Source organism: Arachis hypogaea, chromosome 15 (genome assembly GCF_003086295.3).
Source record: "Arachis hypogaea cultivar Tifrunner chromosome 15, arahy.Tifrunner.gnm2.J5K5, whole genome shotgun sequence".
Taxonomy (NCBI): Eukaryota; Viridiplantae; Streptophyta; class Magnoliopsida; order Fabales; family Fabaceae; genus Arachis; species Arachis hypogaea.
The window spans coordinates 136,053,472-136,125,560 of record NC_092050.1 but is presented as its reverse complement, the minus strand read 5'-3'; the positions used below and the strand labels follow the sequence as shown (position 1 = coordinate 136,125,560).

The window sequence follows — 72,089 nt, the reverse complement described above, 5'->3', positions numbered from 1 at the left end:
ATCAGCAGTCCTTCTTCAACCCCTGAATCTGATTTCTGCTCAAGTCCCTCAATTTCAGTCAGAAAATACCTGAAATCACAGAAAAACACACAATCTCATAGTAAAGTCCAGAAATGTAAATTTAACATAAAAACTAATGAAAACATCCCTAAAAGTAACTAGATCCTACTAAAAACATACTAAAAACAATGCCAAAAAGCGTATAAATTATCCGCTCATCACAACACCAAACTTAAATTGTTGCTTGTCCCCAAGCAACTTAAAATCAAATAGGATAAAAAGAAGAGAATATACTATAAATTCCAAACTATCAATGAAACATAGCTTCAATCATATGAGCGGGACTTATAGCTTTTTGTCTCTTGAATAGTTTTGGCATCTCACTCTATCCATTGAGGTTCAGAATGATTGGCATCTATAGGAACTCAGAGTTCAGATAGTGTTATTGATTCTCCTAGTTCATTATGATGATTCTTGAACACAGCTATTTTATGAGTCTTGGCCGTGGCCCTAAGCACTTTGTTTTCCAGTATTACCACCGGATACATAAATGCCACAGACACATAATTGGGTGAACCTTTTCAGATTGTGACTCAGCTTTGCTAAAGTCCCCAATTAGAGGTGTCCAGGGTTCTTAAGCACACTCTTTTTTTTGCTTTGGACCTTGACTTTAACCGCTCAGTCTCAAGTTTTCACTTGACACCTACACGCCACAAGCACATGGTTAGGGACAGCTTGGTTTAGCCGCTTAGACCAGGATTTTATTCCTTTAGGCCCTCCTATCCACTGATGCTCAAAGCCTTGGGATCCTTTTTATTTACCCTTGCCTTTTCGTTTTAAGGGTTATTGGCTTTTTGCTCTTGCCTCTTGGTTTTAAGAGCTTTTGGCTTTTTCTGCTTGCTTTTTCTTTTTCTTTCTATTTTTTTTTTTTGCCTATTTTTCTTTCTTTTCTCTTTTTTTTTCTGCAAGCTTTGTTCTTTGCTGCTTTTTCTTGCTTCAAGAATCATTTTTATGATTTTTCAGATTATCAAATAACATGTCTCCTAGTCATCATTCTTTCAAGAGCCAACATATTTAACATTCTTAAACAACAACTTCAAAAGACATATGCACTGTTCAAGCATACATTCAGAAAACAAGAAGCATTGTCACCACATCAATATAATTAAGCTAAGTTCAAGGATAAATTTGAAACTCATGTACTTCTTGTTCTTTTAAATTAAAACAGTTTTTATTTTAAGACAGGTGATGGATTCATAGGACATTCATAACTTTAAGACAAAGTTACTAACTACTAATGATCATGTAATGAAGACACAAACACAATTAGGCACATAACATAGAAAATGAAAAACAGAAGAAATAAGAACAAGGAATGAATCCACCTTAGTGATGGTGGCGTTTCCTTCTTGAGGAACCAATGATGTCCTTGAGCTCTTCTATGTCTCTTCCTTGTCTTTGTTGCTCCTCCTTCATTGCTTTTAGATCTTCTCTGATTTCATGAAGGATGACGGAGTGCTCTTGATGTTCCACCCTTAGTTGCTTCCAATAATTGTGTGGAAGAAAATGTATCCCCTGAGGTATCTCAGGGATCTCTTGATTTGCATTCAAATATTCTACCACTGAGCTATAGACCCTTGATGGAAGCTTTTGTCTTCCCTTTCCTCTTTCTAGAGGTTTCTCTGGCCTTAGGTGCCATCAATGGTTATGGAAAAAACAAAAAAGCTATGCTTTTACCACACCAAACTTAGAATGTTGCTCGCCCTCGAGCAAAAGAAGAAAGAATAGAAGAATAAGAAGAAGATATGGAGGATATGGATGGGAGTGTGTATTCGGCCATATGGGTGGGATTGGGTGGGGGAGAGATGTTGAATTTGGAAGGTAGTGGGTGTATGGATGTGAGTGGTAAATGGAAAACAGAAGGGATGATCATGAATGGAAAGAGAGATGATGAGGTAGGTGGGGATCCTGTGGGGTCCACAGATCTTGAGTGGATCCTGTGGGGTCCACAGATCCTGAGGTGTTCAAGGATTTACATCCCTGCACCCATTAGGCATGTAAAAATGCCTTTGCACACAACTCTGGGCGTTCAGCGCCAGGTTGGTGCCCATTTTGGGCGTTCAATGCCCATTTGCTACCATTTCTGGCGTTGAACGCCAGAACCATGCTTGTTCTGGGTGTTCAGCGCCAGGATGCTGCCCATTCTGGGCGTTCAGCGCCAGAACCATGCTCTGTTCTGGCGTTTGAACGCCAGACAGATGCTCCTCCAGGGTGTGATTTTTCTTCTGCTGTTTTTGATTCCGTTTTTGATTTTTTTGTTTGTTTTGTGACTCCACATGATCATGAACCTATAAAGACATATAACTAAGAAAAATATAGTTAGATAAATAAAAATTGGGTTGCCTCCTAACAAGCGCTTCTTTAATGTCAATAGCTTGACAGTGGGCTCTCATGGAGCCTCACGGATGTTCAGAGCATTGTTGAGACTCTCCAACACCAAACTTAGAGTTTGGATATGGGAGTTCAACAACAAACTTAGAGTTTGGTTGTGGCCTCCCAACACCAAACTTAGAGTTTGACTGTGGGGGCTTTGTTTGACTCTGCTTTGAGAGAAGCTTTTTCTGCTTCCTCTCCATGGATGCAGAGAGAGATCCTTGAGTTGTAAACACAAGGTTGTCCTCATTCAATTGAAGGATCAATTCTCCTCTGTCCACATCAATCACAGCTCTTGCTGTGGCTAGGAAAGGTATTCCTAGGATGATGGATTCATCCTCTTCCTTCCCAGTATCCAGGACTATGAAATCAGCAGGGATGTAAAGGTCTTCAACCTTTACTAACACGTCCTCTACTTGTCCATATGCCTGTTTTCTTGAATTGTCTGCCATCTCTAATGAGATTTTAGCAGCTTGCACCCCATAGATTCCCAGTTTCTCTATTACAGAGAGTGGCATGAGGTTTATCCCTGAACCAAGGTCACACAGAGCCTTAAAGATCATGGTGCCTATAGTACAGGGTATTATGAACTTTCCAGGATCCTGTCTCTTCTGAGGCAATGTCAGTTGATCCAGATCACTTAGTTCATTGATGAACAAGGGAGGTTCAACTTCCCAAGTATCAATGCCAAATAATTTGGCATTTAGCTTCATGATTGCACCAAGGAACTTGGCAATTTGCTCTTCAGTAACATCCTCATTCTCTTCAGAAGAGGAATACTCATCAGAGCTCATGAAGGGCATAAGGAGGTTCAATGGAATCTCAATGGTCTCTAGATGAGCCTCAGAGTTCTTTGGTTCCTCAGAGGGAAACTCCTTATTGATCACTGGACGTCCCAGGAGGTCTTCCTCCTTGGGATTCACGTCCTCTCCTTCCCTTACAGGTTCGGCCATGGTGCTAATGTCAATGGCCTTGCACTCTCCTTTTGGATTCTCTTCTGTATTGCTTGGGAGAGTACTAGGAGGGATTTCAGTGATCCTTTTACTCAGCTGGCCCACTTGTGCTTTCAAATTTCTTATGGAAGACCTTGTTTCATTCATGAAACTTACAGTGGCCTTGGATAGATCAGAGACTAGATTTGATAAATTGAAAGTATTTTGTTCAGAGTTCTCTGTCTGTTGCTGAGTGGATGATGGAAAAGGTTTATTATTGTTAAACCTATTTCTTCCACCATTATTAAAGCCTTGTTGAGGCTTTTGATCCTTCCATGAGAAATTTGGATGATTTCTCCATATTGAGTTATAGGTGTTTCCATAAGGTTCACCTAAATAATTTACCTCTGTATTGCAGGGTTTTCAGGATCATAAGCTTCTTCTTCAGAAGATGCCTCTTGAGTACTGTTGGATGCAGCTTGCATTCCATGCAGACTCTGAGAGATCATATTGACTTGCTGAGTCAATATTCTATTTTGAGCCAATATGGCATTCAGAGTATCAACTTCAAGAACTCCCTTCTTCATAGGTGTCCCATTGCTCACAGGATTCCTTTCAGAAGTGTACATGAACTGGTTATTAGCAACCATGTCAATGAGTTCTTGAGCTTCTGCAGGCGTTTTCTTTAGGTGAATGGATCCACCTGCAGAAGTGTCCAGTGACATCTTTGATAGCTCAGATAAACCATCATAGAATATATCCAGGATGGTCCATTCTGAAAGTATGTCAGAAGGACACTTTTTGGTCAACTGTTTGTATCTTTCCCAAGCTTCATAGAGGGATTCACCTTCTTTCTGTCTGAAGGTTTGAACATCAGCTCTAAGCTTGCTCAGCTTTTGAGGAGGAAAGTACTTGGCTAAGAAAGCCGTGACCAGCTTATCCCAAGAGTTCAGGCTGTCTTTGGGTTGAGAATCCAACCATAATCTAGCTCTGTCTCTTACAGCAAAAGGGAAAAGCATGAGCCTGTAGACTTCAGGATCTACTCCATTAGTCTTAACAGTATCACATATCTGCAAGAATTCAGTTAAGAACTGAAAATGATCTTTAGATGGAAGTCCATGAAACTTGCATTTCTGCTGCATCAGAGAAACTAATTGAGGTTTCAGCTCAAAGTTGTTTGCTCCAATGGCAGGAATGGAGATGCTTCTTCCATGTAAATTGGAATTAGGTGCAGTAAAGTCACCAAGCATCTTCCTTACATTATTATTATTTTCGGCTGCCATCTCCTCTTCCTGTTCGAAAATTTCTGACAGGTGCTTGCTGGATAGTTGTAATTTACTTGTCCTTGCTCCTGCTCAAATGAAAAAGAGGGACAGAAAAATAATAATAATAGGGGTCCTTTTTACCACAGTATAGAGGTCCCTGTGTGAATAGAAGAAAAGAAGGAGATGAGAGAGAAAGAGAATTTTCAAAAATAATTTTTGAAAAAGGGTAGTAATTTTTCGAAAATAGTTTTTGAAAAAGGTTAAAAAATTTTTTTTTTCGAAAATTAAAATAATTAGTTAATTAAAAAGAATTTTTGAAAAAGAGGGAAGATATTTTCGAAAATTAGAGAGGGAGTTAGTTAGGTAGTTTTGAAAAAGTTAAGAAACAAACAAAAAGTTAGTTAGTTAGTTGAAACAAATTTGAAAATCAATTTTGAAAAGATAAGAGGTTAGGAAGTTAGAGAAGATATTTTGAAATTAGATTTTTGAAAAAGATAAGATGAGAAGATATTTTTGAAAAGATATGATAGAAATTAGTTTTTGAAAAAGATTTGATTTTTAAAATCATAATTAATGACTTGATTCACAAGAAATCACAAGATATGATTCTAGAACTTAAAGTTTGAATCTTTCTTAACAAGCAAGTAACAAACTTGAAATTTTTGAATCAAAACATTAATTGTTATTGTTATTTTCGAAAATTTGGTATAAAAATAAGAAAAAAAATTTTTTGAAAAATATTTTTGGAATTTTCGAAAATGACTAAGAATTTTGAAAAAGATTTGATTTTTTTGAAAAAGATTTTGAAAAAGATAAGATTTTCAAATTGAAAATTTGATTTGACTCATGAGAAACAATTTGATTTTAAAAATTTTTGAAAAAGTCAATCCAAATTTTCGAATTTGATGAGAGAAAAAGGGAAAGATATTTTTTGATTTTTGAATTTTTATGATGAGAGAGAAAAACAACAAAAAGACTTAATGCATGAAAATTTTGAATCAAAACAATGAATGCATGCATGAATGATATGAATGTCAAGATGAACACCAAGAACACTTTGAATGTCAAGATGAACATTAAGAACATATTTTTGAAAAATTTTTGATGCAAAGAAAACATGTAAGACACCAAACTTAGAAATCTTTCATGTTTAGACTCTAAGAAACGAAAAATGCACATGTAAAACAAGAAAAGACACAAAACATGAAAACATCAAGATCAAACAAGAAGACTTACCAAGAACAACTTGAAGATCATGAAGAACACTATGAATGCATGATATTTTCGAAAAATGCAAGATGCATATGCAAGTGACACCAAACTTATGATATGACTCAAGACTCAAACAAGAAACACAAAATATTTTTTTTTATTTTTATGATTTTCTAATTTTTTTGGATTTTTTATTTTATATTTTTCGAAAATTATTTAGAAAGAAAGAAAAATAAGGATTCCAAAATTTTTAATATGAATTCTAGGAATATTATGCTCTAAACCTCCAATCAAAGGGCCAGGCTTGGCTTCATAGCCAGCCAAGCTTTAGTATGTAACTCAGACATGACACGCCTGACATTCCTTACATTCAACAGCCAGTTGGCTAAGAAAGATAAAGAAGCTCTTCTCTTGAGTATAAGAATTGAGACATGGCTTTACAGCCAGCCAGGCTTCAACATGCTTCATGAAACACTAGAATTCATTCTTAAAAATTCTGAAGCCATAGAATAATTTATTTTTGAAAACATTTTTTTTTTCAAAAACAGATGAGAAAATTTTTGAAAGATTTTTGAAAAATTTTTGAAAACAAAACAAAAAGAAAATTACCTAATCTGAGCAACAAGATGAACCGTTAGTTGTCCAAACTCAAACAATCCCCGGCAACGGTGCCAAAAACTTGGTGCACGAAATTGTGATGTCCAGGCTCAAACAATCCCTGGCAACGTGAGCAACTTGGTACGCGCAATCGTGATTACACTTTGATTATGTAAAATTCATGGCTCTTTCTTTCCCTGGCAATGGCGCCAAGAACATGGTGCCAATACCATGGTTCACAACTTCGATACAACTAACCAGCAAGTGCACTGGGTCGTCCAAGTAATACCTTACGTGAGTAAGGGTCGAATCCCACGGAGATTGTTGGTATGAAGCAAGCTATGGTCACCTTGCAAATCTCAGTTAGGCAGATATAAATTGATAATGGTGTTTTCGAATTTAATATAATAAAGTAGGGATAGAAATACTTATGTAATTTATTGGTGAGAATTTCAGATAAGCGAATGGAGATGCTTTTCGTTCCTCTGAACCTCTGCATTCCTGCTATCTTCATCCAATCAGTCTTACTCCCTTCCATGGCTGGTTTTATGCAAGGGCATCACCGTTGTCAGTGGCTACATCCCCTCCTCTCAGTGAAAAATATGCTCACATGCTCTGTTACAGCACGGCTAATCATCTGTCGGTTCTCGATCATGCTGGAATAGGATTCACCCTCCTTTTGCGTTTGTCACTAACGCCCAGCAATCGCGAGTTTGAAGCTCGTCACAGTCATTCAATCATTGAATCCTACTCGGAATACCACAGACAAGGTTTAGACTTTTCGGATTCTCTTGAATGCCGCCATCATTCTAGCTTACGCCACGAAGATTCTGATTAAGAGATCTAAGAGATATTCATTCTAGCTTATTTCATGTAGAACGGAAGTGTTTGTCAGGCACGTGTTCATAGGGGAGAATGGTGATGAACGTCACATAATCATCACCTTCATCATGTTCTTGGGTACGAATGGATATCTTAGAAGCGAAATAAGATGAATTGAATAGAAAATAGTAGTACTTTGCATTAATCTTTGAGGAACAGCAGAGCTCCACACCTTAATCTATGGAGTGTAGAAACTCTACCGTTAAAAATACATAAGTGAGAGGTCCAGGCATGGCCGAGATGGCCAGCCCCCTAAAACGTGATCAATAGTCTCCTAAGATGAACAATGGATTAAAACTGAGACCAAAGATGGTCAAAAAGACTAGTAAAAGGTCCTATTTATAGTAAACTAGCTACTAGGTTTTACATGAGTAAGTAATTGATGCATAAATCCACTATCGGGGCCCACTTGGTGTGTGTTTGGGCTGAGCTTGAGTGTTGCACGTGTAGAGGTCTTTCTTGGAGTTGAACGCCAGTTTTTGTGCCAGTTTGGGCGTTCAACTCTGGTTTTGGCTCCTTTTCTGGCGCTGGACGCCAGATTTGGGCAGAAAGCTGGCGTTGAACGCCAGTTTATGTCATCTATTATTGGCCAAAGTATGGACTATTATATATTGCTGGAAAGCCCTGGATGTCTACTTTCCAACGCTACTGGAAGCGCGCCATTTCGAGTTCTGTAGCTCCAGAAAATTTACTTTGAGTGCAGGGATGTCAGAATCCAACAGCATCAGCAGTCCTTCTTCAACCTCTGAATCTGATTTCTGCTCAAGTCCCTCAATTTCAGTCAGAAAATATCTGAAATCACATAAAAACATATAATCTCATAGTAAAGTTCAGAAATATGAATTTAACATAAAAATTAATGAAAACATCCCTAAAAGTAACTAGATCCTACTAAAAACATACTAAAAACAATGTCAAAAAGCGTATAAATTATCCGCTCATCAGTGAACCTAGCCAAATCAAGCTTGGATAGAAGTTTGGTATATCCCGGATAGGATTAGAAAGAATCCTAGGGAATTGGTGTATGTAAATCTTTAAAAAGATAGTAGAATTTCTACCATGATTGTGGTGGAGATTAGATGTAGGTCCCATCACACAAGGTGCTGAACCAGGATATATGGTTGTGTACTTCTTTCTTCTCTGCTCTATTTTCTTTCTACTTATTGTGAGACAAAAATATTTTGTCTCCTGCATAATCACTTTGCAGACTTAGCAGAAACTATTTTTGGTGGCAAAGCTTACAAGAAATTAAAAGAGGTCATAGATTCAACCCTCCTCTCTAGGCCATTGAAAACTTTCAGAGGAGTTACAAAATATTCTAGAATCTATTTTTCTTTGTGCAGGTTATAAAGATAACATGGCATGGACATATAGTGAAGATGAAGTATTTAATGTCAAATCATTCTATGAAGCATCCATGGGCAAAAGGCATGGTTTGCCAACTATGAAACACATCTTAATGATATTTGGAGAGGACTTGTTCCACCAAGGGTTGAGATGCTGACCTGGTTTGTTATATCAGATCGATTGAACACTAAAAAAAAGCTTTTTAAAAAGGAAATCATCAGACAAGAAGAGATAAAGTGTGTGCGCTATGGTTCAATGACTAAAATGGTAAATCATATCTTTATACATTGTGCTTTTGTATCAAAATTGTGGTGGTTGGCCTTGAATTGGGATCGGGTATTATGGATAGACATAGAGGATGTTAGAGCATGGTTTGAAAATTGGATGCAACAAGAATTTCATAATGTTAGTAAGAATAAGTTGGGAGCAAATTTACGCACTTGTTAGACAATGGAATGTGATTAAAAAGAAAAAAAATCAAGATGGTTGTGGATGAGAAGGAGGTGAGAATAGAAGGAGAGTGGTGGTGGTGGGTATGTGTGGAATATAAGCCTAATTTGGGAGCATATATGGCTGGAAGATATCTGAAAAATGCAAAAGGTGAGTTAAGAGGATTAATGAGAGATGTAATATTTGAGAAGATGGAAAGACAGAAAATCTTACAAAGCCTTGAGGTAGTATTATAAATATTATTGGAGGAAGGTGATGAGCAAAAATTAATTCTCACGGATACCGGCAAGTGCACTGGATCGTTCAAGTAGTACCACGGTGAGTGGATATCATTTTCATGAGGATTAACGGATTGAGGCAAGCACATCTAATTAAATCTCTAATTAGATCGATCAAACCTCGGATGATGAATTGTGAATCTTAAAGAAGATAAGAAACAGAGAAGAAGAGAATGAGAGGATGCTTTGAAGTTGGAAGAAAATCAATAAATGAGAATGTTGAAGGCCTCGGAGATGTTTGATTCTTGGAAGAACAATACTTATACTTTCTTATTTAATTCGTACAAAAATCTTTACACAACAAATCATTTATAATCAAACCCCAATCCCTTGGTGGTTTAATTTTTCTAAACCCAATTATTCGCAAATCCCTTGGTCAACTAATCGAGAGAATAAGTGAAGAACAATTTTGATTTTAAGCACACAATCTTCAAGAATTATCACTAGCTGAATTATATGTCACTTATTCGAACTAGCTCTAGATAAGTGAAGATTATGAGATGAGTTTTAAGCTAATTCTGAAATTAATTTTTCCAAATATAAAATCAAAATCTAAGATATAATTAGAATATTTCCTAATAGTTCTAACCATTAGTGATGAAGAACAAAACTCAATCTTGAAAAAGTAAATAAGCATGAATTGAAATAAAAAAAACACTTACATTATTGATTCTTAAACCAAACATAGCTCTTAACCTTCAACAAGGGAGGTTTAGTGACTCATGATAGAAAAAAAAAACTAATCGTAATTATGAGAGAGGTGTGTGATCCACCAATGGATTGGGATCCGAAGATCCTCCTCCCGATGCCTTCCTCTTGTGAACCTTGTTCACTTATTTATATCCTAAGTTCTATCTAAAATTCAAATTCAAAAACTAACTATAATCTTATCTTTAGGAAAGATAAGATAACTACCTACTTAAATTCAAATTAAATCTTAATAATAATTCAAATCTAATCTAGAAACATATTCTAACAACTAAATCTTTATCTTTCTAGAAGGAATTAATGATAACTAATCTCTTGAATCTTAAATCTTTGGATGAGATTAAGCCTTCTTATGATTTATATAATTGAGATTGGGCCTTAATAATGTTATAGTGTTGCATCCTGGGAGTTAAATCCTTAGGAACACCGGGCTTGCATCATCAAATTTGGACGTGGCCCAATTTCCTTACAGGGAGAGCTAGCCATTGGGCTTCTAGGAGGCATGCCGGGCACGCATGTATGGTCGCGGGCTTGTGTGTTGAGCCGTTGGACGTCTATGTCTTGAAGGCTGAACGTCTGGTTTGATGCTTTTGGGCTTGGTTGGATTTTTCTTGAACTGTATTTGTGTTTTCTTGTTAAAAAGGCTTTAATTCTTAGTTATTTGAGACAAAAACTCATGAAAATACAAAAATACTAACACGACTCCAAATACTTGATTAGTTATGAAATTCCACTAGAAAACATAAGAAATTTGATTAAAATCTAAAAAAATAAATGAAAAAGAACCCTAAAATCTTCTCAAGATGCGTGTCATCACAACACCAAACTTAAAACTTTGCTTGTCCTCGAGCAAAAAAAGAAAAGTAAACAGAGTTTATCTTAAGTGAAAAGAATTGAAAGGTTTGCAAATTTAATTTCAAAAAGTGGGATTTATAATAATCCTTATGGTTACATTCGAGCTTCTCTTATCTTTGATGAATCTTGCATACTTAGGATTTGAGAATTTCCCAAAACTTAGACCCGAATTATATTATGAGAATTCTTTTGGGCTTATATGACTTGAAGACAGTTACTTCACATTTAATTCAAAAAAAAAATCTTTGAGACTTTTGACTCTAAGGCTGCGTTTGTTTTTAGAGACAGGACAGAACATGACACTGAAATGGAGACAATAGGACGGAGACACTAAAAATTATCTTTTGTGTATTGTGTTTGGATACGATGGACAAGACACTAATGTAATGTCTAGTATTATGTTTGGATACACATGGACAAGACTAAAATAGCCCTGTGATTCCAAATTTTCTACATCAATACAAATTAATTTAATAAAAAATGAGAGTACGTAGGAGTACAGACGGAACTTGAAAAAAATATTTGAAGAGGCAAAAAATTTTAATAAAAAAATATATTAGTATTTATATTAAAATAAAATTTATAAATATAATTATTTTATTTTAAAATTTATTATTAATATGTAGGAATACATATGGTTAAGATTAACCAAAAAAATAAATTTGAGTTTGATTAATAAAAAATTTTGTTTAAGTTAATAAGCTAAATTAATTTTAAATAAAAAATTAATTTTAAAAAAATCCATTTTTACATGAAAAAAAATTAATTTTTGCATATAAAAATCTATTTTTATTTAAAAAAAACTATTTTTTTTATCTAAAAACTGATTTTTCTTTATAAAAAACTGATTTTTCTTTAAATTATATAAAATCAATTACAATTTATAAATTATTTTTTAGCATTTTAAAAGATCAATTTTACTTTTGCTAATATTTATCTTTCAAAAGTTTTAAGATTAATTATTTTTGTTATTATTTTATTACAAATCAAATAATATAATATAAGGTTAAAATGGTATTGAAGTAAAACGATAAAAAGAAAAGAATTATCTACCTCCAATAAAAAATTCTACAGAAAAGAAAGAGTACCTGGAAAAGAAAGAGATAGAGGAAGAACAGGAAGAAAAAAATATCTCTGAACAACGCAATAGGAAAAATAAGAAGGGGTAATAGTGGAAAAAAAAAAAAGAAAACAAAATTTATAAAATTGTCCGTGTCCACTCTTCCAAATTCCGTGTCCATCATTGTCCTTCGTGAAAGAGTGGACACAAAATTATAAAAAACTGTCTCAGAGACAATATGTCCACTGTCCATGTCTCTGCTTCCAAACACTTTTTAAACAAGTGTTGTCCATGTCTCCGTGTCCTGCCCCCGAAAACAAACGCTACCTAAGTGTTCTGTCATAAGACAACTCTTAATGGGCTTTCAATCGATAATCTTGGGCCAGTTAGCCCATGTTATCGGGTGATAAAACATCCATCGGATCTAATTACTCAAGCCTCTCCTTGGTACAATTACACCCCAAGCACATAACTAGAAAATTATTGATCCAGGCATCGATGTCCAGAGCTTCTTTGGACTCTAAATATTTTGTCTCAAGGCAACTCTTAATGTGGGTTTTTAATCGATAATTTCAGACCAATTAGTCCAAGTTACCAGATGATAAGACATCCCTCAAATTACTTGCCCAAGTCTCTCATTAAAACAAAAACACCATAGGTACATAACTAGACTCTAGTCATTAGTGCTCAGAGTCTTATAACTTTTGATTTTTTTTTATCTTTCCAGACTTTTTTTTAAACTACTTCAAGGAATTAATTTGAATTCATAATATGTCTTCAAATTTTTGTTTTTGAAGATTATCCTTTCGTTTTCAAGAGATTCAAATATCTTAAGTTCATCAAATATAACCACATATATCTTTAAACACCACTACTTTTGTTTTGAATTTATTATTCAATTTTTTTTATGAAGATATCCTCTATATAACTGATCACTGGAGGAGCAAACATTCAAGTTTAAACTTAAAAAAAAAAAAATAGAATATGCAATACATGCACGAAAAAAAAAGAAAACAAAACAAAAAAAAAACGAAAACAAGGGGAAAAAGAAATAACTAACCACCAAAAAAGATTACCACTTTCAATCTTTCTCATCACTGTAGGCTTTTTTTTTTTTGTTATTTTCTTGCTGCGTTGTAAAACCCTTGTTTCTCCTCTAACCATTAACACCAAACTTAGAGATTTATTAAATTTTTAAATTTAAATATTTTAAGTGGTACGAGGGTGTATACATTTGTTGGACAAAAAAACCGAAAAATAGTAATAGTTATAAAGTAAAAATATGCCTGCAAAATTTTTGAAAATTAATTTTAAAAATTAAAATCAATAAAAAAATTATGAAAGCAAATATAATAATATTAATATTTTATTTTTTATTTTTTTAAATTTTTGAAAAATAATATAAACCAAAAAGAGAAAAATAAAAAAATGTAGAGAAACAAAAGAAAAGAAAAATGCAACTATGATGCTTAAATGAAAAAGAAAAGAAAACGACTTTTTTTTTTCAATTAATTAAAAAAAATACTTAAATAAAAAAGAAGAGAAAATAATACTCACTAATTAGATTGCCTATCACATCTTTATTATTTCTTTATGAATGATTTTCTTTATTGTTGGATTAATTTTTTTTGTGTTTTGCACTACGATTTTAGATTTTTTTTCAGTGAGATATTGTACACGTATATAATGAATTTATTTTTTTGTGTTATTTGAGAATATTTTTTCTGTTAAACAAATATCTGCTATTTTTTTTTTCTTTTAGATTATTATAACAAATTAGTTAGAACTTTTTTATTAGACACTTTTTAATTTAATAAATAGGGTGTGTTTGGTTTCGCTTTAGAAAGAAGAAAAGCACGTTAGTTTGAGTGCATTGAATGCTTTCTCTTTTTGTTTAGATGCTTTTTTTTTCTCTAAATGCCAAGGTGATTTTACGTTCTTAACGTGCGTTTATAAGAAGTTAGAAATTGTAACTTCTGCGTCTAGAAAATCACGTTAGGATTGAATTTATTTTGTTTTATCAATTCTACTCTTTACTTCCTTACTTGTAGTACCTTTAGTATTCAAATATTTCAAATATATAATTATATTTTTTTATTAAATTTTTACTTTTGATTTTGTATAAAAAAATATTTTTGTTTGACTTTGTTAAAATTTGTAAGTATATATAATTCTTGTATATTAATTTATTATTATAATTTTATTATAATATAAATTATTGATCCCATTAAAAAGAACAAAGTAAATAAAAAACTAATTATAACTAAGAATAAAGTCATAAATAATTAAAATTTATAGTTTAAAATAGTATTAAATAAAAGAGTACTGAGAGTATTAAAAAAATTATAAGTAATATAATTTAATAAAATATATTTTGATATATTTTTCATATATTATTTTTGCTTTTGATATAAAAATATATTTTGTCAATTTTTATATATTATTTTTATTTTAGTAAATAAATATTAATTTTATTATAAAATTAATTAATAATATCTATTTAAATATCTAAATTAAAATGATAGAATAATATAAAAAATTTATTTAAATTGATCTCTATTTTAGTAATTTTTTATCTAAAAGTAATTTTAAGTAGTGTAATCCAAACAATATTTACTTTCAATCCATTTGATATAAAGATTACCAAACATAAATTATTTTAACACAAACTTATTTTTCATCAAAATCAAGTTTACAAAATTAATTTTATGCAAATTTTCGTTTACAAATTAAAATCTAAACACACACTTAATCAAATTGTTCTCTATAATTTTTTCTGATTTATTAAGATATGAACCCTTATATTTACTAAACAACATTTCTCGTAGTTATATATAGATTTTTGGTATGGAAAAAAGAATAATACTAGTGTCTGACATATAGAAAGAAGCGAGACTAATTTGTTTAATAAAAATAAAAATAAAAATAAAAAGTGTGCAAAATTTGGTATATAAATAGTGTCAATGTGGATGGCATAACTTTTGATAGGAGTGAGATGATTGTAATCATTGTATAACTTGTGTCAAACTACATTGACATTTAATTCCTATATAAACAAGTTAACGTGCTACGTATGTCGATAATTTCTACTAAATTTAAAAGGACTTCACTAATGCAAGGGTCAATCAGTGTGAATTGTTGTATGCATAAATCGAAATTTAAATTTTTAATATTTATTTAAATTGATTCATGAACTAAAAGTATAATTTGTTATTAACAACAACAATTCTTGTTATTAACTAAAAGTATAATTTGTTAGAAGTCCTATGAGATATTTACAAATAAAATAAATAAAAAAATTATTGAAAATAGGTCTGTCCAATAAAAGTATAATCTGTATTAACCTATCTAATATCTCGTGGAAAATGCGATATAAGTAATAATAAGTGTCCAACTGTTTCTTAGGCTTGTGGTGAGTTTATTAACTAAAAAGACTAATGAGTTCGACAATTTTTGTGGTTATGAACCTCGAGACAAATTTATTTTGGATGACAAACAGTATTTGAGTTAATTTTCGATAGTTGAAAATGCTGATATATTTATTTATAAAAGAAGAAAATTATCATTTGTATCCATAAAATATAGATTTTGTACAATAAAATTATTTAAATATTAAAAAATTACTTAAAAATTTTAAATTATTCTTATTTTCTATCTACTTTTTTAATCTCAAATCTCACCATCACCCAAACTCTTATTCACCACCACTCTCATCTCCAACAACCACCATCACTGGCGCCATCCAAAATCCGCAAGCTTCTTGGACCGGTTAGTGCAAAATGACGCTGCGGCGGAGAGGTGCATTTTTGCCGCCACCGCCACTTAACCTCAACAGCCGCTACCATCTCTGAGGGCAAGCTTTTGTGATTTTGAACTCCACGTGTTCTACAAGTGTACCATAGTACGAATTTGTGCTGCATCATAAAAATTAGAAATTCAATCAGGAATGCAAACTAAAGTAAATAGATCAATGAAAATGTAAAATTGGATCAGTAGAGCGAGATAGAAGAAGCTTGAGTGGGTGAAGAACATCATTAGCATTGTTGGTGGTGTCTAATTCCTTCTTCTTCTCCATTCCCAAATCCAAAACCCTAACTTTCAGTCTTTCACCATTGCTGTTAGTTTCTTATCCTATCGCACTACTCCACTATTGCACTCAGATCTCTAAATTTTTCACTCTGCAACCACCAACCCAAAATTTCGCAAAATTTTATTCTGATTCCAACAATACCCTAGTCCTGAGCAACATCAGCAAACAACATGGATATTGAAGGATTATTGCTAATCTACGCCTTCTAGGCACTGTCGAGGAAGATGACCAAGGCAAACCGTATAGGCTATATCAAGGGCGAATACTGCTTCAGTATTAATTTCATCCATTTCGCATTTTTGTTGTCTAAATTCAATTCGGTGAAGCTTTTTCAGTTTCTAATGAGTCAATTATTGGTATCAAAATTTTTCTGATCTGGTTTTGAAAATATTCGAGAATTTTCAGAACTTGTTCAATCGCTTCTTGGACGGCCTCGGTCTGCCTTTGAACTCGGAATTCCCAGCATAGGTTGGACCAAGCTGAGGTATGCTATAAAAGAGCCGGTCGTGGGCGTCACTGGAGGAGTTTCACGCAGCGGGGTAATCGAATTTCTGACAAAAAACGTAGGAAAATACGGAATGAGGGAAGAATAGAGGCGGCGGGTTAGCGTTGTTGTTTCTGGAATGTTCGTCGGAAGCACGGAAGGCGTTTTAAGTGATGGTGGTAGTTAGGGATGAGAGTGGTGGTGAAGAAGAGTTTGGGTGGTGGTAGGGTTTAAGATTAGAAAAGTGGTGGTGAAATTAAGGGTAATTTAGGAGTTTTAGGTGATTTTTTAGTGTTTGGATAATTTTGTTGTGCGAAATCCATATTTTATAAGTACAAATGGTAATATTTTTTTTTATAGGTAGATATGTCAATATTTTTAATTTTCGTAAATAGAAACATAGTTTTTTCAGTATTTTTTAAAAAGAAAAAAAATAGTTAAGGACAATTTAAGTTATCTCTGACCTATTATATGCGCTATATGCACTAACCTTTAAAAAAATAATACTCGAATTAGGTTCTTCTAGATGTTGTTTAGATTTCTGGTACATAAGGTAATATTTAGAAGTTGTCTTTATAACGTAAATACAAAAATATTGAAGATAATAAAACTTATTTTAGTAAAAGAAAGTAGTACATAGAGAAGAAAAGTATTTCTTTTAAATAATTAATTTATGTATTTTCTGATATTTAGGACTTGCCAAAAAGCTCGTCAGATTTGGATTAGCTTAAATTTGGGAATGACCGCGGAGGCCTCTAATTTGGATTTTGTGTCTTGGATTCGTTCTAACCTCAACAAAAATGAGTTTCTCTTTGTAGCGGCCTTTTGGTGAATTTGGAGGGATAGGAACAATGACATCTTCCACCAAGATGATCCATGGAGTAAGGAGAAAATTGTTCACTTAGTTAAACATGCTGCTCGAGATTTCTCTAATGTTGTTATCAACCAAAAACATATTATTCCTTCTTCTTTGAAATATAACTGGGAACCACCTCCAATGAATGTCTGTAAAGTGAACTGCGATGTAAGCGTTTTTGAAAATGAGCAATTAGCTGGCTTTGGATGTATTATTAGAGACAGCATGAGAATTTGGATAAAAGGTTGTTCTGCCAGTATACCTCTTTCTAGTGTTATCTGTTGTGAGCTTCATGCTATTTGGAGAGGGCTTGTTATGGCTTGGGATTGCAAGTACAAAGAGGTCATATGTGAAACTGATAATCTTGATGCGTTTCTTCTTGTTTCGCGAGGCACAACCAGCATAATTAGGAATGACTCTGATCTGCTTGACAAAATCAAAGAGATGCTCCAGCGCAATTGGACAGCTACTTTAGTGCTCATCCAGCGAACAACAAACAGAGCGGCTGATTTAATGGCTAAAACTGCTGTTTTAAACAAGCAGGTGTATCTAGAGTGATTACTGCCTCCTAATAATTTAGACATTATTATTAGAGAGGAGTACTACTCTTTTTTTTAGGTCTTTTTTCTTTGTGTTATGTTCAGTCACCAAAAAAACAAAAGACCGGAAAGACAAGACATTCAGATATAAATTTCTTTAAATAACATCCTTATAAATATTTCATTTTCTCATTTTTTCCCCACTTTTTCTTACATATAATTATCTTTTTTCATTGAAAAATTTTATACCGTAAATATTATAGAAATTAATTTTGGTCTCACATCACAATTTTATTTTATTTATTTATTTTTTTATATTTCTTACATAATTAGAGCAAAATTCTATATAAACTTTTAACTATTGAATTATAATTTGTTTTATGTATTATATAAAAAATAGGTAATAAAGATATGATTTGATAATCACGAAGTACCGAATAATGCAAGACGCTGTTATTAATAAATTGGCAAATACAAGATGAGAAAAAATATTAGATTAATACAATTTTTGATATATTAAATTAAATTTTAAAAAACTTGATTAATATACTTAATTTAGATATCTAAATATATGCACAGTAATTTTTTTATTATTTTTAATATTATTTTTGTTCCTAGTGCTAATTTTTTTTGCCACCATAATTAGTGTCAAAGGACGGGACTTTTAAAAACAAAACCAATTTATGATTGATTTTTTTGAAATTTTAAATATTTAATAATTTACTCTTGAAATGATGATTATAAATAATTAAACTACCAAAAATATCCTTTACAAATTTAGTAACCAACAAAAATATTTTTAAAATATATGAACACAAAGACATCCCCAAAAATTAAAAAATACAAAAAAAATACCGAGACTGACAAGCATTGATGATAATCCTTTTGTCATCATTTTAAATCTTTTGATTTATTCATATAATTAATTTCAACTGATTCGGTCCTAGCATGATTTTTTCATTTGGTGTATAATCATAAGGTAATATTTAGAAGAGAGACTCATATTAAGAGACAGAAATTAAGAAATAGATATTGAGAAATAGAAATTTAATTAAGTCTTGATATTATATTTTTGGTGTAAGATGTACATGATTAAATTATGTCTTAGTATTTTGTTTGATTCAAAATAAATACAGAGACTAAAATGAGTGAAATGACTAAACTATCCTTAGTTATTAAAATGAATATAGAACCAAAAATTTCTAATCCTTTCCATCTCCCATCCTTTTTCCCCTTTTCACTCAAAGGTGTCAGAGTAGAGCTTCACTATTGGAGAAAATCATCTCGCCGGTAATTCTCACCTTTTCCGGCATCGAGTTTACCTCCGACAAGAAAGGCTTACCATCATTTCTTCATTTCTGCAAAGATGATATTCTAACCTTTTCTTTTGCGTTCTCTATCGCAATCTGTCAATCTCTATATAGTTGTTGATTTCTTATCCATTCTTTGTTTTGTTCTTACTTGTCCTTTTTTTTTCATATAGTTTTTTTTTTGTTTCTTTTGTTGGTTGCTGGTGATAAGAGAGAATCCATTGAAGCAATTATTGAATATTGATAGATTGAATGTTGCAGGTGAGTTCTTTTGTACAAGAGATTATAGTTATGTGTTATGAACTATTGAGAATTTGAGTTGCTGAGAATTTTCGTATGCTTTTATTTGATTTTCTGAATTTAGTTAATCAAAGTTTGTGTTGGAGTGAACAATTGAATGGAATTAAAGTTATTAGAACAATTTTGAATTGTATAAAAGTTAGTAGAACAATCTATCTTATTTCATGTAATATTTTTCAACTTCATATATTTGGCTGGAGTGAATATTTGAATAGAGTTTGAGTTATCACAACAGATTTGAATGGAGTTAAAGTTAGTAGAATAAGCTGTCTTATTTCATGCAGAGCTTTTCGAATTTCATATATTTGGTTGGAGTGAAGAATTGAACAAAATTAAAGTTATGAGAACTGATTTGTGTTGAATAGTAATATACTAAACAAAATTTGATAATCAAAGGTGTGATAGGACTAGTTGAGAAGTGGTTAGCTATTAAACAATTTGTATTTGGACTAGTTGATACTAAATATGTTTATATTGCCCTTTCTTGAATGATGTTCTGAGTTTTGTCTACTCTTACAAGTACAGCAATCTATTTAATAATGACATCTAGAAATAAAAGATCGACAAGTGGTTCCTATGGTAGCGGCAGTTCTAATATCATGGGAGAACATTTTGTCGATTATGGTTTGATAGCTCCGTTACAAATCTCAAATAGTGTTGCAAACCCGAGTAGAGAGTATTATTCACGTCCTGTTATACGATGTGGATGGTTTAGTTGGGCTGGCCCGTCTTATCAATGTCAAAGTGTGAATTATACTGAAAGAGGTGCTAAAGATCGCTCTTGTGATGCTACTTATAAGATGAAGTTGAATGAACGGGTTGTAAAAATAGAGAATGAAATGCTATTACTAAAAAATTGTTAGATTATTTTCTTATTTTTAGTTTTGTAATTTGTATGTTTCTGATCATAGTCTTGTTTTTCAAATTCTAATAGGTGCTTTAGATTATATTAAGCATATGAACATTATTGTAAAAGCTAGATTCTTCGATGAAATGGCTTTGTGTTCTTATATATTATGGCTATGTTGAATAACCATTTTGTGGGTTGGATATTGCTAAAAGCAAATAGAGTAGTGATGATACATGTTTGAAATTATATGAGTATAAGTGTACCCATGCTTGGGGTTATTGAATTAGTTAAACTTCATAGCTAATCAATAGCAGAAAGTCAGAGACTATTTTAAGTGTATAAATTCTTGTTACATAATTTCATACATATTATTATTACATCAAGAAGTCAGAGATATTATGTGCGAGTAAACTACCAAAATTAACACTAAAAGATTAAAGCGCTGACAAAACTAACCATATAAGAAGGAAAACTAACTTGTACCCATCAATGATGCCCTCCATATGCCAAATCTAACCATTCCCTTACTATGGTTGAATTTTGTTAGTTAAGAATACTACGTGTAATCTCATTGGTGATTTGGCACTCACTGATGTGAAAAATTGAATTAAAAACTTAAATTAAATAAAAAATATGGACACCCTGAACCTACATGATTAATTCGCCCCGGATTGTTTAGAGACCCAACCTAACCTTGCTATTGTGACCCAAATTTTATCTGTCTAACCACCTTGAACTTGATTCACAATGCCATATCCCCAACTCTCTTCCTTCTCCATCATCTTCCAAGCATCGCTTTTGTCAGACAAAACATAATCTACTTCCAATATCGTCTGGTTCATGGTATCTTCATCTACATCCAACTGGGTACTTGCAGATTTTGGTCCACATGTTTCCTACTCCATCTCCAATAACGCAGATGGGTGAACATTGCGCTTCGACTACTCTAACCCTGGTCCGTTACCACTACCATAACCCACACACATTCAATAACAATAACAACAGAGACGAGAGAGACAAAGAGAAGGAAATTGAAGTTAGAAATAGATCAGATTAGAGGGAAAAAGAGAAACATTGGCAGAGCTTGTGTGTGTGTGTGTGTGTGTGTGTGTGTGTGTGTGTGTGTGAGAGTGAGAGAGAGAGAGAGAGAGAGAGAGAGAGAGAGAGAGAGAGAACGTGCCGAATGAGAAGGGAGGGAGAGGTGGTAATGGCGGTGGCTCGTTACCCCCAACCTTTGTGACTTGATCACTATCCTTGTCCTCCACGACACAATCGACATCAACCTCTCCTCTATCAATGCTAATGTCGTCAATGGCGCTACATTTTTCAAGGTACCAAAGATCCATTGATCTCTCTCCATCAGCCTTGTCTTGATCTATTTTTTTCTTTTGTCTTTTTTTTTTTAAATCTGAATACTTTTATGGTTTGATTACTTTGCAGTTGTTGTTGTTAAAGGATGAAGTGATTATGGTTGTAATAGTAGAGAAGGAGGAAGGTAGGACTGATGAGGTAGAAGGACTGAAAATGATGGAAGTGGCATAAAGATAGAAGGTTTGGGGTTTGGTGGGTTGGGTTTTGGATTTGGATTTGAATTTGATTGAGTTGATAACAAAAATATACTTTATTTTTTATTTAATTTAAGTTTTTGATTCAATCTTCCATGTCAGCAAGTGCGAAATCACTAATGAGATTACACGTGGGATGCTTAACTAACGAAATCCAATCCTGGTTAGGGAATGGTTAGATTTGGCACGTAGAGGGCATCGTTGATGGGTATAAGTTAGTTTTCTTTTTTGTTTAGTCAGTTTTATCAACGCTTCAATCTTTCAAGGTCAGTTTTAGTAGTTTACTCACATAAGTTTACAAAGCATTAATATAGATGGATGCAATAACTTGCTAATAGCATAAATGGTAGGAAACTACGAATTTAATATATTGAACTCATCAATTTAAATTCACAAAGCATTAACAATTGGTTTTATATCATAATCTAATAATAACTTGTGCATACTTAACAAGTATTAAGAAGTTTCACCTAATAAGTACTTGGATTTTGTGCATACTTAAATCATCCTAAGTTCCTAAACAAAATCTTAGACCACATACTCAAATACACATGCCTTCAAAACTTAAGACAATTACCACTCATTCTACTTGAGAATGGATTTCACTAAAGCACTCTTTTGAGAATCTGTTAAATCCATAAGCTATTCTCCAGCTGTGGGTTATCAGAAAGCTTCAACATGATCTACATTACCTCATCATTACTGAATCCAAGTTGTTTAGCCTTCTCATTGATCTTAAACTTCTCATTCATTCCAGAATATCATTTTGCTTCTGCTTCTTTCCAGAATGCCTTCCGCTAGCTGAACCAGCATCAGAGTGTAAAGCTGCTCCTTGCCCTTTATTAAAATTTGGATTTGCTGACATTTCATAATCGTCCATACTTGGACTATGATCTTTCTCCTCCTTATGATATGATTGATGAAGTTGTGGCCAAAGTTCACAATCAGGCTTTTGATGAGATGAATTTGGGTATAGGTGTAAGTGTGGAAAAATTCAATGATCATGATGAAGACACTTTGCCACCTCCAATGTTGCCGGATAATAATGTGCCAAGTCATGAGTTAAGTGATGTGTTAAAACCTCTACCTCCCCATTTAAAGTATGTCTTTCTTGATGAGAATCAAAATTTCTCGGTGATAATTGCAAGGGAGCTCACCTCCCAACAAGAGAGGTTGCTTGAAGTTTTGAGAAAGCACAAGAAGGCCATAGGGTGGAGTTTGGCGGACATTGTGGGTATAAGTCCACACACTTGTGAGCACCGTATCTTCCTAGAAGATGGAGCCAAACCCGTTTGTCAACCCCAAAAGAGGTTAAATCCCACCATCATGGAGGTTGTCAAAAAGGAGGTCACTCGACTATTATTAGAAGCCGATATCATCTATCCTATCTCGGATAGCGAATGGGTTAGCCCGATACAAGTTGTGCCTGAGAAGTTGGGTATTACCATGGTTAAGAGTGAAAGTGGAGAGCTCATGGCAACTAGGGTGCAAAATTCATGGAGAGTTTGCATTGATTACCAGCGCTTGAACAACCCAGAAGGATCACTATCCACTCTCGTTCATTGATCAAATGCTTGACCGGTTATTAGGTAAATCACACTATTATTTCCTAGATGGTTACACTGGTTATTTTCAAATTCATATAGCTCCTAAAGATTAAGAAAAGACTACTTTTACATGTCCCTTCAGAACATATGCGTATAAGAGGATGCCTTTTGGCTTATGTAATGCACCTACGACGTTCCAAAGGTGCATGACTAGCATCTTTTTCGATTTTCTTGAGCATTGTATGAAATTTTTCATGGATGACTTTAGTGTGTATGGAGACTCATTTAATCTTTGCTTGGATAGTTTAGCTAAAGTATTAGAAAGATGTGCTAGTTCAAACTTTGTACTCAATTTTGAAAAAATGCCATTTTATGGTGAATCAAGGTATTGTCGTATGCCTCATTGTTTCTAGCAACGGTATATCTGTTGATCCTGCTAAAGTTGAGGTTGTTTTTGGTTTACCTTACTCCTCTTTTGTGAGGAAAGTCTGTACATTTCTTAGTCATGCAGGTTTTTATCGGCGGTTTATCAAGAACTTTAGTAAGGTTGCTTTACCTCTTTCCCACTTGCTTCAAAAGGACATAGAGTTTGATTTCAATGAAGCTTACATTGAAGCATTTGACACATTGAAGCATGCCTTGACCAAAGCTCCCATAGTGCGAGGACCAAATTGGAGTAGCCCATTTAAGATCATGTGTGATACATTTAACCATGCAGTGGGGCCGCGCTTGCACAGCGTGATGGTAAGGATCCATATGTTATAGCCTATGCTTCTAAGACTCTGGATAGTGCACAATCCAATTATACTACCACCGAAAAAGAGTTATTGGCGATTGTTTTCGCTTTGGATAAAATCCGGGCCTATTTACTTGGTTCCAAGGTGGTAGTATATTCGGATCATGTGGCTTTAAAATATCTTTTAGCGAAAAAGGAGTCTAAACCTAGATTGATTCGATGGATATTGCTCTTGCAAGAGTTTGATCTCGAAATCAAGGTTAGGAGTGGATCACAAAATTTAGTGGCGGACCACTTGAGCCACCTTAAACACTTGAAGTTTGATTCCACCCCTATCAATGATGTTTTTCCTTTAGACACCTTGCAAGCAATCTCCCAAGTCACTCCATGGTTTGTATCAATTGCCAATTACTTAGTTGACCATACCTTCCCTCCATATTTTTCTAAGCACCAAAGGGACAAGTTGAAAAGCAAATCTAAGTATTATATATGGGATGACCCTTACTTGTGGAGATGTGGTGCCGATCAAGTAATTAGGAGGTGTGTGCCTCAATCAGAATTCCAGTCTATATTAGAGGCGTGCCACTCTTCTGAAAGTGGTGGGCACTTTGGTCTTCAAAGGACAGCAAGAAAAGTGTTAGACTGTGGATTTTGGTGGTCAATCATATTTAATGATGCAACTATCTTTTGCAACTCTTGCCATCAATGCCAAAGGTTTAGTAATATGTCCAAGAAGGATGAAATGCCTCACCAACTTATGTTGTTTTGTGAGATTTTTTATGTTTGGGACATTGACTTTATGGGCCCATTTCCAAACTCCAAAAGTTTTCTCTATATCTTGTTAGCGGTTGATTATGTTTCTAAGTGGGTAGAAGCAATTCTAACCCACACTGATGATGCTAACACTGTTGTCTCTTTTGTAAGAAATCATCTCATTTGCCATTTTGGATCGCCACGAGCAATCGTGAGCGATCATGGTTCACATTTTTGCAACAAAAGAATGACAACATTAATGAAGAAGTATGGCATTATCCATAAGGTGGCTACGACTTATCATCCCTAAACCAATGGCTAAACCGAGGTTTCTAACCAGGAAATTAAGAGGATTTCGGAGAAGATAGTGAAACCTCATCAGAAGGACTGGAGTTCTAGGCTTGGAGATGCTTTGTGGGCCTACCAGAAAACCTATAAAACACCAATAGGCATGAGTTCGTTCCGGTTAGTTTATGGAAAAGCGTGCCACCTTCTGGTAGAAGTTGAACACAAGGCATATTGGGTCGTAAAAGAGTGCGATTCGGGTTTGGAAAAGGCCGGGGTTGAAAGGAGGTTGCAATTGGAGGAATTGGAGTGCTTGAGGTTAGAGGCATAGAGAACTCTAGGATTTTCAAGGAAAGAGTCAAGGCGATACATGACCGTCATCTCAAGAGGAAAGAGTTTTGCATTGGTGATTAAGTGCTACTCTACAACTCAAGATTGAGATTGATACCCGAAAATTAAGGTCAAGATGGGAGGACCCTTATATGGTAGAGAAGGTTGAATCTTGTGGTGTCGTTCACTTAAGCCATCCCTCAAGCCCTAGTTTCCTCAAGGTGAACAGCCACCAACTCAAACTTTATCATGGGGTGAAGTCCAAGAGCAACAAGGATTTGGAGATCTTTCTTTTGAAGGATCCTCCCAAGAAAGAAAATTGAGCTTTATGACCGTCCAACTTCAGGACGTTAAAGAAAAGTGCTAGGTGGGAGACACCCCACCACTATAAGATCTTCTAGTTTTCTTTGTTTTCATGTGAATATTTGCTTGAGATGTTGAAATTTGACTTGTTTTGGATCTTTTAGACCTTCTACTTTTCTTTTGTCTATGAGGATAATTGCTTTAGGAAGTGTATTTTCCTTGTTTTAGGCCTTAGAGTGTAGATATTAGTAGTATCTTGTGTGGGGTGACCTCTTGGAGGGTGAAACAAAGATTTTGTTCCCTGCTGGTCTCGCATACGCAGCCCTATGCCCGCGTACACTTCATTGCAAAATTGGACCATTACGCGTACGCAGTTGCTGTCCACGTACGCATCACCCTCAAACAGAGAGCACCCTCCCCGTACAAGCCCTTCGCGTACGCGCCCCACCTTTCGCGAATCAACTGCTCGCGTACGCACACCCTTCACGTACGCAAGTTCCAGGGGCAAATGCTCGCGTACGCGGCCACTCTGATGTGTACGCATCATGCAATTTTAGGACCATTACACGTGCGTGGTCAATATCCGTGTATGCATCACACCCAGGGAGAGAGCACCCTCTGTGTACACGCTGCTCGCGTACGCAGCCTCTGCACCCAACTACCTGCTCTCGCGTACGCATCCATCTCCATGAGTATGCGGGGATTCAAAATTCTGAATCCCCCCTTCATGAACCCTTCAACCATCTACGCTCCCTACTCCCTTTCATTTCACTCCATTTCAGAATTACACACAACCACCACCACTCTACACACTACCACTATCACCCATCTCAGTCCGATGCCACCATCACCATCGGTGAGCCGCTGCACCCTAGTCACGCTGCCACATTTCCCTTCCGGCGACCAACTCTGCCACTTTCGTTTGTGGCATCACCTCACTACCACCACACAATCCCCATTCACATTCTTTCATCCCTTCATCCAGGTCCCTGTTTTCCTCTATTTTTTTTTCTAGTTTATGCATAAGTAATTTGAATTATTTTTACTCTTTGTTTTTGATATTACTAGTTGATTTAGGTTAGTGTAATTGTTATTAAACATGTTACAAGTGTTGGATTGTTTGTAACTTAGCTAAATTGTTGCTTGAAGTTGGTTAACTTTGATGACTTTAAATCATACATACCAAGTGTTTGATGAATTGCCTGAGTTAAATTTGGGTTTGATTCATATGTGTGGCTACCATATGCTTTCAACTATGATGTTATTAGGCAGTTTAGCTACGAATTGAGTACGCTTGGATGATTTTGGAGTTACTTTACTTGAGATTCATCATTGAGCTAGTTGTGAATTAAATTTGGTAATTTGCAAAAATTCATTTAAAATGCATCTGGGATTAATTTTGTGTTTTGCAAATCCTTGCTTGAATTCAATTGATGAATGTAATTAAGTTATTGATTATGATAGGTTGAATTTGGTTTGTCTTGAATGAATTGGAACAATATGCATATGCTTTTATATTATATTGAACCATTAATTTTTTATTATTTTTGCATACACGTTATATATGGTTCAATTGTTGTAAGCATTTAATAGTTGCTTGATTGTGAACTCATTACTTGTCTCAACTCCTCTTTTTAGGATGACAAGAACCCAAGGAAAGAAACCGACCTCAACATCTAAGAAACTGGCCACAAAACCCAAGAAACTGGTTGAAAATATCATAGTACTTTGGAATCCTGACTTAGCCATCCCGGCTCAAGACCCAGCTCAATATGGAAAATTCTATGAGAAAAAGAAGTTGCATGTCGAGCGGCAACTCCGTATGCATAAGCTACCTTCCGAGCTTAGGGAATTGGTGAACTCCCACATTGAAAGCCGATGGTGGAGCTTTTTGGAAAGGAAATTGAGGGAGGCAAATGAACCTTGGGTGTTGGAGTTTTATGCTAACTATTACAATGCCAACCTCAAGTCTGTTCTTGTCCGGGGTAAACAAATCCCTATCACGAAAGCGACAATTGCTGAAATTCTGAACATCTTGTCTAGGTTAAAGGGGCAGTGAGCTTTTGCAAAAGCTCAATGCAACCGACAATTAGGCACCTTGGATTAGGATAGAGTTCTGAACAAGATAGCTTATCTTGGCTCGGCATGGGTTATGAGTGTGGAGCAAGATCCCAAGCCAATAGGACTTCCGGTTAAGCAACTTACCCATGATGCTCGGATATGACAACAACTCCTCACTAACTATGCCATATCAACTACTCATGAGACGACTATCACATGGGAGATGGCTGTTTCGGTTTGGGTTGTATTAGAAAGAGAGCCGGTGAATTTGACCAAGATTATCAAGCATTCGATGTGGAAGGTGCCGGTATCTCTCAAGCGAATGGCGGCTTTTCCGGTTATGGTCACTAAAATGATTGCAAAAGCCGGCCTTGAGTCGGAACAAGATGATTATCCACCTACTTTAGCTAACGAGAACTTGTATATCCCTCATGGTGATTGGCTGAAGGACTACCTAGCCACTAGTGATGTGAAAAAGAAGAAGAGAAAAGCAACCGTTAGAGAGCTGAGCCAACCACTAGAAGCCTCATCATCTAGTCTTCAGGCCCCCATGACTCAGGAGCTCATGCTTAAGATCTTAGCTCATCTGCAGTGCTTAGAGAGGCGCATGAACTAGAGATATAAAAACATCAAGTTGCAGAATAGAGAGTGGGACCTGATGATAGAAGAGTTGGACACTCCTAATGAGCTCTCAGAGGCTGAGGATGTTAAGATTGCAGCTGAGGTGCAGGCCGAGGCTGAGACATAGGCAGCATATGTTGACATGCAGGCGGCTGACATTGAGGTACCTCCGTCTCTGTAGCCTGAGGTAGCACTACCTACCCCTCCCATTGGCTGACACTTTTGATAGCACAGAGGACCGTGCTAAGTTTGAGTGTGGAGGGGGGGAGGGGAAGGATTTGCAACACTTTTGGGCCATAAATTTCTACTTCCAAACACTTTGCATTATGTTTTGTTTTTGGTTATATTCTATTTTGCTTTGAGTTATTAGAACTTTGTGGATATTTGCTACTTTTGAATTTTACATTGCACACTTTTATTTTGATTGGTTGTATATATCGTAGTTTATCTCTAGTTTTATTTCTAGTATGCCATGCTCTTTTATCTTAGTTAGTATATATGGCCTTTTATTTTAGTTAGTATATATTCTATGGATAGTGGTTGTGATTGGATGATTGTGAATAGCTGATAGTACCTAGCTCATGTTTATTTTCCTAAATGCTCATGATTGATTTTTGGATAGTGAAACTAGGAAAGAGCTAAGAATTTTGGTTTGCATCCAACACATCATAAGTACATACATAAGGAATAAGATTGGTAAAAATAACAAAAAAAAATTCTCTAAGAAAGATTTCTAAGGGCATTCCATTGAATTGATTCGATAAATTACTTTTGAACTTGTTTGAAATGTTTTGTGGAGTATAGGAAAGAGGTAGAACAAGCAACCTTGTGAGTTGTTGGACCTTAATGCATGGTTGCATTTTTCAACCACAATCTTTATTCTTGTGTGCTATACTCTTTCTATGATTGTGATCTTGAATTTGCTTAATTCTTTATTTCTGATATTTGATATTTTTAATGCATTTAGGATGATTGATGCCATCATTTCAATTGAAACTCACTAAACCATATGGCCACACCCATCTACCATTGTATCCAGTTTTGAGCTTTTAAACCTCCTTTTATTCTATTTGTTACCACATCACCAAACCTAAGTGAAAAATTATGAATAACCTTGAATTGCATCTATGATTAGCTTAGGTTAAGGTGTGTGTTATTTAAGTGTGGAGAAAAATTTTGGGAAACATTGGTAGTGAATAAAAAAGTTCATTTTAAGTACTTCTAGAAAGCATGATTAGAGGAGAATTGAGTGATTAAACCCTAAACACTGAGCGATTAGAGTATACACACATCCAGTGAGGGGTTCGATTGCTCAATTCTAATTCTCCATATCTTGTTTTCTGTTGTCTTGCAAGTTGCTCAATTATGAAGTTGAATCAATTCTTTGGATTGAAATTGCGTTGCAATTGTGACTTGTTCTAGCCCTATGTGCCTATATGCTTACTTGGAAGTTTGGTTGTTTATTTTTGCCAATTTCATAGGACATATTAGCATAGATATAGATAGATATCATCCATTAGTGTATTTGCATACTCATGAGTAGTTTTATTCGATAAGTTGTTCACTCCTTTCACTTTTTCTTTTTGATTAGTATGAGGACATGCTATTGTCTAAATATGGAGGAATTGATGAATCCATATTTGATGATAAATTTTGGCATGAATTGAATGAATTTTATCACATAAACTCACATTGATTCACTTAAATAGCACACCTTTGTGATTTCCTTCCAAATTGCACTTAATTATAAAAACATACTTTTTAGGCTCTAAAAATACTAATTTTAATTCTCTTAAATTCTACTTGATGCCTTGATATATCTGTTAAGTGATTTTAGGTCTTAGGAATCAAGGTTAGATTGGAAGAAGTGGAAAAGGGAGCAAGCAAGAATAGGAAATCATGAATAAATGAAGATTTAGGATTCTTGCAGACATGCGTACGCATCGTTGATACCGCGTACGCATCTTCCATTTTCTCCTTGTCCTCGTACGCGGACCACATTGCAGCATACGCAGGAATGCTTGCACGTGCCTCATTAATGGAAACACACTGGGGGCGATTTTTGAGCTCATTTTGGCCTAGTTTCAAGCCCAATTCAAAGATTAGAGGCTGAGAGGTGAAGGAAGCTTGGAAACAACATTCCATTAATTAGATTTTACATAGTTTTGAGTTTTAGAGAGAGAAACTCTTCATTCTTTCTAGGTTTTAGTGTTCTTTATTCACTTTTACTTCAATCCATGGATTAGACCTTTGTTAATTTCAGTTTTTATTACTATAATTGTAGTTCTTCTTCTCTAATTTTACTTAGCATTCTTGCAATTTTAGTTATTTTGGGTTATGACTTTGGATCTTGTTCGATTTAAATTCTAGTAATGCATTGAGGTTATTCATGTTTCATTTGTGTTATTTGATTTGTTATTGTTGATTATTGATAGTGGGTAGCTTTATTTTAGATTGCTTTCTCAATTTTATTATGTCTTTTATCATTGCTCACCAAGTGTTTAAGAAAATGTCACTTATAATTATGTAGTAGATTTCCACTCTTGGCCTTGGGGTTGAGTAATTAGAGCCTCTTGAATTGTAAGAATCTAGTGTTGATTGGTAATTGAAGGTTGCTAGTTAGTTTGAACTCCACTACATCTAGTCTTTCACTAGGAATTGGCCAGGACTTGCGGACTAGAGTTAATTATTCTCACTTAACTTTCCTTCGATTGCTAGAGGATAACTAAGTGAGAGCAATAGGCATTTACTATCATACTTGAGGAAGGCAATGAGGATAAAAATTCTAATTCTCACACATAGCCAATATTTCTCATATTGATTGATTGTCATTTCTCTTGTTGACTTTGCTCTCTTGGTTCTCTTAGCTCTCTTGGTTCTCTTAGCTTGACTCTTTATATTTAGTTATATGTTATTATTGTTGCCATCTTTTATTGCATACTTGTTAGTTGATTAGTTGTTTGATTGATAACTCTAGTTGCTTTAAGTTAGTTGTTAGTTGTTCATTACTTTTAGATTCTAGCCACTTTACTTTTTTCGCACTCAACTAAAAAATCTCCAAATATTTCTAACCAATGATGTGCATCTTATTGTAATTCCTAGGAATAATGATCCGGGATTCCATTCCTGGTAATTGATTTGATTGTTGTGACATTCTTCTAAACTTTAGTTTGGGATCATTTGTCGGTTTAGGCTATACTTGCGACATTGAGTTGAAAATCCTTTGGACATTTCTAAGCCGACATTTATCCCCAACAACGGCGCCAAAAACTTGACGTAGGAAAATCGTCGGTTAGAAATTTTCACAAAATAATTCCGTTGAAGTACAGATCCAAACCAATAATCAACTCTCAATCAAAGTTTAATTTTGTTTGTCACAATGCAAATCAATAAAAACCGAAAGTATTTAAACCTCGGGTCGTCTTTCAAAGGAATTGCAGGAAAATGTGCATGTTATTGGTTATGACATATTTTTGGGATTTTGGAATGATGAACGAGAAATGTAAATTGAACTAAGACAATTAAAGACACCAACTAAGAAAGGTCTTGGCAATGGTTGAGAGTTGAAATTCTTATCCTCATTATCATCCTCAAATATGATGGTAAGTGTATTTTGCTCTCACTTAGTTATCCTCTAACAATTGAAGAAAAGTTAAGTAAGCAAAATTAACTTTAATCCACAAGTCCTAGTTAATTCCTAGTGAAGGACTAGATTTAGTGGAGTTCAAGCTAACTAGCAACCTTCAATTACCAATCAACACTAGATTTTGATAATTCTACTCTAAATCTCACTTAAAACATGTTAAAAACTAAATAAAATTGATTGTGTATTGTCTTGGAATGTTTTTCCCCTTGAAAGAGCTTCTATTTAGCTTCTGGCATCCAAAATTGGGCCAAAAGGTCCCCAAATCGCAAGCCACGTGACTTTTTAATGAAGTCACGCGCCCAGACTTGTGCATACGCAGCGACATCGACGGAAAGTTCCGGCGGTGGCCACGGTGAGCGCTGCATAGTGGCGGTGATAACAAATGAGAGAGAGAGAGAGAGAGAGAGAGAGAGAGAGAGAGAGAGAGAGAGAGAGAGAGAGAGAGAGAACGACGTCATACAAGTGAGGGATAATAGCTTTGTGTTTGAATTTAGCTCCAATTTTACCGTTGAATTAATCCGATGGTAAATCACCAAAATGATGTGATTTATTATGATGGTAGAATTGTCGCACGTGACTTCCATCTTCGCGCCAACAATTACCGTCAGATTTAGCGATGAAAAATATCTTTCAACGGTATCTTTTTATGTCGACGAATTTCTTCTCCATTTCGTCGGAAAATCCAACGCCAAATCTGTCGGTACATGTCGACGCTAATTCCGACGGTACTCAACATTTTTTTTTTGTAGTATATGAACATGATTCTTCCCTAAAAATCCTTATGACCAATAATAGAAGAAAGAAGGAAATTGATGTTTTAGTCACAAATCTTAGGAGAAGCTATATGAAAGTGAATATGAGAACGAGAGGAGGTGGAGAGTGTGATTGATTCTTGAATATGAGTACATGATATCTTAGAATTTGAGTGGGATGATTAAATATACATTATGTTTTTTCTTTTCTTTTCTTACTCTCTTTTTCTTTCATAAGGTGTTAAGGGTGGTTTATATTTTATGAATGACAAATGAGTTGTGGAAGAAATAGAGTGGGAGATGATTTTTTTGGAGGAGAAATAAGAAGAGTCATACATTTATTTTTATCATTTTCTAGTTTGGATATTATCCAAACTTGGTTAATTCACCACGTAGTGAATTATTCTGAATAAGATTAAATAAAGAGAGAGAAAAATAATTGTCAAAGGTAAAAATATAATATTATCTCAATCTTTTTTTTTGTGATCAGTAACATAATTTTATCATGTGATGGGTAAAAATGAAATTTTGGTCGAACTTTATAAAAAGAAATTTGAGTGAATTTAGGTGTTATTTGATCTTAATTTAATGAACATTTAATTTTATCTTTAGGTTAATTTACCATATAGTGAATTAATCTTGTTGTGGTGGACAAAAAATGATAAAGGAGAATAGATTTAATTTCTTTTTCTCTTTCTTATTCTTGATCTTATCCATAATTTTCTTACTTGATTAATAAGGCAAAATTTAAACATGAGAAGTTAGAGAAAGAGAGAAAGAGAGAAAGTGATTGATTTTGTGTGAGGAGAGAAGAGTGAAGATTTTATGTTTAGGTAATATGAATTGGAATAACAATATAACATCATCATTCTTATCCTTGATTAATTCATCACATAATGAATTAATATATGGTAAAATACCATTTGACATGATCATTATACCATCACAGCTATTATTTCTATCGAATTTGGATCTTCTAAATTTTAGATTTTCAATTTAAAAAATAAAATAAGATTTCTTACCATTAAATGTTTTCTTTTATATGTTTTTTTTGATCCCACCTATAAAATAAATGGTGATAAATCATATTTTACCTTTTAAAGTGAAATTCAAAATTTAGAAGAATCAAATCCATCCCTATCATATCCTCGCCATTAAGACGAACGCTGCTACTAATCTAATATATTCTCGTAAAATTTTATTACTTTAGATAAATTCACTTTTAACCTTAATAATAATTCAAATAAATTATCTATGATTATTAAGAATTATTTTTAAAATTGATTTGATTTAAAATAAATTGAATTGGAAATAAACTATTACATATAATTAATTACTTAAAATAATAATTAATTTGATTTACAAATTAATATAATAATTTAATAATTTAATTATTTATTTTACGATACAATCTTTCACTATCACTACAGGTGACGAAACTACCCCAAATAAAATAAAATAATTTAATTCTAAAATAAAAATAAATCGATTTCAATTTTATTATATTTCAAAACAGTGACATATGTCTCAGTTCTCAAATAATTTAGTCAACATGAGTAGAGACATACGCATATACCTATTGGCTATTGTTGGGAAGAAAGCTTTTCTAGCAAAAATGTTGCCGTCATCTTTTAAATTTTTATGTTACAGTAAATTAATTACTGTCCAAAAGAGTCAATTAATGATGGAAATTAATAATAGAATCTTGAGAAATTCATAAAAAGAACAGGAAAGTAATTATACCATTTTATAAGAAAATAAAATATATTTATACCAAAATATATTAAATAGATTTTATTTTTAATGTAAAATATATTTATAACAAAAATATTATTAAATTGACCATATCTACTCTCTAATTAGTGAAGAGAAGAAAAGAGAAGAATAGAACACGAGAAGAGAGAAGAAAGAAGATTGAAAGGGCGTAGGGACGGAGTGGTCATTTTCAAAGACCTACCCCATCTTTATAACAAACTCACAATGCCCATAGCTCGCACTGCTTCTCCTTCTTCTCTTTCTCTCTCTAACCGTTTTATGTTTCTCCATTCCCTTTATAGTGAGAGAAACTCCCATTTCCTGCACTCTCTTTCTCTCATTCTTCTTTATTAATTATACACACTCAGCTTCTTCCGCCAACACCTTCGTCTGCTCCAGCGCCTTTTTATTTTTCAGGTGAAAATTGAAATATGAAACTCGATCACTCTTTTTTTTTATTCTATTTTTTTCACCTAGGGTTTGGTTCTTCTGATTTCAGTGTATGATTTTCAGTTTGCCGTTTTCTCTTTTTTTTTTCGCTGTTTTTGCTTCATGTGTAGGGGTACTTGTTGTTTTATTTTCACGGTATTTGTGAAAATATCACAATTTATTTAATTTTTTTTCTCTTCTTTAGATCTAGTGTGTGTGGACTGTGGTAGATGTTGCTGTTGGTGATTTTGCTTCTGATCTGATCTGCTTCTGATTTTGACGATTACCGTTTGTTATCTTGCGGGGTTAGCTTTTTTGAAGGCTTTTTTTATTATACTTTTTTTTTGTTACTTGATGCTTGTGTTGTAGATCGTACTGTTGTTTTTCTTTGGTTGTTACTTTCTAGGGTTTGGTGTTGTTGATTATGGTTGGGTTTAGTGGTTATCGCTGATGGTGGTGATATTGGGTTTGGTTTTAGTTGCAATGTGTGTACTCTGGATGATGATTTTACTGATTTATTTTTTGACATTCTCTCCATCTGGTAATAGTCATTTTCTCCTTCTGGAAACCAGTGAATGACTGCTTAGGTAGCTTGCTGTTCTCTATCCATGCGATACTTAAAGTATTTCAACTTGTAGAAGCTGCTTTCTGGGTGTTTTTTTGTGCTTTTATCTTGAGTTGTTTTGTTTATTGTAATGAACAGTATCCTTGATGGAAATCCGTTGAGCGCTGTACTTGATTGATGTTTTGGTTATAAAGTTGTTGGCATGTGTGATAATTTGATCATATGTAGCTCTCTATAAAGTGATTATATTTTGAGATGTTAGGCGTGCCTTATACTGAGGTGCTTATTTATCACTAGTCACAAAGTTGTAATGCTTTTTCCCCTTTGTGTGCAGTGTTCATCATGGTTCGGAAGAAGAGAACTGAAGCAGCTAGTTCTAGTGGGGGTGAAAGCTCTGAGGGCCAACAGCGCCCTGCAGAAAGGAGTGCTCCACCCCAACAGGTTGCTCCCACCAGTGGGCCTGGACCACAAGGGGGAGGTAGGAGTTGGGGTCCCCAAGGAGGACGTGGTGGTTATGGAGGAGGACGTGGCCGTGGAATGCCTCAACAGCAGTATGGTGGCCCCCCTGAGTATCAAGGTAGGGGACGGGGAGGACCTCCCCAGCAAGGGTATGCTCCACGAGGTGGATATGGCGGTGGCCGCGGTGGTGGTGGTGTAGGAGGTGGTCGAGGCGTAGGACCTTCTTATGGTGGCCCACCACGGCCCCAAGTTCCCGAGCTGCACCAAGCTACCCCCCCAGTTCAGTATCAAGCGGCGGTATCTCCTCGGCCTCCTCCCTCTGAGGCTAGTTCCAGTTCATCCCAGCCACAGGAGATGCCCCAACTGGAACAGCAAATGGGGCATATGGTAACTCAGACAGAAGCTGCCCCTTCTGGTCCACCAGCTAGCAAGTCATCCATGAGGTTTCCCCTTCGCCCTGGGAAGGGTAGCTACGGCACAAAATGTATTGTCAAGGCCAACCATTTCTTTGCTGAGCTGCCAAACAAAGATCTGCATCAGTATGATGTAAGTTCCACCTTCAGTAGTTGAGAAAATCCCAGTTTGTATGTAACTTGTAACTTATATCAGTTGTTGGTTGCTTAGGTAACAATCACTCCAGAAGTTACATCAAGAGGCGTTAACCGTGCTGTTATGGAGGAGTTGGTGAGGCTTTACCGAGAATCCCATTTGGGGAAGAGACTTCCTGCTTATGATGGGCGAAAGAGCCTCTATACAGCTGGTCCACTGCCTTTCGTGTCAAAGGAGTTTAGGATCATGTTAATTGATGAAGATGATGGAACTGGAGCTCAAAGGTTAGTTTCATGTTTGTTTCCAACTTAATATTCAAATAAAAACTTTCATACTTTATCTGATTGTTTTGTTTGCTTATCATTGCAGGAGGGAGAGGGAATTCAAAGTTGTGATAAAATTGGCTGCTCGGGCAGACCTTCACCATTTAGGGCTCTTTTTGCAAGGGAGACAAACTGATGCACCTCAGGAAGCATTGCAGGTCCTCGATATTGTGTTGCGTGAACTCCCTACTACCAGGTCTTTGATATAGCTCTCTTCCTTTATTTGGTTTCGTTGTTCTACCCAAAACTATTGGGGTATAAATGGAGTTTTGTTATTGTAGGTATTGTCCTGTAGGAAGATCATTTTATTCACCCGATCTTGGAAGAAGACAGCCTTTGGGTGAGGGGTTAGAAAGCTGGCGTGGTTTCTATCAGAGTATTCGTCCCACACAGATGGGACTTTCTCTGAACATTGGTACATTACGCTGTCTATACATACCCACTTCATTTTCTATCTTAGATTCCATAAATGCTAACTTTTGGATGTGCAGATATGTCTTCCACTGCATTTATTGAGCCATTGCCGGTGATTGAGTTTGTAACTCAGCTACTGAATAGGGATGTATCCAGCCGACCACTGTCAGATGCTGATCGTGTGAAGGTAGATTTTGGTTGACACAAGCTATACGTGCTTTCATTTGCATTTGCATTTGCATTTGGTTGTTATTCATTTATGTGGCTTGGATTTTGGGAGACTGCTTTTCCCCCTTGATTTAAAAGAATGAGAAATTGACTTTTTTCTTTCTATTTTTGAATGACAGATCAAAAAAGCTCTCCGTGGTATCAAGGTTGAAGTAACTCATCGTGGAAACATGAGAAGAAAATATCGCATCTCTGGTCTGACTTCCCAGGCTACTAGAGAGTTGACGTGAGTAGTAGTTACCTAACAGTTATTCTTAATGGAATGGGTCAAGTCTATTGCTCACTTTTTGGTTTGTCAATAATTTTAGATTCCCTGTAGACGAGAGGGGAACAATGAAGTCTGTCGTTGAGTACTTCTCTGAGACCTACGGGTTTCACATTCAACATACTCAGTGGCCTTGTTTGCAAGTGGGAAATACACAGAGGCCAAATTATCTGCCAATGGAGGTAAACGAGTTAATGAGTAGTAAGCTTTTTATTTTCATGTGAATGTACCTACTGAAGGTTTGTTTTGGTTGCAGGTTTGCAAGATTGTAGAAGGGCAGAGGTACTCAAAGAGGTTGAATGAAAGGCAGATTACTGCTTTGCTCAAAGTCACATGCCAACGACCTGTTGAAAGGGAGCGTGATATAATGCAGGTCTGCAGAATGTCTTCTTAGCATAATAGTATCATATTCTAATTCTATCTACATGTGTAGTGTGTAGTAATGCATTTCATTCAATAGCATGATTTTTTTTTATAAGAGGTGTGGGCTTTTGTTGTCATTCTGAATACTCTCCCCAATCTATTGATTGAATATATTCTATGTACTTAATCTGTATGTTCATGTTGCTTCCCTCCTAATTCATTGTTTTTTTTTTTGTTCAGACAGTACATCACAATGCCTATGATCAAGACCCTTATGCTAAAGAGTTTGGAATCAAGATCAGTGAAAAGCTTGCTCAAGTTGAAGCTCGCATCCTTCCTCCACCCTGGGTATTTTTCTGTACATTATGCTTTGTATATATATTTTCTATCCATATCAAATGTGTGCGAGTGAGAGTGAGTGAGCAAATGTGTGTGTGTGTGTGTGTGTGTGTGTGTGTGTAACTGGTCTTTTTAAATGTTTATTGACATTTTGTTCTGCAGCTCAAATATCATGATACAGGTAGAGAAAAGGACTGCCTACCTCAGGTTGGCCAGTGGAATATGATGAATAAGGTTAGAGATATTGCATAAAATGATTCCCTCACTGTTGACTTCATGCTTTTGATTTGTTATTGTTATCAATATTCTTTTTTCATACTTTATTGCCTTTTGATTTGTCAATTGTTTTCAATATTTTATCTGCATATTTTATTTTACTTCTCTGCTTTGGTTGTGGTGATGGTGCAAGTATTTTTATTCCAGGGTTGTCTCTTGGGCCTTGCATCAGAGATAAAGATAAAATCCATCTAAAATCCATCTTGAGTGTGTGCCAAGCTATTTTTGTGTGAAAATTTAAAAAATTAGACCGAGCTAATCACCTTATTTTTAAAGTAGTGATGTTATTAGTCTTAAAATATGTTGAGCTGGAATAGGTGGCATGCTTGTGAACTTGAGAATTGAGATGCCCTTCCCTCTTTTATGCGTATATTGGCATTTTAATATACTATTAAATCAGATCAGAGTGATGTGATCAAAATTTTACACTGTTTTTGATACTGTCCTTGTTGATTGAAACATCAAATAACCTTTTGCTATGGCTTTTATTTCAGAAAATGGTTAATGGAGGAACAGTCAACCATTGGTTCTGCATTAACTTTTCCAGAAATGTTCAAGATAGTGTTGCCCGCACCTTTTGTTATGAGCTCGCTCAGATGTGTCAAGTATCTGGCATGGTATAGATTCCCTTTGTAAATCCTTCTGAAAATATGATTTTGTTTGTAGTTTTTTTGCCATAAGTAATCCTTTTGTTGAATATGATCAGGCATTCAATCTGGATCCAGTAGTTCCCCCAGTTAGTGCTCGTCCTGACCAAGTTGAGAAGGTTCTGAAAACTCGGTATTATGATGCCAAGAACAAGCTGCCTGGAAAGGATCTTGATTTGCTTATTGTTATCCTGCCTGACAATAATGGTTCTCTTTATGGTAATGATTGGATGACTAAACCATGTGTCCTTCCTTTTTATACTTGTAATACTACCGTTCATATCAAACTGTTTTTTTCGGTGATGCAGGTGACCTGAAACGAATATGTGAGACTGATCTTGGGCTTGTTTCCCAATGTTGTTTAACAAAGCATGTATACAAAATGAGCAAGCAGTATCTTGCAAATGTTGCTTTGAAAATTAATGTTAAGGTTGGTGGAAGGAACACTGTGCTTGTTGACGCCCTTTCACGGCGTATTCCCCTTGTCAGCGACAGGCCTACAATAATTTTTGGAGCTGATGTTACTCACCCACACCCTGGAGAGGATTCAAGCCCATCTATTGCAGCTGTATGTTCTTGAATTTGTCTAAAATTCCAACCTGTTCTATTTAAATATATTTTTTAAGGTATTATTTTTGCCTTGATCACTTGAGTATTATCTTGTATGCTGTGTAGGTTGTGGCTTCCCAAGATTGGCCTGAGATTACAAAGTATGCTGGTTTGGTTTGTGCACAAGCACATCGACAGGAACTCATTCAGGATCTCTTCAAGCAATGGCAAGATCCTAATAGAGGACAGGTCACGGGTGGAATGATTAAGTATCCTCTCTTTCCCTCCATTTTGTGATGTTAGCTTGTTAAAGCACATATGTATAGATTCCATGCTCTTGTAGGTTTGAAAGATTAACTAGTTGTGATTTCTTATTCTTTTTGGCAGGGAACTACTTATATCTTTCCGGAGAGCAACTGGGCAGAAGCCACAGCGCATCATATTTTACAGGTAGTTTGATGTTTTCAACCCTGTGATCAGATTTTTATATTTATGGAACCTGGCACTTCTAAAGTTTATTATTTGCAGGGATGGTGTGAGTGAGGGTCAATTTTATCAAGTCCTATTGTTTGAGCTTGATGCTATTAGAAAGGTATAAAGTTTTGCCAAATTGTTTGACGTATCTGAAATTTTAGATGCTGTTTGTAACTTTCTTCAGTCTAAATGTTCCTGCCAGGCCTGTGCATCTCTCGAGCCCAATTATCAGCCTCCTGTGACCTTTGTGGTAGTTCAAAAGCGCCATCACACTAGGCTTTTTGCCAGCAACCATCATGATCGAAACTCTATTGATCGGAGTGGGAATATACTGCCCGGTATTTACTAAAATTTTGATAAATTGTCCTTAATAAATAATAAGTTTGATGCCAAAATGAAAAAAACATAACCTGGAAACTGAAATTTTTTGCAGGTACTGTTGTGGACTCCAAAATCTGCCACCCAACTGAATTTGACTTTTATCTCTGTAGTCATGCTGGAATTCAGGTGGATTTATAGCTTATCACTGTTTTAGTGTATACACAATTTGACGTTTAAAGTGTGATCCTTGTGTTAAAAAATGTTTAATTGGGTTTTTATGTTGGAAAATGTTATCAGGGCACTAGTCGTCCAGCTCATTATCACGTTCTGTGGGATGAAAACAATTTCACAGCTGATGCTCTTCAGATGCTTACAAACAACCTGTGCTACACGTAAGTAGTAAAAAACACAGTGGAATTTCCATCTGTTTTTTTTTAAGTTGTGTTTGCCACACCTTTTGACTTCTAGTACCATCTTTACCTGACACTTGATGTGTGATGTTCTTTAATGTAATTTCTGCAGCTATGCCAGATGCACCCGTTCTGTTTCAATTGGTGAGTCTTCTCTTAATGCAAATGTTGAGTTTGGGGGATTTGTGTATGTTCATGTTGTATCAATGTATTGCATGTGTCTAACAAGTTGGTGTTTGTTTTTTGTGTGGTGCAATTTCAGTGCCTCCTGCATATTATGCGCACTTGGCTGCATTCCGAGCCCGTTTTTACATGGAGCCCGAGACATCCGACAGTGGCTCCATGACAAGTGGTGCTGCTGCAGGTCGCGGTATGGGTGCAGGACGCAGTACGCGTGCACCTGGTGCCAGCGCTGCTGTGAGGCCCCTGCCATCCCTCAAGGACAATGTCAAGAGGGTCATGTTCTATTGCTGAGTAACATTTTAAGGCAAGGACTATTATTATTTCAAGTCATGTGGAGGACCCCTTCTCTATGTTTTATTTGTTTGTTGGTTTTGTTCCGAAGTTGTTGAGACATTGTGAGTGCTGTGTGGTACTTTTGATTATATTGTTGTTGTTTTCTGAAACATATGTTGTTGGCAACCCTACATATGCTAGACCTTTCTACTTTGGAATTTGAGCTTGAAATGGCAGTAATTTGTTGACTCTTATCATGTCGTGGATTGGCAAGATCTCTAGCCCTGTTTGGATATCTGCGTAACTTTATTATCATTTTAACATCTTCCTCCTAGTGTTTTATTATCAATTTGAAATTTTGTTTTTTGTTTTTTTCGGGATGTTTTAAGGAGTTAAACTCATTTGGTTAACTAGTAATTTCCTTGGGAGGATGATTAGAACTTAGAAGGGTATGCCATTTCACTTTTGTATTCAGGGAAATATATAAAGTATGCATAATTATTTGGGGTGATAGATTTATTTATATCTTCGTAAAATGGATTTTGCATGTAGTGAAGTATACATATTATGGATGCATGTGGTGGTAGGGTTATAAACTTGTAATAGATGAGTTGAGATATATAGGATTCTTGACACTGTATAGTTAAGGAAGAATTTGAGGCATTCTTCTTCCAGTGATTTTTAGCCTATGATCAATTTAATATATAGATATATATATTTAAAAATTTTCCTATAGTTAGTGTTGACAATGTTCCAATTCGGCCCTTTTATCGCTATTTGTAGGCAATTTATTTCTTACAACTGCTCCCTAACCCCAAATGGACTGACTGGTGAAGTTCTTTAAACTTTAGTCAATTACAAGAAATGAGTTAGTAATTAGTCATAATGGCTTCTAAGTTATAATAACCCTAAACAATGAGTTTATATTACTGTTGGGGCAGTGTGTAGTTATATAAGTTTATTTGATAATTTATTACTGTCCTAGGTTTATTCTTCATTACTTACTACCTCGTTTCTATTTCAAATTATCTCGTTATTTATTTATTTTTTACTTATGCACAATATTTATGACGATAGTTAGTTTTTATTCAAAATATAAATAATTAAAAAAAAGATAAAAATGTTTGAGTATTATTTTTTTCTATTGATTATTTTATTCTTTTATTAAATTTTGTAAGAACTATTTGAATCATATAATTCTTGTGTGTTTTGGTTTGTGTTTTTATTTTTTTATTTTCACTATTTTTTGTTGGGATTTTATGAAAAAAGGTAAAAAGAGAAGGTAAAAATAGAAAATAGGATTTTATTATTTTTATTATTTTTAATTTTTTCATAAAATTAAAAAAACAGAAAATACTGAATAAAAACGCAAACTAAATGCATCTTACTTTCTAAACGAGTATGGAAAGAGTTGAGAGAGACATTTTTATAGTTTTACACGTTTAATTATATATCATCATGTTACTAAATTATTTAATTTGATAATATGTTATTATAAAATAAATCTACTCTGTATATATGTAAAATTATGTTTTGTCATATCAATAAACTATTCAATCAAACTATCAATTGTCTGAAAAGTCTTTTGAATATAATTATGCTCTTCTTAAATTCTTATAAATAAAAACTTGAGATTGAATGACAATCATAATATGATAATCATAATATTAATTATTTTACATAGATAGTTCATGAAAATGCTTTTCAAATTTCAAGAACTAGGCTATATAATTATTAATTGGAAGAGTTAAAGTAGTTACACTTATCTTTGTCCCTAAAATAAATAACTGAACAGTATAGTATTTCTAGAGAAATATTCTCCATGTTCGTTTAGGTACGAGTTAGAGAGGTAAAGTGGTGTTACTTCAATAAACCAAACTTGCATTCGAATTATTTGGCTTAATCGCTCCCTTAATCTTATTTAAAAAAAAAAAGACAAATTACGTAAACAAATATGAACCAAATATTACTTTTTGTTTCTAGAAAAACCATTCCACACGCAATTGACTCCCTAGTTCTTACATTTTAGAAAAATCATCTTATGTATCTGATTTAATAATTATGCTGCTTAGATCTTAGTCCTCAATTTAGAATATATATATATAAAAGAGAATTGAGAACATGTTTGATTTGATATGGAATAAAGAAAAGAACAAAAGAACGTTACCTTAGAGGGACAACTACTTGTTCATCATGTTGTTTATACATTCTTTGCCTCCATATTTAAAACAAATGAAAAAACACATAGGTGCAATTATCATATATTCCTTTCTTGCTTTCAATTTAAATCTTTTCTTTCAGACAAAACATAACCCCAAAATTCATTCCTTCTGAATATTATTATTCAATAATAATGGGATCACCCCACAAGTCAAATCCAATACTATAAATATCATAAGAACATGGTCCAAACAACACGGTGAGGAAGTTTCTAATTCATTGAACTTGATTAGTTGTTCGTTTGTGTTTTACTCTTTGGTTCAAAGTTATTGCAAGTTTTTACTAGAATGGATTCTAGCTCGGGACCTGTGTTGAAGAGGGCAGACACTATTGCTGATAGCATGCCTGATGCATTGAGGCAGAGCCGCTTTCACATGAAGAAATGCTTTGCAAGGTACTAATATATAGTATTAGTGTATAAAATTTAATATTCATGTAGCATCAAGAAGTTTTAAACATATATCTAATTATGTAATACTATGTCAACGAAAACAATTATTTTTTATATTTATTATATGGATAATCATTAAAAAAAAAACAAATGTCATTGAATAACTATATAAATTTTTTTATAATATCATTGCATCAATAATAAACTTTCTATATATAGCGATTTCCGAGTCTCATGATGTGAACATTAGAATTAGATTGTTAAAAAAAAAAGGATGTAGAGAATACTTTTTGTACATAATTTCGTAATTTTTGACTTTTGAGTGTTTTTAAATATTGATATGATATCCAATTGGTCGGAGTTAGGGATGAATTCGTGTGTTATGTTGTGGGGGCCTTAATAAAATTTGAAATTTTTTTTTAGTAGTACATGATAATTATATTTATTTGTTTTTATTGTATTATTAAATTTAATCTCATTATATTAAATTATTATAAAAATTAATTTATTGTCATAATATATATATATATACTTCCAATGTCAAAATTTTTAGGTTCGTCATTGGTAGGAGTGGTAGGGAAATTAATCTCTCTTCAATAATCTTAAGTCATAGTATATTCTTCAACACAGATTTATTTATTAAATTCATAATAATAAGGTCCAAATACACGTGGTAGAAAAAAAAATATGAGAAAGTATAAATGACCTAAGCGTAAAATGTATACAATGAAGGTTTAGAAAGTATTAGAGATATGGTTATAACTAGCAAATGAGTTTTTTTTTTTTTTTTTTTTTTTTTTTTTTTTTTTTAATTTAAAAGGAAATAATATGTCTTGTTCCACTTCCGTAATTTGTCTCTTTCATTTCTTTTATAACAATTTTTTTTTTTTTGGGGATGAAAAAACATGAAACAGGTTTGTTGCTAGAGGGAAAAGGTTATTGAAACACCAACAAATAATGGAAGATTTGGAGAAAGCAGTTGAAGACAGAGGTGAGAGGAACAAGCTTTTAGAGGGCTTGTTAGGTTACATCCTCAGCTCCACTCAGGTTCCATGAAACAATGATCTCACTTCTCTCTTTTCAGTGATCAAAAGGGTGTTCATATTTATAAACTTTGAATTGTGTTGCAGGAAGCTGCTGTTGTTCCTCCTTATGTTGCTTTCGCAGTTCGGCCGAATCCAGGGTTCTGGGAATTTGTTAAAGTGACTGCAGATGATTTGCAAGTGGAAGGTATTGAGGCCACAGATTACTTGAAATGCAAGGAAATGATATTTGATGAGAATTGGTAAGTGTTGAAATTCTCTCCAAAGCAATACCTATAATTTAATCACAAGATGTAGCAGCTTAGTGAAACTTAAGTTGAATATGGATGCAGGGCAAGTGATGAAAATTCATTGGAGATAGATTTTGGGGCTATAGATTTCACTACGCCACGCTTGGCGCTTTCTTCTTCGATTGGCAATGGACTAAACTTCACCACGAAGATCTTGAGCTCAAGGTTGAATGAGAGGTCCCAAAGTTCAAATGCATTGCTTGATTACTTGTTAAGCCTTAATCATCAAGGAGAGGTGAAAATGAAAAGCATGGTACTATAAAAATTCTTGAACAAGATAAATAAGAGAAAGCTGAATTCATGTTTTCTTCTTTTACCATTATGGCAGAACCTTATGATTAATGACAAATTGAATAACTTGACAAAGCTTCAAACAGCACTGAAAGTAGCTGAAACATATGTTTCTGCTCTCCGCAAAGATACACCTTACCAGAGATTTGAAGAAAGGTCAACGTCTAACTCTTGTATTTTATTTCTTTAGTAACTTTTTAGAATTTAATTTTGATACATTGTCAGTATGAAACAATTTTAGACGTGCATCTAATCATGTAACGTCACATCAACAAAAATAACTATTTTTTTCATTGACCGTGTAAATGGTCGTCTGAAAGAACGAATGTGATTGAATGGCTGTGTATGCATCAAAATTAAACTCAACTTTTCAAGGGTATATTTGTTAAGATATGAATTTCTTTTTCTGTGAGCAGGTTCAGAGAGTGGGGATTTGATAAGGGGTGGGGGAACACTGCAGGGAGGGTTAAAGAGACAATGAGAATGCTTTCGGAGGTTCTAGAAGCTGCAGATCCATTGAAGTTGGAATCACTTTTCAGCAGGCTTCCAAATATGTTCAACATTGTTATTTTCTCCATTCATGGCTACTTTGGACAAGCAGATGTTCTTGGATTGCCGGATACCGGAGGCCAGGTAAGAAATCCCTTCCTTTCACATGATTTTGTTACGAGTGCAATTTTAATGCACTGACTATTGGCTAAGTTGTTTTTGTTGATATGACAGTATAAAAATACGTAATTAGATGTCTGTGTAAGAATATTGTTATTAGATTTTTCGACATAACAAATCCAATTAAAACCTTGAAGTTGTAGTATTACTCTTTGATATCTAACCAGAAATTTTATTGAAGTGAATAATCTTTTGATTTGTTGGGATTATTTTTTCCAACAGGTAGTTTATATTCTTGATCAAGTAAGGGCCTTAGAAGAAGAGTTACTGCAAAAGATTAAGCTACAAGGCCTTAGTGTGAAACCACAGATTCTTGTGGTAAGTTACTGAGGTCTAGTAACTCTAGAGTATTACAAAATACTAATCATGGTTCAAAAAATGCAAATAACACTTGATTTTCTTTTTTGTTTCTAATTGTGATCCATGCACACAGGTTACAAGGCTCATACCAGATGCTAAAGGGACCAAATGTAACCAGGAACTGGAACCTATCATCAACACTAAGCACTCTCACATTCTTAGGGTCCCCTTTTGGACGGAGAAGGGGATCCTCCGGCAATGGGTGTCGCGCTTCGATATATACCCTTACTTAGAAAGATTTGCGCAGGCATGTCCAATCATATCTTTATTTCATTCTTCAATCCAGTGATGTTTTTTACCGTTCATGTTATCTTTTATCATAAACAGGATGCTACTATCAAGATTCTTGATCACTTGGAAGGAAAGCCTGACCTCATCATTGGAAATTACACTGATGGAAACTTGGTCTCATCCTTAATGGCTAATAAACTTGGAGTAACACAGGTTGATTCAGTCACCTACCTTGATGCATATATAAATAAGAATTAATAATGTACATTAGCAAAGAAAATTCATCAGTAGAGACTAAAGAGAGAGTTTACAAGGACTCATGGAATTTTACACGAACCAAAAACTTAATTGACTCTTATTAACACTTTAACTAAGAGTCTAATACTTAAAACCTTGTATAAATGAAGGCAACCATTGCTCATGCTTTGGAAAAGACCAAATATGAAGATTCAGATGTCAAATGGAATGAATTTGATGAGAAATACCACTTTACAAGTCAATTCACTGCTGACATGATCTCAATGAATTCAGCTGATTTCATCATAACTAGCACATACCAAGAGATTGCTGGAAGGTATATAGGTTTTATTTTAATTTCTTGTGAATCATACATTCTTATAAGTTCAACTCAGATTGACATTACTTGGAATACAAGTAACTTCATTTTATTGTGTAATCAGCACGAATAAGCCGGGACAGTATGAAGCTCACACTGCATTTACCATGCCGGGGCTATGTCGTGTCGTGTTTGGCATCAGTGTCTTTGATCCAAAGTTCAACATTGCCGCCCCTGGCGCTGATCAATCAGTGTACTTCCCTTTTACAGAAAAACAACAGCGATTGATCGAATTTCATCCGGCTATCGAGGAACTACTTTATAGTAAGGATGACAATGAAGAACACATGTAAGTGTTTGTCCCTGAATTTACTGTATTATTGGAAACATGTCACTTTAATGGCCTAATTCCAAACCTGAAATGTGTTTGGAACAGAGGGTATTTGGAGGACAAAAAGAAACCGATCATATTCTCGATGGCTCGGCTGGACAAAGTGAAGAATCTCAGTGGCCTAGTGGAGTGGTATGCGAAGAATAAGAGGCTGCGAAGTTTGGTGAACCTTGTGATTGTTGGAGGGTTCTTCAATCCAGGCAAATCAAAAGACAGAGAGGAAATCTCAGAGATCAAGAAGATGCATTCCTTGATAGAAGAATACAAACTCAAGGGCCAGTTCAGGTGGATTGCAGCGCAAACAGATCGCTACCGAAACAGCGAGCTGTATCGCTGCATTGCAGATACAAAGGGAGCTTTTGTGCAGCCAGCAATGTATGAGGCTTTTGGTCTCACAGTGATTGAGGCTATGAACTGTGGATTACCAACTTTTGCTACAAATCAAGGAGGCCCTGCAGAGATTATAGTTGATGGAGTCTCAGGATTTCATATTGATCCTTACAATGGAGATGAATCAAGCAATAAGATTGCTGATTTCTTTGAAATCTGCAAGACTGATCCTGAACACTGGAATACAATCTCCAAAGCTGGTCTTCAACGCATCAATGAATGGTAAAATTCTTAACCACATTCATAAAAATGTGTTTGGAGAAAAATGCAACAATGTTTTTATCTCGAGCCAAACTTTTCTGTCTTGAAACACTTATCAAACACAGCGTCAGGGATGGATTTCTTAATGTGAGTTCTTGTGTGTTATTTGTAGCTACACATGGAAGATATATGCAAAGAAAATCTTGAACATGGGATCAATCTATGGGATCTGGAGAAGGCTAAATAAGGAACAAAAGTTGGCAAAGGAAAGATACATCCACATGCTCTATAATCTCCAATTCAGGAACTTGGTAATTTTCTTATTTCAGACATGGTTAATTCCTTTCACCAAGGATTAATAACTATTCAAAAAAACATATACATAGATTTAATTGAGTTGCCTTGCATTGCAGGCAAGGAAAGTTCCCATTCCTGGTGAGGCATCCTTTGATCCTGCACCAATGGCAACAACTGTAGGAAAAAAATCTGCACCAGAAGGAGCATCACCTAAGATCTTGAAGCCTGATGTTGCAGCAGCACCAACTTCCAGGATTGAACCTCAGATTCCAAGGCAAGTCACATAGTACAAGTAGTTAAATTTCATTTTAATCATGATGTTCATCTTTCATAACACCAAAGTCTTAACTCTGGACACTCAATGGACTAAATTATAATATTTTATCACAAGAGAAATTATTGCATATTCATAAAACAGTTTAGGTGGTATGTATTTCATGCATTTATAAAGGGACATATAAGTATTTATTATAACAAAAATATATTTTTGAATAAAACATCACTTTATGAATTACTGCCGGATAATCTTTTTCAGTATTTATGAATGTTGTATTTTTAATTCGTATATTTTTGTATATTTACTTATAATTCATATATATTATTTTTTATAATTTGATTATTTTAGTTGAATTATAATTAAATCAGTTGAATCACTAAATTGACAAATAATAATTAGAATGGTTTGATGACTGGTTCAGTTTTTAAAACCTCAAAAAACACACACATTAATAAGATATCAATAAGATTACAAGTTTGTCATAAGCTTTTGTATTTGCTAGCCTTTATTAACCAAAGTAGGTTTTAATTTGCAGGGATGAGGGTAAGGAAGTAATTTCCCCTCAAGAGAGTAGCATTTTAGGGACAAGGAATCGCTTAAGTTGGTGGATTGGCATGATTGGATCTTTGTTCATCCTTCATTACTTCTTACAGAATCTGGATCGTATATTCACATGGAATAACAACAATCACATGTAAATTTAGTTCATTCCTTCTAGTTTTAACTCAAATACTAATGAGTTTACCTTTCTGTAGTTTCAATAATCTTATAAAATAAATTGTACCAATAAGAGAAAGTTCAAAAGTAGCTTGTCAATTATTCCAAAACATTAATAAAAAGCTCTCGTAGACATGGATTCATCTTGTTACATCATCTTTTATTTATTTTTTCGCCAAGCATTGCAAATCATAATTCAAAATATAAAATTGAATACATATCAATTATATTATATATACATAAAAAATTAACTACTAAATTTCTACATAATATTTTTGCAATTTAATATTTTTCTTTCCTTTCCATTCAAAATCTGCTCGCTAAAGACTATCATTTAAAAAAAAAAAAAGAACGAAAATTAATACAATAACTAAACCTTATCCATTAGGTGGAATTGGTTGAAAGTTACACTCCATTTTATAAGTCAAGAAAAAATACACTTTATATAAGTTAAAAATTTGATATTATTATTGTACATTCAACTTAGAAATTAAAGTACACCAATATAAATTAAGGAAGATTATTAATGAATAATTTAGATATACATACAAATACTATACAGAAGAAGAAAAAAAAAAGACACTTTAAGTTCTAAAAGATAATTTCTAGAAGAGCTCTCAATCATAGCACAACGTACAAATAATATCCTATATGTGGATCAAGTTACTAGAAGTTATTGAAAAATTTTAAAATTTGCAACTATCTCACATAAGGTATATATATATATATATGGCAACTAACAATGTATAGAAAGGGTAATATAAAGAATCGAGCACTAAATGAATGAAAAGAATTATTATTATTGCATATCATCAAAATACAAGTGCCGGTTTATTTATATACTAATCTCAGCACTACTATATTCAATAACAGCTTTTGCATTATAATCGTTGCTAAGCTAATAGAATCTTAAATGACTATTTTGATGTCTTTACAACTCCCACAAACTCAAGGCGGGTGAAGCACAAGCCTGAGTTTGTCTCTGAACTTTTCGAAAAAATGGCTTGAAAGAGGTTTTGTTAGGACATTCACGATCTGTTTTGATGCAGGGATGTGTGTAACCAGAACCAAGCCTTGATTAACTCTATCACGAACAAAGTATAGATCAAGCTCGAAGTGTTTCGTGCCGTTATGTAGTACTAAGCAAGAAGCACAGCGACATGATATCATAGTATACATAAGTGGGGGGCATTCATACAAGGTTGATGCATTTCAGTGAAGAGCGTTCGGACCCATATCAACTCAGCAAAGATTGCAGCAAGCGCTCTGAACTCTGCCTCTGTTGAGCTTCGACTAACAGTGGTTTGTTTTGTACATTTTCATGAGATGCAATCTCCTGATGTTGATTTTCTATCTTCCAGATTCGAGGCCCAATCGGAGTCTGCAAAACCAATCAAGCGAAGGTCATTAGATTTATGGAATTGAAGATTAAGAAAAATGGTACTTGCCAAGTATTGAATTAAGCGCTTTAACGCAGTCCATTGATCTTGTAATGGATTTGAGAGGAACTGACTGAGCATATTTACTGTGAATGTGATGTTAGGTTGCATTATCGTCACATACTGTAATATTCCAACCAACGACCTAAACATGGTCGGATCTTCAAATGGCATGCTCCCTGAAGATGTCAAGCGGCACGAGAAATACATAGGAGTATTCATGGCTTTATATTCGAGCATTTCTACTTTGGATAGCAATTCTTGAAAACGTACTTGGACTGGTTCAGGGAGATAAAAAAGTCAGTGTGATGATTGACTTCAATTTCGAGGAAGAAGTTCAGGTCACCAAGATCTTTTAAAAGAAAAATGGAGTGTAGCTGGTTCATAGTCTCTTGAATCTCTTGATCATCACTTTCCGTGACAAGCATATCATCTACATACATGAGTATGACCCACTTTGGCTAAATAACTTAAATAAGTTCTTTTGAAAAAAGAGCTTAAAGTATAAGGACTTTTATTAATAGTAGCTTATAAATAAGTTATTTTGTGTTTGAATTTTTAACTATAAAAGTACTTATTTTAAAGTTGTAGCGTTTGAATAAATAACTCAAAAAATACAATTTTTTAACATAAGAGAATGGATATTAAAATAACGATGATAACAAATACTTTCCATTATTGAAGGTTGATTTTACATAACCAAATTACTAAGATTACAATCGATCAGGCAATTGATTCTTTATTTGTTCTCTAATTAATTCCATTTTTCTAGCACTTTCAGCATTCGGTTCTTTCCACGTAATATCATTAGAAACTGGTTCTTCTAGCTTCACCTTCACCTTCACCCATAAGATCAAAATTTTCATAGAATTCTTCAAATTGTTCATCGCTTATGTCATTTCGTCTATCACATAACTAATTCTGCTATTAATTCTGATTGTAACAAACTTGATATTGTTAGAGGGTAGATTTGTAATTATAGGATTACAGCTGTAATTGTACATTGTATAAATAGGTACTGTAGCTTGTATATTCCTTTAGGGTTTTAATCATCAAAATCACCTTTACCAAATTCCTTCTTCTTCTCTTGTTCATCTCTCTCTCAGCTCTATGAGAACACACAAAGAAACACCTCTCTAAGCTCACTTTTAACATGGTGCGGTGAGCGTGGAATGGATCGAGGTGGTGTGTGACGAGAGTGCTCGAAGATCGAAGATCCAAGACGTGATTTTTCAATTTTTTTGGTTGCTCGTAGATTGACTCTCAAATCTACGAATCCTAAAACATGGATACTAACAATCCAGAATCAGGAATGAACCCAGGCGCTCTTAGTGCCGAATCTACAGCAAACCCAGGCACTTTTAGTGCCGAATCTGTAACTGCTCTTCTCAACCAACTCTCTGCTCAACTTGGACGCAACAATGGAACCTCAAACCCAAGCATTGATCAGATCAGTCCTTACTTCATTCATCCGTCTGAAAACCCTGGTATTCCTATAACTCCTATAGTTATGAATGGCTCAAATTATGGTGACTGGAGTAGAACATTGACTTTAGCTCTGCAATCTAAAAATAAATTTGACTTTGTTGATTAAACGATTAAGAAACCACTTGAATCTGATCCTTTGTTTAGGCAATGGAAACGTTGCAACACTTATGCTGTAGGTTGGATTAACTTGTCTCTGAGTTCAGATATTTCACGAAGTATAATGTGGAATAATCTAGCTTATGAGATATGGAGTGAATTGCGAAGAAGATACTATCATGGTGATAGGTTCAGAATAGCTAAATTGAAGGAAGAATTGTATGCTGTCAAGCAAGGAGAACTTTCTATTACCGCTTATTTCACAAAATTAAGATCATTATGGGAGGAATTAGAGAGTTTTTAGCCAATACCTGCTTGTGAATGCAGTCCAAAATGCTCCTGTGGTCTTGGAGTTATTCGATCATATAGATCTGAGGGATGTGTGGTGAAATTTCTACGGGGGTTAAATGATCAATTCTCAACTATACGTTCACAGGTCATGATGATGGAGCCACTACCCAATCTTGATTCTACTTTTGCCTTGCTCACACAACAAGAAAGGCAACTTGGCTTTCATGGAGAAGAATCTCAAATACTTCTCAATATTGCACAACACAAATCTCCACAAGGAACCAATTCCAACAAAGGATCAGATTCTACTAAGAGTGATATTGTTGCTGCTAATCGACAAGGCAGAGGAAAGAGCAGAACATATAGAGGTAAAGGATCGGGTAGAGGAAAAATTGTTTGCACATATTGTGGAAAGCTTGGACACACAATAGATGTTTGCTATAGGAAACATGGTCTGCCACCACATCTGAAGGAGAGATATAATAGTGGTGGTGCTGCAACATTCAATTATGCAGCCACTGATGAACATGCTGATGAAGACAGTGCAGATCAGAAGCAGCAAAGAAGTGACGAGCAATGCTTGGAATTCACTCAAGATCAGAAGATTGCTTTACTAGCTCTTCTTCAGCGCAATGAGTTACAGTCCATCCACAGCACCAACCAAATAGTTGGCCAAACTCCAGCAATGAGAGGTAACACTAACCAAGTGATTCAACTATTGCATTTTAAGTCACATGTTTTGGCTGAGAGAAGTGGTGATGAAACAGAAAAGTCAAAATCTTGGATCATTGATATAGGAGCCACTAACCATGTATCATATTATCTTCAAGATTTTAAAACTTACCATCATATTCCTACAATTATAGTTAAGCTTCCAAATGGCTCCTACACCACAAGCAACATCATAGGAACAGTTAGATTTTCTGATTTACTTTATCTTACCAACACATTATACATACTTAGCTTTAACTATAAACTTATTTCTGTTTCATCACTTACGTCAAATTTAAAATGCAAATTGGAAATAATTGACACAATGTGTGAGATACAGGATTCATCAAAGACGAGGATTTGAGTAGCTAGAACAGCAGAAGGACTTTATGCATTGGATATCTCAACACAACATGCATTTTCATTTGCATCTTCAATGAATTCTATTATTAGCTTGAATGCCGTAGATTTTACATACATTTGGCATACTAGATTAGGTCATATACCAGAGGATAGGCTTGCTGTAATGAAACAAAAATACAATCTTACAGAGTGTGATTTGAATTTCAATAAAATTCCTTGTGATGCTTATCATTTTGGTAAACAAAAGAAGCTTCCGTTTCCTTTAAGCTCTAGTAAGGCAGCCAATGGTTTTGATTTGCTTCATATGGATATTTGGGGGCCTTTGGAAACTCCATCTACTAATGGTCATAAATATTTTTTAACGGTTGTTGATGATAAAAGTAGATTCACATGGATTTTTCTGATGAAACATAAGGCTGAAACATCAAATTTAATTAAATCTTTTGTTCAACTGGTTAAAACCCAATTTGAAAAATCTGTTAAGGCTATCAGATCAGATAATGGACCAGAATTTAAGATGCTTTCTTTTTACAATTCTAATGGAATTGAACATCAAACCTCTTGTGTTGAGACACCTCAACAAAATAGAATTGTAGAACGAAAACATCAACACATATTACAAATTAGCCACAGCATTATGTTTCATTCAAACATTCCAAAGTATTTTTGGAGCTATGCTATTAAGCATGCAGTACACCTCATCAACCGTTTTCTTAGTGTTATTCTCAAAAATGCTTCTCCATATGAAGTTCTTTATTCAAAATTACCTGATATTTCACATTTGAAAACCTTTGGCTGTTTTGCCTATGCAAGTACTCTAACCTCAAAAAGGACTAAGCTGGATGCTAGGGCTTCAAAATGCTATTTTCTGGGCTATCAAGCAGGAACTAAGGGCTATCTTTTATTAGAATTACCATCGAGAAAAATATTTCTTTCAAGAAATGTTATTTTCTATGAAAATCATTTCCCTTTCATTGACAAGAACTTAAATCACACAAACAATCCTCATAGATCTGAAGATTTATTTAATTACAGCCATCATTTATCACCAAATTATCAATATATCACTCATATATCTGCACCTCCTGTTGATAATTATACACATTTTGGGACTGATAGCATAGATCCACCTGAGAATGCTCCACAATTAGGACTTGAAATAAATGATTCTGACTTTAGCATTTCATCTCATGGTGTCAATCATGCATCGCCATCTGCATCTTCCTCAAACACTCAAAATAATGATAATTATCATACATCTTCATCTGCATCTTCCTCAAACATTCAAGATAATGCTAATGTCACAGTAGATACTTCTAGCCCAGTCCTTAGAAGATCCACTCGAACTAGGCATGCACCTGCATATTTAGCAGATTATCATTGCATAAACTCAGTTGCTGCTCCAGCTACTCACCCCAGATATTCAGTACATGTGCCTCTTTCCAATTTGAGTGACAGTTTCAAACACCTCTCTCTAGCCATCACAAAAACACCTGAGCCAAAACACTATAGGGATGCTGTAACTCAATAGTGTTGGAGAAGTGCTATTAAAGCTGAGATAGATGCTCTTGAGCAGAACCAAACTTAGAAACTCACTTCTTTGCCAGCAGGGAAGTTTCCAATTGGTTGCAAATGGGTGTTTCGAAACAAATTCCATTCTGATGGTACAATTGAAAGGCATAAGGCTAGGCTTGTTGTAAAAGGATTCACCCAAGTTTCTGGAGTAGATTATCTTGACACATTTAGTCCAGTTGTCAAGATGACTACATTTAGAGTAGTTCTGTCACTTGCTGCTGCAAAAGACTGGTTTCTCAAACAACTTGATGTAAACACAACCTTCTTGCATGGAGATTTAGATGAAGAAATGTACATGACGTTTCCCCCTGTTCTTGAGGTAAATGGTAATGGCTTGGTTTGCAAATTGAAGAAATCGTTGTATGGCTTAAAACAAGCTAGTCGGCAATGGCACACCAAACTGAGTTCAGTTCTTCATGAGGCAGGTTTCACTCAATCAAGACTTGATCACTCTCTATTTACAAAGCATAACAATGAAGGTATTGCCATCATCTTGGTGTACGTAGATGATCTAGTCTTAACAGGGGATAATTTGACAGAAATCAACAGGATCAAACACATTCTTGACAGCAAGTTCAAAATCAAGGATTTGGGGGATTTAAAGTATTTCCTTGGTATGGAGGTAGCTAGATCTTCCAAAGGGATTGCTATTTACCAAAAGAAATATGTGTTAGACATGTTGAAGGATCACGGATTGCTTGATTATAAACCGAGCTCAACTCTTATGGACTATACTACCAAATTGTGCAAAGACAATGGTGATGATTTAGCTGATTCTGTTGAATACAAAAAATTAATTGAAGGCTTTTATACCTAACCAACACAAGACCGGATATTTGCTTTGCTGTGGGAAAATTAAGTCAGTACCTTGACCAGCCCAGGAAGAATTATATGAGTGCTGCCATTAGAATTTTGAAGTATCTCAAGGGCTGTCCAGCAACTGGTCTCCTATTTCCTTCTCATTCGGACAATAGTGTGATTGAATTCACCGACTCTGATTGGGCGTCTTGCAGTGATTCCAGAAAATCAGTCTCTGAATATTGTTTTTTCTATGGATCAGCACTCGTCTCATGGAAGAGTAAGAAACAAGCAACAGTGGCGAAATCGTCCACTGAAGCTGAATATAGAGCTCTTGCTTCTGCAACTTGTGAGGCCCAATGGTTATTTAATTTATTCACTGAATTGAAATTGTCTCTTACAAAATCTATAAACCTCTACTGTGATAATCAATCTGCCCTTTACTTAGCTGCTAATCCTATCTTTCATGAAAGAACTAAGCACATCGAGGTTGATCACCATATTACATGGGAGAAAGCTCAAATGGGACTAACCAGATTGTTGCCCATTAAGAGTGAAGAACAACTTGCAGATGTTCTCACTAAACCCTTGCCCCCTGGACCTTTCTCCAAATTCTATCTCAAGCTGGGACTGACAGATATTCATGGCATTCCTGGATTGTGGGAGGATATCACATGACTAGTAATCATTGATCATTTTTCATCCTTTTTCATTCCCAGCTTGCGGGGGGATATCACATAACTAATTCTACTATTAATTCTGATTGTAACAAACTTGATATTGTTAGAGGGTAGATTTGTAATTATAGGATTACAGCTGTAATTGTACATTGTATAAATAGGTACTGTAGCTTGTATATTCCTTTAGGGTTTTATTCATCAAAATCACCTTTACCAAATTCCTTCTTCTTCTCTTGTTCATCTCTCTCTCAGCTCTATGAGGATACACAAAGAAACACCTCTCTAAGCTCACTTTTAACATCGAATAAATTTATGTAAAGCCATACAAGCACCAATAATTCTAACTTGTGTGTTTTAAGAAAAACGATGGCATGGCACCTAAGATTTTCCATCTTGCTTTACAACATCCAAATGGGCGTTCAATTGTACATCTAAGGCTAGAATGATAATAGTTGAATACTTCATTTCTTCCTCTTGCTCTGAGACCCAATCTAAAATGCGGAAGATGTTATCTATGACCTTTATAAGGACCTAAGAACCCCATAAAACACGGATAGCCAGAATCTACCAAGTAGTACTTATCTAGCAAAAATTTAGTGCACCACAAAATCAGTTAATAAAAATAAAGAGTTTAATCTAATATAAATAATATCAGTCTCATATGCTAACCTTTAGGAGGAAGAGGGAAATGAAGACTTTGTCTACGCACAGCTTGATTAAAAATTTTAGTATCGTGTGCAGATCCTTCCCAACCTGCCCATACAAATGTGAAACACATGTTAAAATCACATACTACCATCACATTTGTAGTTGTAATCCCTTTCTACCAATGTATGGAATTTTCTTGTCGGCAGGAACAACAACAGGTATATGAGTTCCATTTATTGCACCAATGCAATTTTTAAAATATGAAAAATATCTTTCATCATTTTTTAATTTCCACTGGAGTATCTGTGAATTGTGGATCAGTTGGTTGAATAATATGTTGAGCAAGCTTGCAAACAGCATCCAATACACAATGAAATTGTCTAGAAATATTTTCCCCTGAATGTTGGAATCTCTCTTCTGCATTACATATTGAACCTGGTTGTCCAATGATATATAAAAATATACCTACTTGTTCATGAATTCCAGTCCCTTTTGTTGTCTTTAGATTGTAAGTACTTTGTAAAACATCATAGAGATGAAGGAACACAAGCTTTTTCATCCTAAATTGCTGGTAGCAACGAATAGGATGCCCATTTAAAAGTTCATTTACCCAACCACTTCCTGTCAATCTTGAAGTTCTTCGTGGATTTTTCACAACGTACTTTAGAAAATAATCAACACAAGTTGCGATTGTTATTAAAGTCATTGTCTTCTTCTTACGTTTAGCTGTGACCTTTTGTTTGTTTTCAAATTCTTCGTCTGACACATTTGTATTTGACATCAAACTTTCAGTTGACAAACTTTCAGTTGAGCTGTTAGATATCCTGTTATACAAATATTTTAAACTAATATCAAATAAACACTAGTTCACATATTAAATATAAAATAGCAAACAACCATAGAAAATAATAAAAAAATATAATCATAGAAAATATTTTTTGAACAACACATAAATATATTAAAAAGAGATATTCTAGCAAAAAAAACTTTAAGAACTAGACACATCTGCTAAACTATGAGTCTTCAACCAACCAAGTTGTAAGGCAGAATTTTCTAGCCCCATAAAAATCTTTCTATTCGACCTTTTTGCCATTAGTCTTGTAGCTATAAAGAATATATCACTCCCCACTTCTAGCCCAGGTAATTGTTTGAGAACAGCTAAACAAGTAGATATACTTGGTACGTTATTTCTATGAGCTATTTCGTTGGCCTTTTCTTCTTCAAACACATTAATTATATGTTCTAGTTGAGTTGAAAGTTGAGAGGCTCCAGACCCTTTTCTAACCTTTCTTCTCTTTTGTCTCATTGCACTAGGAGGCGTTGATTCATCATTTAACTCATCTTCTAAACCTTCTTCCTCATTACTATTATCTTTGTCATTATATCTATCGTCATAACTATCATTTATATCTTCAGAAGGTGCCCATGCACCTACACCAGTAGCTACAACATCTTTAAAAAGAAACTCCATTTCATCAAGATGTTTTGGACCTTCCTCTCTAAATTTTGTCACATCAGAATTTTTCTATGAAACGATAAAATGACAATTAAAAATCTCTCGATAAAATTGATATTTCTGAAATGCTTTTAAAAAATGCAATATACCTGAATCTTAGCATCCCACCAATCATCACTTGCTTGTATGGTCTTCTTAATAGGATCCCAACCAAGACCAGTCTCTTTTCCTTTTAGTTTAGCCCATAGTCCCCATTCTCTTTTCATAGCCTCCCACTTGTTTTTAAATTGTTTAGACTCATAATTTAAACCAGTCTCTTTCAAGAATTTTGTTTTTAAATTTGCCCAACCAACTTTGTTAAAATATGTTCCAGGTCTATTTCCAGCCACCATCTCTTCTTTACATATTTTCATGAATATAACAGTATTTCGTTCATTCCAATCAGCTTTAAATTTTCTTCCGGACTTGCCACTTTCATGAATTTGTTAGGAAAGAACATAAAAAAAGAAAATTATAAAACTAATTATAAAAATAATAGCAAGTTGTATAAAAATAAAATCACATATAAAAAAAATTAAAACTGAGATCTCATAGCATACACAATGTTCAATACAAATTTAATAATAAAAATAGAATGATAAAATGATAAAAAAATACCTGAAAGGAATATATGCTGGTTTAGATGGAACAGAAGATGGTGGTGAAGGGTCAATACTTCCAGCAGATGAATCATTGCGTGAAAATGATGGTGGAAAGCCAGTGCTTCTAGAAGATGGAACCTTGCGTGAAAATGGTGGTGGAGGGCCAGTATTTTCAGCAGAAATAGGAAATATTTTTTCACAGAATCAAGAACGAAAGTAGATTCTTTTGTTTTGAAATCAATTTTTTTTCACAGAAGTGATAAAATGACTTATCAAAAAGGAGATAAGTCATCTATTTCTACTTCTTCCAAAAGCTGCAAATTAACTTTTCGAGAAGTTAAAAGCTCTTTTTTAAAGTGGTGCCAAACACGCTTATCGTAACTTTTTATAATTCAAAAGTAAAAAAAAGTAGCTTTTGTCACTTTACAAATGGGCTCTATGTAGGTAATGGACTTGGATGTTAATTTGATGGAGAGGGAGGGATCTGATATTTAATATTTGTTAAAATATTACTAATATACATAAGTAATATTTTAATATGATTTGGTAATATTTTTTAGATATTAATAAAAGTTAAGTATACAGTAGTGCAGTGGCAACCTTGGGGTGAAAATTAAAATGGAAGTTAGTTATGCTGTAATAAATACCATGTTGATATTGGAATTTTAGATTGAAGAGGAAGAGAAGAACATAAATTATGAATAATTAGAAAACAAAAATACACACTACAACAAACTACTAAAATCAACTATTATATAATTGTATATGAATATACTATAATTTAACATATTTTTAGTGTATATTTTATATTGTAGTGTTTTACAAGATTACAACAACATCTTTTATTTGTGATTATTATAGTAAAACTCGAATCCTATAACAAAGTATAGTCAAGCAATAAATAAAATATCAAACTATCCTAGGAGATATTATTTGATCTGACAAGACATAATAGGATATATTATCTTTATTTCTAGCAAACTAAAGAGTATACATATAATGTTCAGAAACTTATGGTAGCTGTGCATATCTGAAACCTGAACCCAACATTGACCCACAACATATATCAGGGCACTTAAGTATTTGTTCAAATTTTTTACCATTTAATCTTTTACACTTCATATCTGAGAGATTAAATGATAAAATATTAGAATAAATATTATTAAATAAAAAAATAATTATTTCATATGTAAAGGCTCTTATTTCGTATGCCCTCTTCTTAATCTTGATGAACCCAAGGCATCATCCCTAAAGTTCTAGACCAAACCTAATTATTCTTAACCCACTCATGATGAGTTGAACCAAGCTAACCTTGTTGGAATTAATAACAAGGTTTCACAAGGAAAAACTCCCTGAAAGGGAGAGAACAATGCATAGGTTCTATCCTAGCGTTTGGGATAATATGGCATTTCAATGCACCCAATTTAGTGGGTGCGTTAGAAATGTCACCAAGATTGTGCCAACAGTAGAATGTTTTGATATATTATTGAGTTGATTTCTCACATCTTCATATGAACATACGTGCATTCATCTTTATCATCATCATCGACCATTTTTTTCTTTCAAGAGCTAATATTTTTTTTTGGAAGGGATTTGATAACTTGTATGAAATTTGATGTAAGAATATAGTTTATATAGATGCAGTTAGCTTACTAACGATAAGGTTAAGGGAAAAGGAAATAAATTTTAGGAGTTAGACTAAAAAATTACGTATTCTAATATTTGGAAATTTTATAAAAGCTTAAGATTCTGAAGGATTTTGTATAAAATTTATTTCTATATATATTTTAAACATTTATGACAGGGAATCAGATATTTATCTTATTTTAAAATTCGTTTCCTTTAATTTAATTCATTGTGAATATTTGGAAATAAAATCCCACCAGTTTTGATTAAATTTGACAGAAATACTCTACAACCAAGTTAATTATCCAACTAAATCCAACCAAGTTAGTATAACCTATTTAACATCCACGCGCTACTATATGTAACTGCCTTTTGACTAAATGCGCCATTATATATAACTGTCTTTGGATGTAAACGGCTTCTTTCTCTGCGGATTTTATTTTTTCCCAATTTCTCTGCATTCTCTGTATTTTCTGCGTTCTCTATGATTACGTTCAATGTTGTTTGATCTGAATTGAAGATTGAGATCAATTTTTTTAAATCAAGTAATGAAATCAGATTTGAATAGATTTTTTATTTTCGAAAACGATGAATAATTCAAGTTCAGATAAGTTAAACCATGGTGAATTGGATCATTCTTCTGAATTGAATCAAGTCGACGAGGTTTGATTTGTTTCTATTAATGTAGTTTGTTATTAGTTGATGCTTGTGTAGTTGTTTTCAAGTTGAATTATTTTATTTTTCTTTGTGCAAATCAGTTTTCATGGTTAAAATTTTGAATTTGAACGGAATGTAGGAGTTTTGAATTGTTTTTTCAATGAATCTATTTATGTTAATTCTAATGATAGTTTCGGTGTATTTTAAAACACATTTTGGTGTAATCTAGAACTATTTTCGGTGTTGTACTTATAAGCTTTCGGCATTTTTTCAATTTCTATGTGATGTTGATGAGCATTTTGTACCAAATGTTAGGATGACTTTTAACACACTTGAAAAAGCTAAAAAATTTAACAAAAATTATTCTAAACTTGTAGGTTTTTCTACCAAAATAAGGAACACAAACCAGAAAGAAAATGAAATTAAGAACCAATTGATTACATGTAATAGAAAAGAAAGGGAAAATGGAAATCGAACATATCTCCAATTCAGAAGACAAATCCCTCAGCTGGATTAAATTATCATTCACTTCCTTGTTATCTAAATCTAACGGAGAAGCTTAAACAGCATAAGGAGTTAAGTATGTTTGTATGTCGTACAATTGAGAATAGTGATGAAATTGGAATTAGACCAAGTATGACATATCAATCATTTGTCGCAGCATCAGAGAAGTCGTACAAGGGAAGTCCATAATGTTTCTGAATTAGATGATGCCAAAAAATTTGGAAAATACTTATTAAGAATGAAAGAGAAGAAACAGAACTTCTTTTATGAGCTTGAACTTGAGGTTGATCATTCAATCAAAAATGCTTTTCGGGCTGATGCAAGAAGTAAGATTGCTTGTGAGTATTTTAAAGATGTTGTTTCATTCGATATCACTTACAATACAAATAGGTAATTTTCTATTTTGGTTTCTGTGCTTTGTGAAACAAGTTTCGGTGCATATCAGATTCTTTTTTTGGTGCTTATTTGATTATGTTTCTGCATTGTAAACTTCAGTATAATTTGGTTTTTGGTTCCTTTATTGGTGCGAATCACCATGGTTATTCTATACTTTTTGGTTGTGCTTTAATGAAAAATGAGAATATTAAACCATTCAAATGACTATTTGAATGTTAGCTTCGTTGCATGGGAGGAAAGGCTCTAAAAGGCATTCTTATCGATCAATGTGCATCGATACAAAGGGCTATCGAGACTTGTATGCTAACAACAATTTATAGGTAATATATTTGGCATATTATGAATATTTTTCAACATAAATTAAAGCGCTACAAGAGACATGAAGAAATTGAACAAGAGATGAGTCATGTTATTTGGAACTCTTTTACAAAAGATGCATTTGATGAAAATTGGAATGATTTTCTTATGAAGTATGGTGTTGGAGACAATAAATGGCTTTCAGGTAACGATAACTTTTATTAAAATTAATTGATGTTATTATTTTTATTGTTTGGATATTTATGTGTTTTGCTTCTATAATAATGATGCAAACCTATATACGTTTTAGTGCATTTGGTTTCTGATTTACCTATTCTATTTCTTTTGTAGAGTTTTTTGAAGATCGTCATTTATGGATTCCAATTTAGCTTGATCACCACTTTTGGGCTGGGACGATTAGAAACACACAAAAAAGTGAGAGCATGTGTGCTTTTTTTTAACAAATTTATTATGTGCAGTAGCTCATTGATCTAATTTGTGAAACAATATGACAATTGCCAAGGAAGAAGATAGCAAAAAGAGAGAGAATCCAATATTGCAGATTTTCATACTGTTATACCTTGTGTAACAAATCATCGATAGAAGCTCAATTTCAACATGTGTATACTCATGACACTATTAGAAAACTAGTTATTACAGACAGATATTTCCGACAGATTTTATCCCACAGAAATACAGACAGAATTTGCGAGGGATTTTTTGTCGGAAACAAAAAAAAATGAATTAGCATAAATTACAAACGGAAAGAGAATCCGTCAATAATTCTGTCGAAAAAATTAATTTTTTTTGGTGGGAAATGGTTACCAACGGAAAATCCCTCTATAATTAAATGAATAAAAATGCTGCGTTTTATTAAATTATTACAGACAGAAAATCTGTCTGTAATTTAAAATATTCCATCGAAAATGTTGATATTCTGTGTTTATGATCGTTGTGGTCAAGTTTGTGTCCGAGCTCCATTCCTTCACAGCACACAAATCAAACGAGCTAAACCTAGCATTTCTCTCTCCATCGACGAGCTTCTTCTTCTCCTTTCCTCACTCACAGCGCCATCGCCGGCCACCCTAACCACCGCAACTATCTTCTCCTTCTTCTCCTATTTTTTAAACACTGAACCAGTAGAACACAGCCCCTGTCTCTCTTAAAATTATACTTATAATAACTGATTGGGGATTAATCTTATATGTTCAAATAAATCAAACTTATACATATAGCCAAAGAAAAAATAAAGAAAGAAAAGTAAATTGGAGGTCTACAATGCCGTCCACTTGTGTATGTGAAACTTACAAGTTACAAGGATTTCACTTGCATAATGTTTTCTCCTATTGCTAAGGACAATTTGATATCAAATTAAAGCAAATTCTGAATTCTTGAACTTGCGAATATATGATTTATTTTCTTCGATAAAAAGAGAAACATAAAAAATGATTAATCATATTCGCACAAGAATAAATCATCTCAATTTTTTTTAAATTGATATTGTCAAATGATCTTATATTATTTAATATTTTTCTACATATTTTATAATTTTATTTAAAAATATATAATAAAATATATTTTATAACAACAATATAATTGAAAAGATCTCTTTTTTACCCAACTCACATTTATTGAGATTATTAGAAATTTCGTTTGACGTAGTCATATATAGCATCATATACCAGAGGTGGTGCTGACCCGCAAATTAGGGGAAAAAAAATCGCGACCATATGGAAACAATTTCATTTTCATAAGTATTAGTGTATATATTCGTGCAATGCATAAAAAATATTTAAATTTTTATTTACATTTAAAATATTTAATAAAAGATATATTTTGATATATTTAATTTTAAATTAAATTTATATATATTTTTATTTATGTCAATATTAAATAAAAGTACATAACAAAAGAATCACAAAAATAATTAAATTAATTAAAAAAATATCGTATATAATTATGTAATAAATTAATATTTTAATTTTTATGAGAAAATAGACATATATATTTTTTTGTAAAATCTAAAATTTTAGTTTATGTTTTTAACATTGATCATTGTATATCTACAAGATATATCTATATATGAGGTTAATTTTTTTTTAACATAAAAAAAAGGTTTAATTACTGTGTTAGTCCCTATCGTTTCGTGAAATTTTCAATTAGGTCCTTATACTTTTTTTCTTTTTAATTGGGTTCCTGCACTAATTTTTTTTTTCAATTAAGTTCCTCTTAGTAGTAATTGGCTTAATTTTATAGGGACCCAACTAAAAAAAGAGAATTGGTATAGGGACCTAAATAAAAGGAAAAAAAAAAGTGTAGGGACCCAATTAAAAAAAAAAATTTTGTGCAAGGACTCAATTAAAAGGAAAAAAAGTATAGGGACCTAATTGAAAATTTCGCGAAACTATAGGGACCAACAGAGTAATTAAACCTAAAAAAAACTTTGGTGTAATATTTAATTATTAAATTTTATAGTGTTTTTTTTTAATTTTAGAGATGAGACAATATATCTCGCGTATTGTATATTTTAATATGTGTGGAACATATTATCTCGTCTCTATCATTTTGAAAAATACCAAAAAATTGATTGTTACACCAAAAGAAAATATGAAGCAACACGATTAACAACAAAGAGATACTAATTGATTAAATCACTACCTAAGCATTTCAATTTATTAAAGATTTCTCTATATACACAATATTAATCGTGCAATTTTTATAGGCCTTCGCATGATTCTAAATTAAAACTTTTATCTTTTACTTACTCTTAACTCTTAAAAGTGCCATATATAATTATCTATGCATAAAAATCGATCTCGATAATTACAAACCCACAACTTTCAACGCCTGTTCTTGACCCTTGTTAATTGTCATATCAAAAGACACTATCAATGATATCATATTTATTATGGAAATTAATGTAACTCCTCCTATTTTAGTCTGTGTTAATTTTTTGTATTCAACCAAGTGATTTTCAAGTCTCATAACATTTAGTTGTGTATTATATAGGTCATTTGATCGGTCTATGTTTCTAAATAGTATTATTGAAATACCAAATATAAGCATATGTTGTTTCTGATTTTCTAAACACAAAATGAAGAATTTGTAATTTTTAAAAGCACAAACACCTTTTCAAAAAAAATATTACCAAACTAAACAATTTTATATACATATAAATATCAAAAAATTGTTTTAAAAATGTTTGAATATTTTGTTTGTTCATTACAGTAATGTTCTATTAATGTAAAAATTTCATATATATGAAGAATACAACACGATCAATAATTAAATGAATGAAATTCGCCTTCACATTCGAAAGTTTTAAGATTATAAAAGTCTAATACCATGCATAGTAAAACCAAAAGTTGTTTCAAACAATCTGATAATTGAGTAACATCTAGCTAATTTACATGTTAATTTTTCTCACCATAGACAGAAAAAAAAAAGGGAAAAAAAAGAAGAATTACAGATTAATATATGATCGAGTAATTATGAATAATATTCACAATTCTACGTAGAGTTGTGTGGGGTAGTCGATCATTTTCACATAGCATTCACGAATGTGTGTTGAGATGATTTTTGCAAGAAAGGATAGAATACGATGAAATTGGGTGGGGTGGGATAATCTTAGACGTAAATGAAATAATGATACCTTCTTCCGGCTAACTTGTCTTATTTATCGTTGCATAGTCCTCTTTATTGATCACAATAATATTACATACTAATTTATTTATTTATTTATCGTTAATGTTTTAAATAAAATATATTTTAGTATTTAATTTTTATTATGAAATAATAAAATTAAATAATATTTAACATTTTTGTAATTAAACTTATTACGTCATTATAAAACTAATTTTATAATTATATAAATAATTAAAAAATCTATCAAATTAGCAAAAAGAGAACATCAGTAATTTTTTCAACAGCACTAAATATATGAGGATTTGTCCTTGATTTGGTGAATTATAACAAAATGACATATCTAACCTGATAGAAATTTGAGAGAAATAAAAAGGCCATAGGCCTAAAAGTGGATTTTTTTATTTCACTATTGAAAAAGAAGGTGAAATTTACGTGATTATTAGAAGAAAGGGTGTTTCGTAGAGATCTGAAAGCGTGATTTTAGAAATGCACAATTCGCAGAGGGTGTATTACTCCGATAATACACAAAGCGCATATTGCTTGCATGGTTGACATGCGTCATGTGCATAAAATTCTAGTATTTCGATACCTCTTAAAATATTTAATGCACATGTAATACCCTAGCTATCAAAATGTCACGCATCTGACTGCGCCACTTTGATAGCTCGAGTATTACGACGATTCTTAAAATATTTAATACTAAAATAGGAGCCTGTTTAAAACTTTGAACCGTATTTTTTAAAGACCATATAAAACAAAACGTAAATCCATACTTACAACCATATACATACATATACATAGTGTTAACTTACAAGCATTACAAAAAACATATCTTATCCCTCTTACAAATTTGTAAAGTTAAAGGCGAGGGAAAACATAATTAATACATCACAAAACAGCGTATGAACGGAAACGAAACATACTCTTCCAAACTCCGTCATTCATATTCTTAAAAGGGAAAAAACCTATAGGAGAGTGAGAACATCGTCTTCGCTGGTTCTCACTATAGGATTAGAGAAATTGCTATAATAAGATATGTAAAAATAAATCTATTTTCAATATACAGTGATCGTTGCCCGCCTTATGTATTCTTTCAAAAATCAGAAATCCTTTTTCAAAGAGAAATCCATCGATTCTTTAAAAATCCAAAACATTTTCCTTTTGTATCAATTATTAAAAATTTTTCTTAGACAGTATGAATGACCAAGTTGTTCCAAGCATATGTTCATTAAGTCTATGTTGAACCATTTTGATTTTTCATACTTTACTAAACCAAAAACATAAACCACTCACGGCCTTCGGCCCATCACATAATCAATCATAGTCCTAGGCCCAAACATCTCAATCAACAACTAATTCACCACAATCCACCCAATTTTAGTCACAAACACAAGGGTAAAAAGGTTCAAATACAAACAAGCAGTTACATCAAGTAGAGCAATTAGCATTTAAACATAATTATTCACATAGACAAACCAATTACAATATGCACACCCAAACAACGTCATATAGATGCATATGACGAATGCTTGCCCTATGGCTGATGTGTTTCATCTGTCGGTTATCAAGCCAACCCGACAAGTTATAAACCACTATTTTATGGTTTATCTTGTGTTTAATTGAGTGGTTTTTATCAAGTCATCACCCACTTATTCATACTAATTGCATGATTTTACATTTTCCTTCCTAGTATTGTTTTATGATTGAAAACTTGCTTCCTAGAGATCTTTAATCTATGTATTTTAATTCTCCTTTATACCATTCGATGCCGTGATCCGTGTGTTAAGTATTTTAGACTTTATAGAGCAGGAATGGCTTAGAAAATGGAGAGGAACACAAGAAACTAAGGAGATGACCAGCGAACACCGACGCGCGCGCATGGCTCACGCGAGCGCGCGGAGTGGAAAAATTGCAGCGACGCGGCGCGTGCCTGACGCGTACGCGTGGATTGGAGTCTGCACGAATGACGCGTACGGGTGACAAGAAAAATCACTGAATGACGCGAACGCGTGGACGACGCGTACGCGTGACCTGTGCAATTTGCAGAATTAACAGAAATACTGGGGGCGATTTCGGGCCGCGTTTTGACCCAGTTTTCGGCCCAAAAAGACAAAATAAAGCCAGGGAACATGCAGAGACTCAACACGACACAAAGACACACATTTACATATTCTCATTAGGATAGTTTTAGGTTTTTAGATCTGAATTTAGAGAGGATTACTTCCCCTCTAGGTTCCCTTTACATTCATAGTTAATTAGTTTTATGCTTTTGGATATTGAAAAAGTCATTACCTCCGTTGAAGATTGTAACACCCTAACTACCAAAGTTCACACTTCCGGCTGCACGACTCTGATAGCTCGGACATTACGACGACACTTATACTACTTAATACTAAAATATGAGCCTGTTTAAAACTTTAAACCATAATACCGCTCCCAAAAATACTTTCGTTTGATAACGTACTTCCATAAATACCATTCAACTTACAACAACTCATAAAGAGTACATCCATATATATACATAAATATATATAAATAATATTACAAACATAATCCAATAAAATTCCTATCCCTCTTACAGATTATATCAAGATAAAGGCGAGGGTGCAGTAAATCATAACTAAAACAATACAGAGCATCACAACAACAATTAAATAAGCTCTTCGTAACTTCTGTGCCCATATCCTGAAAGGGAAAAAATGTAGGGGGGTGAGGACATCATCCTCGAAAGGGTTCTCAGTAGAGGGTTTTTAAGAATTACTGTAATAGGATACTTGAAGATAAACCGTACCAGTGATTAATAACCGTCTCATGCCTCTTTTCAGAAACATCGGTTTACAATAAAAGTAAAGTCGGAAATCTTTTTTGAAAGAGGAACCATTCAATTCTCAAAAACTCAAAAGTCTTTCAAAACGGTTTATCTATGCTGAAACAAAATAGCATTTCATATTTTATTCCAAATCAGAAACATAAAACTGAAATCAACCATCGGTTCATCTCATTCCAACCACGGCCCTAGGCCCAAACAATCCAACCATCAACCAAATCACCACAATCCAACAGAGTCCCAGTTGCAAACACAGATAGGAAGTTCAAGCACAAACAACAGTTACAGCAAGTAGAACAATTTGCAGTTAATCATATAGACAAACCAAGTACAATATGCACACCCAAATAATGTCACATAGATGCATATGATGCATGCCTGTCCCTAGTGGCTGATGATATCATCTGTCGGTTATATAGCCAACCCGACACATCCTGGTAGCTAACCATGGACAGAAACACCCATCGCGGAGCAAGTAGGTTTGAGCTACAACCCCATTGCTACTACCCGCTCAACCCAGAGCCAGTGTAATAACCACTACTGCGGCTACTACCTAGGCGGGTGTTTAACAGCTCAACCTGGAGCGAGTGGAATCACCACTACTACCGCTACTACCCAAGCGTCACAGTCTCTGACCTGGAGCAAGTGGGACGAACCACAACCCTTGCTACTACCCAGGTATCTCAAGCATATATTCATTCAGTCCCAGCCATGGATCAACATCCATCTTAGCCATCCGGCTTAAATTCATAATTCATAGTCAGCCATACGGCCCATAACTCATTCGGCAATCAGCCATAAATCAATATCATACATAGCCATTCCGGCTCACGGTTCAATCCAGAACCAGCCAATATCCATAATCATACACAGCCATTCCGGCCCAAAACAAAACAGCACTTCCACCATTCAACATCATCAAATTCATAAAACCGGCATTTTAGCCACAAATCACTTTTCTCAAGCCATTTCACTTTGAAATCAAACTTCAACTCTTTTTAGCCTTGGCTTTTTGAAATCTCGTTTCTCAAATCATCTCAGGCTCATAAGCTAAATTTACTCAAAGTGAGTTCCCTTTTTAAAACAAAGCCGCTCTCGGCATCCTCTTTCCGAAACTTCCAAAACCATGGAAAGTTAAAGATTCATTTTGGGAACATTCAAAATCACCCATCCCACAATGGGATTTTATAACAAAGTTTTTCGGCAGAGTCCCAAGTCTTTAGGGGAGAATAGCATAACTCATTTCGCCGAATTCATTTAAAATCATTAAAACCTTGGCTTTCCGATTTGAGTAATAAAATAGGATCTAAGCCGAACCGAGTCACGTAATCATTTACTTCTTTCAAAGCCGTTTCCTTTACTTAGGCAAAACCAGCTTCAACCCCCATGATAAATTCTAAAGCGTTTCAACTGTTCAAAATTGTTTTAGTCTTGCAAAAGTTTAGAGTTCAAAGTGTACTTAAAACCTTTCTCAAAACATTTCAAAATAAAACTTGTCAATAGACATTCAGGTTCTTTCAAAGTCATTGAAACTTCTTTAATTGAAACCCCCAAGTCAAATTCAAAGGCATAAACCCTTTTTGCATTCAAACAGCTTTAAAACACAAGTTTCATCTAAATAACCTTCTCTTGAAAGAGATACAATACCTTTCTTAAGAAGCAAGACTAAATCACAATTTCATCTTTACTAACTCATTTCGAAAGCATGAATCATCCTTTTCTTGATAATTCAAATAAAATAGCAGAAGTCTTTAACTC

At 34.0% G+C, this 72,089-nt stretch overlaps 3 protein-coding genes and 1 non-coding gene across 4 annotated transcripts; all 4 read left to right on the top strand.

Moving 5' to 3' along the window:
• Positions 1–4,148: 4,148 nt before the first annotated feature.
• LOC112752892 (small nucleolar RNA R71) lies at positions 4,149–4,252 on the top strand. The gene has a single exon (XR_003177301.1). It is a non-coding gene; the product is annotated as a small nucleolar RNA R71 (small nucleolar RNA).
• A 19,680-nt stretch (positions 4,253–23,932) lies between these two features.
• LOC140179344 (uncharacterized mitochondrial protein AtMg00860-like) lies at positions 23,933–24,325 on the top strand. The gene has a single exon (XM_072218113.1). It carries the CDS (start codon positions 23,933–23,935, stop codon positions 24,323–24,325), a length of 393 nt encoding a protein of 130 aa, XP_072074214.1.
• A 10,567-nt stretch (positions 24,326–34,892) lies between these two features.
• Positions 34,893–42,123, top strand: LOC112750826 (protein argonaute 1). Its single transcript, XM_025799690.3, has 22 exons — positions 34,893–35,219; positions 36,131–36,801; positions 36,880–37,088; positions 37,174–37,323; positions 37,409–37,542; positions 37,619–37,728; positions 37,889–37,995; positions 38,078–38,216; positions 38,291–38,407; positions 38,638–38,745; positions 38,899–38,970; positions 39,507–39,629; positions 39,719–39,878; positions 39,968–40,227; positions 40,335–40,477; positions 40,596–40,658; positions 40,737–40,800; positions 40,885–41,020; positions 41,116–41,189; positions 41,301–41,395; positions 41,526–41,557; positions 41,676–42,123. Exons 2-22 carry the CDS (start codon positions 36,139–36,141, stop codon positions 41,885–41,887), a joined length of 3,171 nt encoding a protein of 1,056 aa, XP_025655475.1. The 5' UTR covers positions 34,893–35,219; positions 36,131–36,138; the 3' UTR covers positions 41,888–42,123.
• A 1,976-nt stretch (positions 42,124–44,099) lies between these two features.
• Positions 44,100–50,344, top strand: LOC112750827 (sucrose synthase 7). The gene is made up of 15 exons (XM_025799691.3): positions 44,100–44,483; positions 45,395–45,527; positions 45,611–45,765; positions 45,856–46,048; positions 46,142–46,260; positions 46,521–46,737; positions 46,996–47,091; positions 47,207–47,380; positions 47,461–47,577; positions 47,772–47,938; positions 48,045–48,269; positions 48,357–48,923; positions 49,075–49,213; positions 49,316–49,473; positions 50,012–50,344. Exons 1-15 carry the CDS (start codon positions 44,377–44,379, stop codon positions 50,172–50,174), a joined length of 2,730 nt encoding a protein of 909 aa, XP_025655476.1. The 5' UTR covers positions 44,100–44,376; the 3' UTR covers positions 50,175–50,344.
• Positions 50,345–72,089: the final 21,745 nt, after the last annotated feature.

Bases quoted from the DNA above. Each gene is read 5' to 3' on its own strand.
- LOC140179344 (XM_072218113.1), top strand. From the start codon at position 23,933: ATGGTGAATCAAGGTATTGTCGTATGCCTCATTGTTTCTAGCAACGGT.
- LOC112750826 (XM_025799690.3), top strand. From the start codon at position 36,139: ATGGTTCGGAAGAAGAGAACTGAAGCAGCTAGTTCTAGTGGGGGTGAA. The intron at 37,543-37,618 runs GTACATTACGCT...TTGGATGTGCAG, and splicing joins GGGACTTTCTCTGAACATTG to ATATGTCTTCCACTGCATTT. The intron at 38,217-38,290 runs GTAAACGAGTTA...TTTTGGTTGCAG, and splicing joins CAAATTATCTGCCAATGGAG to GTTTGCAAGATTGTAGAAGG.
- LOC112750827 (XM_025799691.3), top strand. From the start codon at position 44,377: ATGGATTCTAGCTCGGGACCTGTGTTGAAGAGGGCAGACACTATTGCT. The intron at 45,766-45,855 runs GTAAGTGTTGAA...ATATGGATGCAG, and splicing joins ATGATATTTGATGAGAATTG to GGCAAGTGATGAAAATTCAT. The intron at 47,578-47,771 runs GTTGATTCAGTC...GTATAAATGAAG, and splicing joins ATAAACTTGGAGTAACACAG to GCAACCATTGCTCATGCTTT.